The 53,160-nt window shown below is 42.0% G+C and overlaps 1 protein-coding gene across 13 annotated transcripts; it reads left to right on the forward strand.

Annotated features, from left to right (window-relative positions):
- Window positions 1-13,627: 13,627 nt before the first annotated feature.
- Msantd2 (Myb/SANT DNA binding domain containing 2) lies at window positions 13,628-49,442 on the forward strand. Of its 13 annotated transcripts, XM_057767659.1 has the most exons (6): window positions 31,937-32,069; window positions 39,198-40,935; window positions 42,751-42,834; window positions 42,907-43,006; window positions 44,208-44,268; window positions 47,960-49,442. In XM_057767659.1, the coding sequence occupies exons 4-6, from the start codon at window positions 42,931-42,933 to the stop codon at window positions 48,810-48,812; spliced, it is 990 nt and encodes a 329-aa protein (XP_057623642.1). In that variant the 5' UTR covers window positions 31,937-32,069; window positions 39,198-40,935; window positions 42,751-42,834; window positions 42,907-42,930; the 3' UTR covers window positions 48,813-49,442. The 13 variants fall into 13 exon arrangements, 10 of the variants coding, with proteins under 10 accessions (XP_057623636.1, XP_057623635.1, XP_057623637.1 ...); XR_009057007.1 differs by lacking the exons at window positions 42,907-43,006; window positions 44,208-44,268; window positions 47,960-49,442 and adding exons at window positions 13,628-14,403; window positions 16,005-16,114 and having other exon boundaries at window positions 31,752-32,069; window positions 42,751-42,861; XM_057767653.1 differs by lacking the exons at window positions 31,937-32,069; window positions 39,198-40,935 and adding an exon at window positions 13,628-14,403.
- Window positions 49,443-53,160: the final 3,718 nt, after the last annotated feature.

Below are 53,160 nucleotides of genomic sequence, written 5' to 3' on the forward strand. Positions count from 1 at the left end.
ACAATACCGTTCAGAAATATAAAAGGAAATGAACTTCCTGGAGGTGGTGGCAAGAGATTGACAGCAGGTGGTGGGATAGGTATATTTCTCCACAATGCTAAAAAGAATGTAAACTGAAAGAAAAGTTCTATAGAAAAATTTTTAACAGATATCAACATCTTCAAAAACATAAGAGCCCAATATTTTTCTAAAAATGTGTACTAGAAAGAGAAGATCACCCTGGAATGTTTAGTTACAAGTTGTCTGATCCTACATGAACAAGGCTGCATTCTATGTAATCATTGCCATATCTCATTGGAGAAGGCCAAACTATAAAGAAGTAAAGGCTGGTGGGGAGGTCAATGTGCTTATTGCCAAAGTTGATGATCCCAGTCCCATTCCTGGGACATCTGTGGACAGCTTATGAAAGTCAGCCCTCTCTGTCTACTGTACAGATCCCTGAATTTGAACACAAGTCATCAAGCTTGGTGGCAAGTGCTTTTACCCACTGAGTCATCTCTCTGGCTGCAGAACTTCTTTAAAAATAGTAGTTCTGTTGACATAGAATTAACAGACAAGGAGCTGAAGCTATTTAAAATGTGTGATTTGGCCAGGCAGTGATGGCACACACCTTTAATCCCAGGACTTGGGAGGCAGAGGCAGGTGGATCTCTATGAGTTTGAGGCCAGCCTGGTCTATAAGAACTAGTTCCAGGACAGGCTCCAAAGCTACAGAGAAACCCTGTCTTGAAAAAACAAAAACAAACAAAAAAACTGTGTAATTTGACCATTTCCACTTTTCTTTAAATTTTGTCACTGTGTATTTATATGCATGAGTACAGATGTGTTCACCCTATGTGCCTTCCCCACAAGTACAGGTGTGTTCACCCTACTGGCTTGTCTTATATGTGGGTTCTGCAGATCTGAACTCGAGTCCTTATGCTTGCTGATTGGATAGCAAACACTTTTCCCACCTAACCATCTCCCCAGCCCCCCAAAATAGTATCAATTCAACCTCAAGTCAATGGGTTCACCTTCACCCCTCTTTTTTGGTAGTACTGGGTATTGAACCTAGGGCCTTATACTTGAGAGGCAAGTATGTTATCTCTGAACTACCCATCCAACCAGAATTATGTAATTGCTAACATAGTGCATACATATGTGAAAACATGATCACAAACATCCCATCATACATATATATGTGAAAACATGGTCATTATCACCCCATCATACTTACATATATGAAAATATGATTGCAATCACTGCCTCATACATACATATGTGGAAACATGATCACAATCAGCCCATTGTACATACATATGTGGAAACAAGGTCACAATCACCCACAAAGTTGCCTTGTATCACTTTGTAATTTCTCTCACCTGATTTTGCACCCCCTTTTCACCAAAAGCCACCCATGTGTCATCATAAATTAACTTGCCTTTTCTAGAATTTCAAATGAATGAAATCATAAAGTATGTACTCTTTGGGGGAGGGAGTGAAGGAGACCACCCCCCTGCACAGTGGAGGCTCCCTTCTGGACCTCAAATTAGGCACAAACCACACTCAAACACCTGTCTTCACAGAGAGCTATTTAATTTAAGCAGGGAAGAAAAGTTAAGGTGGCTGCTTTCTGACTCAGGCAGAAAAACAGCAGCAAACGACCTTACAGGTGTAATTTTCAAGAGGAGAAGGGAAGGTCTGTGTTAGAATGGGCTAGGATGCAGTGGTATATTTTGATTGGGCATGTTAATTAGTTGAACCAAACGGGGCTTTTGACTGTGGGACTTTAATAGCTGGACCGTGGTAGTCAGCCTCAGGAGGAGGAAGTGGTCAAATAGGAAATAGACCTCAGGGGCTGGCTTTAGAAATGTAATCTAATTTTTTTTTAGCAAGGCAGAGGGAATAGGGAGAAGGGGGAATGCCCGCCAGAGCCATGCGTGTTGTGTTGGAGTTTGCCAGAGTCCCTGCAAAGAGGGTCTTTCCTTATTTATATTTGACTTTAAAATTGTATTTATTTGTTATCTACCTATCTATCTATCTATCTATCTATCTATCTATCTATCTATCTATCTATCTTTTTTTTTCTTTTTGAGACAGGATTCCTTTGTGTAGGTTGATTGTCCTGGAACTTGCTCTGTAGACCAGGCTGACCTTGAACTCACAGAGATCAGCTTGCCTTTGCCGCCAGAGTGCTGGGATTAAAGGCATGTGCCACCACATCCAATTTAAAATTTTATGATTTGACAGTTTCATACATGTAAAAATACATTCTGATCACACCTCCCTACCTTTTCGCATCTCCTGTCTCCTAACAACTTCCCTTCACCCACTACCCTGTTTTTTGGGGGTTTTTTGTTTGTTTGTTTGTTTATGTTTTTGACACTTGCTGAATTTAGCCAGGGCCACCACAAGGGCCCCATCCTGGCTCACCAATGAGTGTACCACTGAGGACAGCTACTCCACCTACATTTCAGATTTTGTGTTGTTTTTTGCTGGTTGAGGTATGGTCTTGCCAATGAACTCTGACTGGCCTAGAACTCCCTATATATACCAGTCTAGCCTCAAATTCAGAGATTCACCTGCTTCTGCCTCTAAAGTGCTAGGTTTAAGGTCATGTACCACCATGCCCAGACCTGTATTCTGGGTTTCTGAGTCTGGGTTCTGCCGTGTATGTAGCCCAGAGTTGCCTGGCTCCTTCTGTGGCCCACATTGGCCATAAAGTTGTGATTCTTCTGCCTCAGTCTCCCAGATGCTGGGCGTCAGAAGTATGTGCTCGCATGCTCATCATCTTATACTTAGAATTATTTGCAGTCAGTCGTTGTTATATGTGCCAGTATCTTTCTTTCTTTTGTCTTTTTGAGACAGGATGTCCTTGTACAGCCCAGGCTGTCCTTGAACTCCTGCTACTCCTCCTTCCGCTCCAGTGTTGGGATTATACACATGCACGCCCTGGTCACTCATTTTTTTTTTTCTATTGCTGGGTACAGTCCCTTGTATGGATCAAATGTTGTCGATGGACATTTGGGTTTTTTCAGTTTTTGATTACAAGTATTGAAAGGATCCATATCAGCACAGGACACATACTAAGACCAAGTTCTTTTTTTTTTTTTTTTTTTGGTTTTTCGAGACAGGGTTTCTCTGTGGTTTTGGAGCCTGTCCTGGAACTAGCTCTTGTAGACCAGGCTGGTCTCAAACTCACAGAGATCCGCCTGCCTCTGCCTCCCAAGTGTTGGGATTAAAGGCATGCGCCACCACCGCCTGGCTAAGACCAAGTTCTCAGCACAAAGGAGATTTATTCTCCCTAGAGGGACAAAGGGCAGGGAATAAGAGGCAAAGACAGGAAACAGAGGAAGAGGGAGAAGGGAAAAGGAAGTTAGATAAAAGGAAAGGTTATTTGCCCCCAGAGTGACAAAGGACTACCTCTGGATAGAGAGGAGACCGACATGGTTCACAGGCAAACAACAGTTTATAAAGGAAAAAGGAGAAACCCCATGTTAGGATGAGGTGTTTAATTTTAATTGGGTATGTTAATTAGGTGAGCCAAAGGGGACTTTTGATTACTGGACTTCAATACTTTGATAGTTGGACCTTGGTGGTCAGCCTCCAGAGGAGGGATTGGCCAAATAAGGGAATAGACCTTGGGGCTAGCTTCAAGAATATACTCTAACTTTTTTTTTTTTTCAAGGCAGGGGGAATCAGGGAGAAGAGCCATATTTGCCATGCTCAGGCTGGCTAGAGTCCCTTCGAGTATAACTGCAGCATATCATGTATGTCTTTAATGGACATATGTTTTCTGTTCTTTTGAGGAAATGCCTAGAAATCATATGGCTGGGGCATATGGTAGGTGTATGTTTAACTTTTTAACATTCTTACAAACTGTTTTCAAAGTAGCAAAATCATTTAATGATCTCAACAGTGTGTGAGAACTCCACACTCTTATCAGCTAGTGTGATTAGTCCTTTTAGTATTAGGTTTTCTGGCCATGCAGTGGTGGTGCACACCTTTGATCCCAGCACTCAGGAGGCAGAGACAGACAGATCTCTATTAGTTTGAGGTTAACGTTTTCTACAGAGCGAGTTCCAGGACTGGCTATACACAGGAAAACCCTGTCTCAGGAAGAAAGAAAGAAAGAAAGAGAGAGAGAGAGACAGAGACAGAGACAGAGACAGAGAGACAGACAGAGAGACAGAGAGAGAAGAAAAAGAAAAAAATTGTTTTTTCTGATGTATCTTGACAAGATCTTATCTGATTTTAATTTGCATATTCCTGGTGACCAATAACAATTACCATCATTTCATGAGCTTCTTTGACATCTGTATACCTTCTTTGGTAAAGATGTATGTTAAATAGTAAAAATGGCAATCTTACCGAAAGCAATCTACAGATTCAATGTAATGCCTATCAAAATCGCAGCAAAAATTCTTCACAGACTTCGAAAGAATGGTACTCAACTTCATATGGAAAAGCATAAAACCCAAGATAGCCAAAACAATTCTGTAAAATAAAAGAATTTCTGGAGGCATCACAATCCCTGACTTCAAAATCTACTACAGAGCTACAGTATTGAAAATAGCCTGGTATCAGCATAGAAACAGACAGGAGGACCAATGGAACCAAACTAAAGACCCGGATATAAATCAACACACCTTTGAACACCTGATTTTTGACAAAGAAGCCAAAAATATAAAATGGAAAAAAGAAAGCATATTTGACAAGTGGTGCTGGCACACCTGGATGTCAACATGTAGAAGAACGAAAATAGATCCATATCTATCACCATGCACAAAACAAAAAAGTCCAAATAGATCAAAGCCGTCAGCATGAAGCCAGCCACATTGAACTTCATAGAAGAGAAAGTGGGAAGTACATTTGAATTCATTGGCACTGGAGACCACTTCCTAAATATAACCCCAGCAGCACAGATACTGAGAGAAACAATTAATAAATGAGACCTCCTGAAACTGAAAAGCTTCTGTAAAGCAAAGGGCACGGTCAACAAGACAAAACGACAGCCTATAGAATGGGAAAAGATCTTCACCAACCCCACATCAGACAGAGGTCTGATCCCCAAAATATACAAAGAACTCAAAGAATTGGTCATCAAAAGAACAAATAGGGCCTGTAGAGATGGCTCACAGGTTAAGAGCATTGCCTGCTCTTCCAAAGGTCCTGAGTTCAATTCCCAGCGACCACATGATGACTCACAACCATCTGTAATGGGGTCTGGTGCCCTCTTCTGGCCTGCAGGCATACACACAGACAGAATATTGTATACATAATAAACAAACAAACAAACAAACAAACCAATAAACAGAACAAATAATCCAATAAAAAATGGAGTTCAGACCTAAACAAAGAACTCTCAACAGAGGAATCTAAAATGGCTGAAAGACACATAAGGAAATGTTCAACATCCTTAGTCATCAGATAACTGCAAATCAAAATAACTTTGAGATTCCATCTTATACCTGTAAGAATGGCCAAGATCAAAAACACGGATGACAACTTATGCTGGAGAGGCTGTGGGGAAAAGGGAACACTTCTGCATTGCTGGTGGGAATGTAAGCTGGTACAGCCACTTTAGATATCAGTATGACGATTTCTCAGAAAACTAGGAAACAACCTTCCTCAAGACCCAGCCATACCACTTTTGGGTATATACAACTACTGCAAAGACCTCTTCAGAGAGCAGACTACTGGACAGTGGATCAACTGCCTCATTGCACAGGGCAAGGTAGGATGGTCTTTCTACAAACCCCTAACCCACAGGATCTTCTGAAGCCTGGCAGTCCCTATGCTGTTATGGGTAAGACAGATGTTCCCCTGAAGCCCTGTTCTCAAAGACCATGGAGGACCCCGGGGTGGCTGTCTAGGAAGCCAATCAAATAATTCTCTGTCATTTTTAAGCATTAATGTCATTTTAATCATTTAATCATGGGTAAAAATTTTATCCTTCTAGCCGGGCGGTGGTGGCGCATGCCTTTAATCCCAGCACTCAGGAGGCAGAGGCAGGTGGATCTCTGTGAGTTGGAGACCAGCGTGGTCTACAATAACTAGTTCCAGGACAGGCTCCAAAGCTACAGAGAAACCCTGTCTCAAAAAATAAAACAAAACAAAATTTTATCCTTCTCAAGATCTCTGGTGACAAATACACTCACAAAACAGATTTCTTCGGAGTGTTAGGTGATGTCACAATGATGGGGAAGGAACAGGCGCTTTAAAGGGGCACTTATGTAAAAACATGAGAGCTCAAGATGTGAGGCTCTAAGCCTGCTTCCGGGGATACACAGTGTTTTAACGTGTACAAATGCACGTTATTGGACTTCTCTCTCATTATGCTGCTGTTCATCGTCTTAATATCAATCAATAAAGTTCTAATAAGCTATTAATCCAGCTTTGACAGAGTGCTAACCACCATACTATACCACTATCATCATAGCCACAAGCTCAAGATTTTTTTTTTATTTTTATTGAGCTCTACATTTTTCTCTGTTCCCCTCCCTGCCACTTCCCTCCCCTTCAACCCTCTCCCAAGGTCCCCATGTTCCCAATTTACTCAGGAGATCTTGTCTTTTTCTTTTTTCTAAAATTTATTTCATTAAGTATACAGTGGTCTGCCTGCATATGTCCCTGCAGGCCAGAAGAGGACACCATATCTCATTACAGATGGTTGTGAGCCACCATGTGGTTGCTGGGAATTGAACTCAGGACCTTTGGAAGTGCAGCCAGTGCTCTTAACCTCTGAGCCATCTCTTCAGCCCCCATCTTGTCTTTTTCTACTTCCCATGTAGATTAGATTTATGTATGTCTCTCTTAGGGTCCTCATTATTGGCTAGATTGTCTGAGATTGTGATTTGGGGCTGGTTTTCTTTGCTTATGTTTAAAAAACACTTATGAGTGAGTCCATATGATATTTGTCTTTCTGGTTCTGATTTACCTTACTAAATATGATGTTTTCTAGCTCCGTCCATTGTTTATAAGGTGGATTACGTTGACAGATTTTTGTGTGATAAACCATCCCTGCATCTTTGGGATGAAGCTGACCTGATCATGGCGGATGATAGATCTTGGATTTTATTTGCCAGTATTTTATTTAGTATTTTTACATCAATGTTTATAAATGAGATTGGTCTGTATTCTCTTTCTTAGTAAGGTTTTTCTGTAGTTTGGCTATCAGGGTAATTGTAGCCTCATAAAAAAAGTTTGGCAATGTTCCTTCTGTTTCTATTGTGTGGAATAATTTGCAGAGTATTGGTATTAGTTCTTCTTTGAAAGTCTTGTAGAATTCTGAGCTGAAACCATATGGTCCTGGGCTGTTTTTGGTTGGGAGACTTTTGATGACTGTTTCTATTTCTTCAGCAGTTGTCAATCTGTTTAATTTGCTTATCTGGTCTTGATTTAATTTTGGTAAGTGATATTTATCCAGAAAGTTGTCCATTTCCTTTAAGTTTTCCAATTTTGTGGAATACAGGTTTTCAAAATATGACCTGATGATTCTCTGTCTTTCCTCCATGTCTGTAGTTATGTACCCCTTTTCATTCCTGATTTTGTTAATTTGGATATTTTCTTGCTGCCTTTTGGTTAGTTTGGATAAAGGTCTGTCTATTTTGTTGATTTTCTTGAAGAACTAGCTCTTTGTCTCATTGATTCTTTGTATTGTTTTCTTTGTTTCTATTTTGTTGATTTCAGCTCTCAATTTGATTATTTCTTGCCTTCTAGTTCTCTTAGGTGAGCTTGCTTCTTTTTGTTCTAAAGTTTTCAAATGTTCTGTTAATTCACTAGTGTAGGATTTTCCCAGCTTCTTTATGTAGACATTTAGTGCTATGAATTTTATTATGTCCCATAAATTTGGGTATGTTGTGTGGTCATTTTCATTGAATTTTAGGAAGTCTTTAATTCTCCCTTTATTTCTTCCTTGACACATTGATTCATGTGAGCATTGTTTGATTTCCACGTGTTTGTGGGTTTTCTGGAAGTCATATTGCTGTTGACTTCTAGTTTTAAACCATGGTGATCTGATAAGATACATTGGGTTATTCCAATTTTTTTTTGTATTTGTTGAGGTTTGTTTTGTTACTGAGTATATGGTCAATTTTTGAGAAGGTTCCATGAGGTGCCGAGAAGAAGGTATATTCTTTTCTGTTTGGATGGAACATTCTATAGATGTCTGTTAAGTCATTTGAGTCATAACATCTGTTCATTTCCTTATTTCTCTGTTCATTTTTTGTCTGACTGACTGGACCAGTGGTGAGAGGGGAGTGTTGAAGTCTCCCACTATTATTCTATGGGGTTTAATGTATGAATTAAGCTTTAGATGTGTTTCTTTTACATATGAGGGTGCCCTTGTATTAGGGGCATAGATGTTCAGTATTGAGATTTCCTCTTTATGGATTTTTCCTGTGACTAATATGAAATGACCTTCTTTGTCTCTTTTGATTGATTTTAGTTTGAAGTCTATTTTGTTAGGTATTAGGATAGCTACACCAGCTTGTTTCTTAGGTCCATTTGATTGGAATATTTTATCCCAACCCTTTACTCTGAGACTATGTCTTTCTTTGAGGTTGAGATGTGTTTCTTGTATGCAGAAGGATGGATTCTGTTTTCTTATCCAATATGTTAGCCTGTGACTTTTAATAGGTGAGTTGAGGCCATTTATATTAAGGGATATTAATGACCAGTGATTGCTATCTCCTGTTAATTTAGTTTTCTTTGTTGGTGGGGTTAATTTGTGTGTTTTCCCCTTCTTTGGGGTTTGCTGCTGAGACCATCAATTGTCTGTGATTTTGTTGATGTAGTAATTTAAAAATTACTTATTGTATATGAGTATGTGTATATATGTGCACCCAGCAGCCTGTTTAGCAGTTTCTAGCACAATGAGAGCTGCCCATCAGAGAGGAAGCTTCTGGCTCAGTTCTTGATTTCTCCTAATTGTTTCTTGATTTCTCTAGTTGTCCTCAGCAGTAAGGTCTCGCCATCTAGTTCTGGTGGGCAACCAGCAGCAGTGGCAATAGTCTGAATTATTTTGGAGGCCTCTGGGACTTCCTGCCCGACAACGCATAGGGAGGTAGACCAACCTTAGCCCTGAGATTTCACTTAATAACCTCATGGCTTTTGGGAGGGGCTTTGTCAACCCAGGTAGGTCTCAAACACGCTGCATAACTAAAGCTGACCTTGAACTGAGCTCCTGAGCCTCTGCCTTCATCTCCTACACGCTGGGCTTACAGGCATTTTCTATCACATCTCAATGTACACTACCACATTGTCTATGAGAGACCTGAGTGTCCTGTGGAGGTCCTAGAACAGTGGTTCTCAACCTCCCTGTGCTGTGACCTTTTAGTACAGTTCCTCATGTTGTGGTGACCCATAATCATAAAATTATGTTGTTGCTACTTCATCACTGTAAGTGTGCTACTGTTACAAACTGTAATGTAAATATCCGATATGCAGGATATCTGATATGTGACCCCTGTAGGGGTCTTGACCTGCACTGAGAACTACTGTCTTAGAACCAATGCCCCAGGATATTCAGGGGTGATTGTTATGGGAAGAGCCCTGCTATATGATTGGGTATTGGATGAAAGACTTCTCTCCAACTGCTTCAGGAAAGTCTTTGTTATTTATTTTACATTTTTATTTACTTTTGTGCTCATGTGTGAACATGCCAGTGTCATGGTGTGCATGCAGATGTCAGATGACAACCCGAGGGAGCTGATTATCTCCTTTATCTGTGGGTCTGGGTGGTCAGACTCAGGTGGTCTGACCAGGTAGCAAGTGCCTTTACCTGCTGAACTATTTCACCAGCCTGAGGATATCCAAGAAAAGGATGAAGAGATCAGGCAATAGTTAAGAGCATTTGCTGCTCTTGCAGAGGACTTGGGATCAGTTGCCAATATCCACATGGCAGCTTACAAACTCTATAATTCCAGTTTCAGGGGTTCAATGTCTTCTTCTGGTTGATTTGGGCACCAGACACATGCAAACATGCAAGCCCTCACACATATACATAAAATCAAAGCAAATTAATATTCAAAAGCCAGGAAAACACTTGACATACAATTGAGGAAGTGATTGAAAGAATAAAGGGATGGTAGGCAGGTAGCATATATTGCTCCATAATCCTTCCCATTTCATATACAAGTAGATGTTTATCTACTTACAACTATCATTTGGACTCAGTTTTGCTTTTAGGATGTTCTTGCACATTTTAATCTTGATATAGCTTTTTTTTATTATGTATACCTGAAGGTATGGAAAGGAAGCAGAATAATACAGAAATAATAATTAGTAATTGCGGTTTGTGGGAGGTGAGTCCCCTCAATCAGCGTTATCTAGGAAAGTTTTCTGAGTGAGTCAGAGTTGATATGAGAATCATCCATAATCTGGCAATAGAAGAAAGGAGAATTGTTGGTGGATTTACATTAAGAGATAATAGAGAAATAAAACAGGAATTTAAAAACTCTTTGGAATCTCTCATTTGTATAGAATGACTCTCCCTTTCATGTATGCTAAATACTTTATATTAAAAAAAACTGGACCAGCTGGGCAAAAGTGGTGCACACCTCTAATCCCAGCACTCAGGGAGGCAGAGACAGGCAAACTCTGTGAGTTGGAGACCAGCCTGGTTTACAGAGTGAGTTCCAGGACAGTCAGAGACACACAGAGAAACCCTGTCTTGAAAAACCAAACCAAACCAAATAAGAAACAAAACTGGGCTTAGTAGGGTGGTGGTGGCACATACCTTTAATCTTAGCACTTGGGAGGCAGAAGCAGGTGGATCTATATAAGTTGGAGGCCAGCCTGGTCTATAGAGTGAGTTCTAGGACAGCCAAGGTTACACAGAGGAAATCTTATCTCAAAAAACCAAAGAGAAAAAAAGAAAAACAAAAAACAAAAAACAAAAAACTGGGTTCTCATATAATGTTTATTGTAAACTGTCCATTCTCCTAGGATTCTTCCTATATTAAACCATTTAGTTCTTTCAATAATGCTGTGAGATTAGTCTCATTTCTTAGATGAAGAACTTGTTGCAGGTCATAGAAGTGGGATTTGAAGTCAGGTATCTAGACTTTAGGATCAATAGACTTATCTAAGATGACTGAGTCTTGATTTTAGATAAAAGGGAACCACTAATTCTCTAGAGGTAGAGCTAGGAAGACAGAGATTCAAGGTCATCCTTGCCTATAGTAGAACTTGTCCAAATAAATTTTGTAACTTCCTTAGGCTTCCTTATTCTGCAAACTTAACAAACTATGGTGGCAGTATTTGTGTCTGTGTGTATTTGAGATAAGGTCTTGTTAAGTAGATTTGACCTGGAACAGGCTGGCCTTGAACTCAGAGAACTCCATCTGCCTCTGGAATGCTGAGGTTAAAGTTGGCTATGGTGGCATTTTACTATGATAGATAAAGGCAGTAATCTCTATTTATTACCTATTGCATAATCTTTTGACTTTCTAACAACCATAGCCATTCTGTAACTGTGGCTGATCTCAGCATTTTCTTTTCCTTTCAAAAACCTAACATAACTTTGTTAGTTAAAAACACATCACACATGCACAAACAAAAGTAAATAAACACACTATATGGTTTATTCATAATATTATTTGTCAGCTGCTTCAGTTACAAGTCTGTGTAGTCGGAGACTGCTCGCTTGTTTCCCAACTGCCCAGACCCGAATAATCACACAGAAACTATATTAATTACAACACTACTTGACCTATTAGCTCAGGCTTCTTCTTAACTGACTCTTACATCTTAAATTAACTCATTTTTATTAATCTGTGCAGTGGCATGAGGCTATGACTTACTGATAAGTATCTGGCATCTGTCTCCTTCAGTAGCTACATGGTGTCTCTCTGACTCTGCCTATTCTCTTCTCCTCCTCCTCCTCCTCCTCCTCCTCCTCCTCCTCTTCTTCTTCTTCTTTCTCTCTCTCTCTCTTTCTCTCTCCCTCCCTCTCTCCCTCCCTCCCTCCCTCCCTCCCTCCCAGCCTGGCTTTACTTTGCCAAATAAAGTTGGTCATTGGTCCAAACAGCTTTATTCATCAACCAATAAAAGCAACACATATACAGAAGGACATCCCACATCATCTCTGCTTTAAAACAAAACAAAACCTGGAGATTAATTTTTTTTTTTTTTTAAATCTTGCATGGGGGCTGGAGAAGGCTCAGTTGTTACTCTGACAGGAGACTCAGACCCTGCATGATAGCACGCACAGTCATGTACCTCCAGTTCCAGAGGATCTGATGTCTTTCTCTGCCCTCACCAGCACCAGGCCCCACAGGAAAACATACACATAACACAAAAACACATTTAAAATGAAGTTTAATTTGTGTGTGTGTGTGCGTGAATGTGTGGGAACATGTGTGGCATGTCACATGTGTGAAGGTCACAGAACAACAAATGGGAGTTGGTTATCTCTTTCCACCAGGTAGGTCCCCAGCAGCAAACACCTCACCTTGCTGAGCCATCTCTCCAGTCACTACAGAGGTTTTACAGTTAAGATCCAAGAAAAACATTAGTTTAGATAAACAAAAGCTGAGATTTCCAGTTTTAAGTAATATGGAAATTGGCCACTCCGGAGGAAACTGAGTTCGAGGCCAGCCTGGTCTACAGAGCAAGATCCAAGAAAGCCAGGGCTACACAGAGAAACTCTGTGTCGAAACATAAAACAAAACCCCCCAAAATATACAAAACAAACAAACAAAAGTAGCTATGTGCTACTTCAGTGTTCTAGACTTTACAAAAAATATTCAGGCATGAGCAATGCATGCTAACATATCACCAGGTCAGAATAGCTGTCATAACTGGTACTGCTATTCATTTCCTTGTACTTGACCGTATGAAAAACAGGGAGATTTGTACGACTTCCAAAAAACTGAGGATTGAGATACTGGAGTAGCTATTCTGCTGGCTCTAGAGTTCTTTCATATATATATATATATATATATATATATATATGAAAGAGAGAGAGAGAGAGAGAGAGAGAGAGAGAGCGCACAGTCATGTACCTCCAGTTCCAGAGGATCTGATGTCTTTCTCTGCCCTCACCAGCACCAGGCCTCACAGGCAAACATATACATAACACAAAAACACATTTAAAATGAAGTTTAATTTGATATATATATATATGTGTGTGTGTGTGTGTGTGTATACATATATTACAAGAAGAAGAAAGCTATCTAGTGACTCTGTCACTGGCTACACATACTCAGAGTAACACGAAAACAGGCTAGGCACTAGGCGTGGAATAGAGGGCTTGTGGGTGTGGCTCAGTGGAAGGGTGTTTGCCCAGAGGATCACATGAGTGTAATCAGTTACTATAGCGGATGAGTTTCTCGAAAAGCTAAAGCGTACACACTCTAGCACATATCTGCTCCTAAAAGCTTCGTCCAGAACTGTTACCCACAGCCTTCGCGCCTTGCCTTCCCCAACAGACACTCTGTAGGGTTCCCTACTCTCCACCCTGGACATCAGTCTCTGTACCTAAAGGCGGGCTTAGAGGGAGGACAGGCATAGGGGAGGAGACAGGAAAATAGAAATAGCCAATTCGTCCTGAACTCGAGCCCCTCGCGGGCCTCACCCTTGTGGGGGCTGAGATTGGAGAGGAAGTGGGGAGGCTCCAATCAGTCCTCACTCCGGCGCCCTCATGCCCCCACCCTTCTCTGCTCGGGGCTCCGGCGCGCCCGGTCCTCGCCCGTCGCCTCCAGAGGGTAGCGGCCGGCGACAGCGCGCTCACGGGGTAAAGCGGAGATCTGCGGGCCACTCGAGCCCCCCAGACACGTCCTCCGTGCCCTCAGCGGGCAGAGAGCCGCCCAGCCCCGAGCCAGGCCCCAGGGCAACCCCGGAGACCAAGGTGGCCGGATGCGCGGGCGCGTCACTTCCGGGCGGTGCAGCGGCGGCGGCTTGGAAGATGGCTGCGCCCTGTGGCTCGGAGCTGCCCGCCAACTCGCCGCTAAAAATTCCGAAGATGGAGGTGCTCTCCCCGGCTTCTCCTGGCGACCTGAGCGACGGGAACCCATCACTGTCCGACCCTTCCACGCCGCGGGGAGCCTCCCCTCTCGGGCCGGGCAGCGCGGCGGGCTCGGGGACCGCGGCGTCCGGGGGTCTCGGGCTGGGGGGCCGCAGCGCTGCCTCGTCTTCGGTTTCCTTCTCTCCCGGCGGCGGAGGCGGCGGTGGTGGCGGGGCTGCGGCGGCCGCTGCCGCCGCCTGCCGGGGCATGTCGTGGACGCCGGCAGAGACTAACGCGCTCATCGCTGTGTGGGGCAACGAGCGGCTGGTGGAGGCGCGGTACCAGCAGCTGGAGGGAGCCGGCACGGTATTCGGCAGCAAGGCCCCCGGGCCGGCCATGTACGAGCGCGTGTCCCGGGCCCTGGCCGAGCTGGGCTACGACCGGACCCCGTCCCAGTGCCGGGAGCGCATCAAGGTAACCGGCCGCCCTGCCCGGGGCAGCGAACCAGAGGCAGAGAAAGCGGGGAAGCGGGCCTGGGGGCGGGGGCCGGGCCTAGCACGGGGCTCCCCTCCCGGGCCCCGGGTGCCAGTTGCGTCTCCCCCGCCTCTTTCTTCTCTCGCTGGGAAGGGGCGCTTCTTTCCAGATGGCCGCCAGCCCGTAGGTTTCCTGAGTTTGAAGTTGGGCGTGTCTGCCGCCGCCCCTCTTTCTTGCCAATTGAGGATGTTCCTGCGCTCTGAAGTTGCTAGTTTCTTATTGTGCGCGGGGCCGCACTGTCGCCGGTGCTGTTGCCCTTACTGCTTTGTTCCCAGGTAGAGGGGCTCTCAGGCTGAAGCTTTCCAGTTGGGATGGGATTGAGGAAGGGGCAGCAGGGGCCTGAATGAGCGCCCAGTATAATATTTTTTTAGTAAGTGATGGAGTTTTAAGAAAGAGCCTTAGGACGGCTGCCCTTTTGTGTCAGTCGCATTGCTTGTCACTTGAGGTGATAAGGACTAGCAAGGTTTGAGATGCGTTTGGAGAGTTGGAAAGGCTTAATGGAAAGCAGGTCGTGTATTGTTATCGCGGAGGTAGAGGACACCTTGAATGTTAGCCTGGCTGAGGATTGCATTGGAATTTGGATTGGCGATCTCTTCAAAGTTAGTGTGGTTTGAGAGGATCCTACTTCTGAGGAAGCCCTTTCTTGACACCCAGTTTTTACTGCTTTTGTTAAGGCGCCGGATGCTGACAAGTAAAACAGTGTGCATCTGGCTGTCCTTGTGCATCTGCATGTTTAAATGCGGAGACTTAATGTGGGCTACATTTTACCATCAGCCCACGTAGCGCTTTTTCTCATGATTTGTCTAGGCGTTCTTGTCTGTCTTTGCAAACAAGGAGTTGTGGTTTAGTTATGCTCTTTCCCTCGTTCTAGAGTCTGCTAAAAGTTTCTCCCAGGTTTCTTTGAAAAGATTAGCAGTACTTAGTTATAGTATTCATTTCTGATAATGCAGGCACATTTTCTGGGGCATGAAAAACCGCCATGAAGAGTCATAACTGATAATCACATTAGCAAACAGCCACAGAACTCAGTAAGAACGGCTCTGAGTAAGGGTAGTCACAATGAGTGGGGACATTGTGCAGAGTTCATGAAGTCTTGACTCCTGTGGTGTTCACTTCAAGACCTTGTTACTTAGAAAACTTGCTCTAGAATCAGCTGTTTCATTATTACCAGCCCTTCAAGGAACTTGGCACTCACTGGAAAGTTAATTTAGATTATTTGGTGGTGTAATTTGAGGATTCTTATTGAACGCTGTTGTTAAACAAGAATGTAATTGAAATAATGTGTAATAGTGAAAAGCTACTGTTCTTCGGATTTCATTCACGGCTTTCTATTTAGGGTCATTCTTGTTAAGTTTGGGGCAGATTCTTTGCACTGCTGAGGATAGAATCTGTCCACAAACTTTTCTGGAGTTCAGAGAGTGTCTTGGGCATTTGTAAACTATGCCTGTTTTCTTGATTTTTATTCATAGGACTTTCAAAGTGTACTATCAAAACCTTGCTGAATATAAATCTCTCCATAAAATTGTTTCTCAAACAACCAGGGAATATCTAGTTGGAATGCTTCATTGTCCAGTTATGAGAAGGCACTCTAAAGCAAAGGAGATTGAGCCTCTGAAGAATTTAGAGGATCAGTTTACCTGTTTTCAGACAGGTAAGACCAAGTTGACCTCAAACTTTTAGTGTTTTGAGATTCTGAGTGGTTCTCTGACACACTGCAGCAATTAACAGACAAGACGGGCTGATGAATGTTTTGTTTTGTAAAGTGCTTTACTCTGAATGATTTGGATCAAGCAGTTCAGACTCTCTTGTTAAGGAATCTGTTTCCTGGCAGAATAAAGATTAAGGACAAGTTCTGGTCTACTTTGTCCTTCGGTACACCATCATACAGAAGGCACTGAATACTTCATTCACCAAATGAAGTTTAGAAAGAATTTTGGAAGGTTTTCTTGTTTTGTTTTTTGTTGCTGTGATAAAACACTGTCAAAACCAATGTGGGGAGGAAAGGGTTTTTTATTTGGCTTACAGGTTACAGTCCATTATTTAGGGAAGCAAGGTATCTTGGTTAACTTTTTTTTTAATTGCTCTGAAGAGACACCATGATCAGAGCAATGTATTGAAGGCAACAGCTTTAGAGGGTAAAGTTTAGGTGGGAAGCATGGCAGCAGGCGTGGTGCTGGAACAGTAGTGAAGAAACTCACCTCTGATCTTCAAGCAGGAGGTAGAGAGAAAGAAACTGGGCCTGGTTACGCTTTTGAAACTTAAAGCCCACCCCCAGTGATACACCTTAATTCTTCCCAAAACAGTTCCACCAACCAGGGACCAAACATATAAATATATGAGCCTGTGAGGTCATTTTCATTCAAACAAGCACACCAGGACAGAAGTTCAAGGAAGGAATCTGTAGGCAGGAACTGAGGAACTGCTTACTGGATTGCTTCCACTTGGTTTGCTCAGCTAGGCTTTTTTAATAGCGCAGGCACACTTTCCCAGGGATGGTACCTCCTCCTACATCAATTAGCAATTAAATGCTTTACAGATGTGGCTACAACTAGTCTGATGGAGGCATTTCTTCAGCTGAGGTTCCTTCTTCTCAGGTATGTTTAGGTTTGTGTCAAGTTGATAAAAGCTGTGACTGAATTATAAAAGTTTATAGTGGTGTTATTGAATTTAAAAATAAAGACTTTGGAACCAAATTAAAAAAATATATCGTATTAAACCCAGGCTTCGAAGGGCTGAGGCATTTACAGCTGTGTGGTGGAGTGCTTGCTTATTTTCTACAAGGCCTTGGAGTCAATCCCCAGCACTGTGGACAAATACAAAAACAAAACTGTTAATAATTCCCAAGCTTTGTTTCTTTAGAAAATTGTGTAAATGTGATCTTAAGCATAGAAGCAAATGTAGTCGCTGAAACCATACAATTATGAGACAGCTGTCCAGAGAATGGAGATTATACTTAGGAAAAATACAACCTTAAGTTCTTAGAGTCTTTGACTTAAAAATAAACTTTTGGTTTCATTTTTTAGAAATACCATCTTAGAACAAGTAATTCAGAAGCCTCTTGTGACTGTTTATTGATGAGAAATGCAAAAAGAAATGCGGGGGCTGGAGATAGACTCGGCTTAAGAGTGCTTGCAGCACGGGAGTTTGTTCCTCGATACTCATGACCACTTGTAGCTCCACCTCCAGGGGGTTGAATGCCCTCTTCTGGCCTTTGTGGGCAACTGCACATACATGGAATGCTGGTGTACATTATGCACATAAATAAATCTGAAAAAAACCAAAAGAAATCCAATTAGTAATACCATTGTTTTTAGCTGTAGAAAATAAATGAAGAGAACCAGAAAGTGTTTTTTGTTTGTTTATTTGGTTTTGGGGGATGGGGTTGAGACAGGGTTTCTCTGTGTAGCCCTGACTGTCCTGGAACTTGCTCTATAGATTAGGCTAACTTTGAAGTCAGAGATCCACTTGCCTCTGCCTTCAGAGTGCTGGGATTAAAGGCAAGCACCACCACCACCCAACTATTTATTTTATCTTCTAGACCAGGCTGGCCTCGAATATTTATTTTATCTTAAGTGAGTGTTTTGTCTGCATATGCGTGTGTACACCACCACATGTGTGTGTGTCTGGTGCCTGCAGAGTTAGATTGAGGGCATTGGATACCTGGAACTAGAGTTATGGTTGATGGTGAACTACCAAGTGGGTGGGTGCTGGGAACCGAACACTCATTCTCAGCAAGAGCAAGTGCACATTATCACTGAGCCATTTCTTCAGCCCCAAACCAGGGAGTTCTTGTATAGAGTAATGTAGCTTTTTTAAATGTAAGCTCAGGGCTAGAGTGTTAGAGCTTGTGCTTCATTTGTGGAATTGCCCTGGGTTCCATTCTCAACATTGCAGATTAAGCAAAACTCCTTAACAGGATGTAGACAATACTGTAGTTACTGCCCAATCTGTTGCGCCCGTGCAGTATTCTCAATAAACTATTCTTAGGAAAACAAGTCAACAAAAGCCTTAACAGACTTGCAGGGAGAAAGAATATCATGTGAGTCATTTATATTTCTTTTGTAATATATTTGGAATTCCTCTAAGTTTTCTGTTATGTAAAGTTAGAAAAGGGGGCGGAAGAGATGTCTCGGGTCGAGAAGAGTACTGCTCTTCTTGCACAGTGTCTGTTTGGTTCTCAGCACCCACGTGCAGGCTCACAAACATCTCACTCCAGGGGCACTAGCCACACAGTGATGCACAGACATACATGCAGACAAAATACCCATATGTTACCTGGGGGTGGGCTGTTTAGAGATAGATATCAGTAGAATTCTTCCTTTTTCTTTTTTTTTTCTTTTTTCTTTTTTTTTTTTTTTTGAGACAGGGATTTATGTAGCCAAGGCTGGCTTTGAACTTGATATGTAGATGAGGCTGGTTTTGAACTTCTGATCCTTTTGTTTCTACCTTGTGAGTGTTGGGATTATAGGGCTATCCCACTATGCCCATCTCTAGTAAATTCTTCTTGATTTTGAATAATAATCAAATTTTCATTTAGATAATTTCTCTCTCTCTCTCTCTCTCTCTCTCTCTCTCTCTCTCTCTCTCTTTCTCTCTTCTGTTTTTCTAGAAAGGGTCTCACTGTGTAGCCCTGGCTGTCCTGAAACTCACTCTGTAGAACAGGGTGGCCTCAAACTCACCGAGATCCGCCTGCCTCTGCCTCCCAGAGTGCTGGGATTAAAGGCGTGTGTCACCACTGCCCCGCCCCATTTAGATATTTGTTTGTAACATGGAGTACCTTCCTCATAAGAAGTCTGGGAAAGCTGACTCCTCCTCTCCTAGCCCAACTGCTTTCTTTAAGTATATTAGTTCTCTAGAGTATGTTTGTTAGTTATACGATGAAAGTGTTAAGATTATAAATATTAATAACTTTTGGATTTTGTTACTGAAATTAAACTTTTTAACATTGTTCAAGTGACTATATTTCTAAGCCTACAATATTTTAATTGAAAGTCAAATATAAACATTGTTTAGAGTTGTAGAGTTTTATTTGACGTCTGCCATGATGTTAGTATTTGTTCTGGTTTCTTTTTCTTTTTTTGGATAAAATAGGCATGTTTGAAACTGCTTTGCTACACAGATTGTTTACTCTGAAATTTTCTTGCATTTTTGTTTGCCAGAAGAAAATGTGTTTGCTAACAGTTCCAGCCCAGTTTTGGAGTCAGATAAACAAATATAGAGGGCTGTTTTTTTTATTTTTCTTTTGGTGTTGTTTTGTTTAATTGCATGGTTTTTCTTTTTCTGTAAACTTTTTCTTTGTATGTTCACTCACCAAATGGACCTTGAGTGTTTGTTATGCGTGGGACTGTCTGCTAGTTGTTAGAGTACAAAAAGAACTGCTAAATACGGTTTCTGGATTGTCTGCTTGTAGTTAGAACACAAAACGCTGCTAAAGATAGTTTCTGTAATCTAAGTGCTTTTACTCCAGCTGAAGCTTGTGTACACACACCGAAGAGCTGAGAAGATGAAATACAAATGATGCTGTGCAGAGCAGTACTTGATTAAGTGGCAGAGGACTGAAGCAAGTTGTAAGTGTGGTGACTTCAGAAGGGAAGCCATCTTCCTCATGCATCCTCAGTAGTTGAAAGATCTGTCTTGACTTAGAATTCATGAAAGCATTCACTTCTGAGCCAGATGCTACATTCACACTCCAGTCAGTTAATCTGATGCACTGCAAACCTCGTTCTCAAGTCCCATATTTTTGGATGTTCACCAAAAGTTTGCCACTTGAGAGTTGGCTTTATGTCTCTGAACAGTTGTGTATGTCTAGCTTAACGTGCAGTTGAAAGGCAAGGTGACTGACCTAACAAACTTGCCTTTGCTCTGTTTGTTTCATGCTGGTTAACCTTCAGAGTAGTCTTCTGTCTAGCAACATAACAATTTTTGGGGGACACTCTTAGATTTGTACATTGAAATAAATTTTGTAATTTAGTGCCCAAATCACAATACAGTGTATTTGGACTTTTATTTTAGCATATGCCTTCTCTTTGTGAGAACCAATAGAGCTGAGATAACTTGGAGCCAAAAGATGCCGCTCCTCTTGTACAGCATCTTTGTTTTTCGAGACAGGGTTTTTATGTATAGCTTTGGAGCCTGTCCTGGAACTCACTCTGTACACCAGACTGACCTTGAATTGACAGAGATCCACCCGCCTCTGCCTCCCGAGTTCTGAGACTAAAGACCTGCGCCGCCACCACTGCCACCGCTTCGCAAGCATTTAATGGACTAGCCATTCCTGAGGACTTTATTTTTGGCAAGTCTTTTCCTTCTCTTTGTATGGAAAGATCTCTAAGAAATGTTGTAAAGCACTTAAATGGATCCAGTTAGATCTATCTCTTATTATTGGTTATATATACTGTTGTCCCCATCTTACAGTCACTTGAAAGTTTACTTGTTTGGGGCTGGAAGTATGACTCGGTGGTAGAACATTTATTTGCCAGCATTGTAAGGCCTTGGGTTCTATCCAAAGCACTGTATGAAATAGTAACAACCTCCAAAATCTGTTTTCTTTGAGCGGAGTATGGTGGCTTCTGCCTATAATCCCAATACGAGGGCGGTTGAGTAGAAGGTTAAAGTCACCCTGATATATAGAGAGGTCAAGGTCTTTCTGGGCTAAGTTATCAAAGCCCTGTCTATCTCATGAATCTTACACTAGGGCTTCCAGCTTTAAAGAGATATGACAAGCTCCTGCTAGAACTGTGAGTGAGCGGGGTTCTCTCAGTTACATCCTAGAATTTTTTTTTAAAGCTTTTATCTAATGAAGAGTAAAGTGTGAGTCTGGGTCTGGGTCTGGGTCTGGTGACTTATATTTGCAATTCCAGTGCTCAGGAGGTAGAGAAAGGAGGATTACAAATTCAAGGCTGGCATGAACTACATTCAAAGTGCCAAGCTAATCTGGAATACACAGAGAGACCCTGTACTAGTTACTTTTTTCCATTGCTGTCACAAAATATCTGACAAAAGCAGCTTGTAGAAGGAAGGGTTTATTTTGGTTCACAGTTGAGATATAGTCCATTATTGTAGAGAAGTTGTAGCAGCAGGAATTTAAGGCAGCTGTGAATGTATTGTGTTCACAGTAAGGAGGCAGAGAGATGAATGCTGCTGTCTAGCTGTTTTTTATTCAGCCTGAGACCCCATCACAGGGCATGATGCCACCAGCATTCAGTTAGTTTCCTTCCTCAGACCTTTCTGGAAACACCTTCATAGATATATCCACAGCTGTGTTTCTGTAAGTGAGTCCAAATTCAGTCTTTTCCATCATAAAAAAACAAACAAGAAAAGTAAAAGGGAAACATTTAAAAAGATAGATAAATATAGATGTAACTGGGTATATAGCTGTGGTAGAAACACTTGCCCTAGCATGGATAAGCCTTGCTTGGGTTCCTTCCCCAGGACAGCAAAGGGGGCATGGTGGAGCAGTAGAGTCCCAGCACTTGGGGGAGTGGAGACAGGAAGACAGGACTTTAAGGTCATTCGATATGACTCTATGACTATGGCTATATAGAGAGGCTCATCTTGGTTTCATGAGATCCTGTCTGAAAACCCAGAAAGGAAAAATATGAAACAAGCCATGTAGTATAAACGATGTCGTCCAATAAACTTTTCTGTGATGATGGGAATGTTTGTGTCTGTTAGTTCTGCTTGATTGTTATCAGTTACATGTGACTACTGGCCCTTTGGAATGTGACTAGGGTGCCCAAGTAACTGGATTTTAAATTATATTTAGTTTCAATTAAGTTACTTAACCACCACTGCCCAAGCTCTCAAGCACTCTTTAAAAGGTTCCCTTGGCCACATACTCAGACCTGTAGGGGAAGGTCAGAATTCCTTTTACCTGTGATGCCATTCTGTTTCTCTGTAGGAAGAGCCTTGTAATGGTGCAGTGTTGGAGGTGGAGATTTTAGTTGAAGAACTACAGCATTACCCTAGTTGACTAGGACAGGTATTAAGTTCTTGGTTCTCTAGCACATGAAGTTCAGGGGGACTTTGTATGGTAATAGAAAGACTTTACACCTGCATTACCTGTTACAGCAGACATTTAACGTGGGTGTTGTTGAATAACTGAAATATTACCAGAGTGGCTACAGATGAGTTTTGAATTTAATTTCATTTAAATGTGAATAACCACATATAGTGCTGTTATATTGGCCAGGGCAACTTTGGAATTATAGTGTGCAAGTTTTTCTGCTTTGTAGTCCCCAAAGACTTGAAGTTCATGTACCGTCTAAAACATTTTTGGGCAGATAGTAAAATTTAAATCAGGGACTGGAGAAATGGCTCAGCAATTAGGAACATTTGTTACTATTACAAAGGATCTTGGTTTAGTTTCCAGCAACCACATAGTGACTCACTCGTAGCTCCAATTCCAGGGGATCTGTTACCCTCCTGACCTCCATGGGCACCGGGTAAGAATGTGGTATGCATACATACATGTGGGTAGCAATTACACACATAAACTAGATAAAATAAATCTAAAAAAACATTTTAAAATTTTATAGGAAATTACTGATACTTAAAATGCTTAATCTGGTTTGATAAGACAGAGATGCTGTAGAATTTATGAATAATGTGCTTTGAAGCTGAAGAATCTTTGTAATCTTGTTGGTGTTAGCAGATTTATGGAGTAGGAAATATTCTAGTTTACATTTGAAAGAGGCAGTGTCTTAAACCCATTGTTTTTTGTTTTTGTTTTTTGTTTTTTGTTTTTGTCATTTTAAATTCAGAAGCCAAACTTTATTCCTAAAAATAAACAGTGGGTTTGTACTAATCTTCAAGTTTTTTAGGTCCCTAAAAAACAGAGGAAAGCCTTGGGTAGCTTTTGAATATCTTTCTTGCCTAATAACAAAGGGACTCAGTCCTTGAGATCCGGTGTTTCTTTAAGTAGTAAGGTCTGAAATAAAGACCTTAACTTTTCATTATGTACAATAAGTGTTTGAGAAGTACAGTGGTTCCTTTACCTTAAAAGAGTTACACACTGAAAAACTAGTTACTGGCTAGTGACATTTGTGTGCGGAGTTGGCATTGATATGAAGCTCATATGGACACTACGGTTGTGATGCTTCAAGAGCACATGGCATCTAGGCTCTCGGGCTTCGCCTGAAGGTGCAGTGCTGCTAAGTTGGGCAGAGCTGGTAGAGGAGTGGCTGTGTGGTGTTCAGGAGCAACGTAACCTGGAGCCTTCTAAGTAGTGAAATTGGTCCAATTTTGTTTTGTTTTTTTAAGATAGGGTTTCTCTGTAGTCTTGGCTGTTTTGGAACTTGATTTATAAACCAGGCTGGCCTCAAACTCAGAGATGCATCTCCCTCTGCCTCCTAATTACTGGAATTAAAGGCATGTGCCTCCCCCCCCCCCGGCTCTGTTGGAAAATTCTTAAGGATTATTTATTTATTTATTAAAAAATATTTATTTATTATGTATACAATACTCTGTGTATATTCCTGCAGGCCAGACCCCATTACAGATGGTTGTGAGCCACCATGTGGTTGCTGGGAATTGAACTCAGGACCTTTGGAATAGTAGGCAGTGCTCTTAACCACTGAGCCATCTCTCCAGCCCTTAAGGATTATTTAAAAAGCAGTACCTTTTAATTAAAGAACAATTAATTAAAGGACAATGCCGTGTAGTACACGGCCTGTGGTGAAGGTGTGATTTAGGATCTGTGAATGATTGCTTCATAGTGTCATTAAGAACCACCTGAAAGAGTAAACTGGTAATTTCAGAGTGGCATGTGAGCAAATGCACCAATTCTAGGTAGTTTTTTGATGATTAGAACATTTTTTTGTAGTATTGAACTATAGTTGTGTAAATATCTATAATTGCATTCCTTAAAATTGATTTTAAGAAAAGCCAGAGTTGTACATCTTTGTTTGACTACAACCCACAAGAAGAATATATTTTACTCGGGGACTAGTACTCACATTAATATAATGTGTACATATAATAGAATAAGGTTCACAAAATATTAGTAATGATGACGATGATAGCTTATAGTGCTGCAATAAATGTATCATGTACCACAGTTGTTTTAAGTGCTTTACAACCATTAACTTGCTGACAGCATGAGCACTTTATTCCAGTAGGTCCTGTCCTACTTGAACATAGGCAGACTAGCTTCAGAGTCCTCTTTAGTAACTATAGATACGGAAACACCTAACAGGCACCTGCCCCTGCTATGCCCCTTTGTTGACCCCTGGCACTACATTGTTTTTCATTCTCTCCAGTCTTTCCAAGTGATGCTTCCCCTGGTAACCCTACCTGAGGGGCTGCTCATCCATCCTATCCGTAGCACAGTGTAGTGGTCTCCAAACATTTGCTCCTAATACTGGCATGAGAAAAATGAGAGGAAGATATTGGTAGCTCAGAGTCACATTGTCCCCACATGATTTAAACTCTGGAGACAGCAGAATAGAAGAGCTAGAGAGAGGGGAAAGGGGAGACAGCTTAGATTTCATCAAAGGGATTCACAGAGCCCCTTTCTTCATGTTCCCTACCCCAAGCTTTACATTTGGGAGAGAAGCCTGCCTGACTTCCTGTCTATGGGAATGCTTCTCATTAACCAGCATGTTACATTAGCGATTCTGTGGGTGTGGTTCTTTGCTCTCTTGCGCATTGGTAGAACAGTGATCAGTGTCAGCCTTTGCCTTGAAGACTCTGCAGCAGTAGGGACCTATTCGCAGGGTCATGGAGTAGCCCAGAGATATTTGAGGCCCCCTCGATAATGTTTGCTCTAAGGTGACACTGTAGGGACCAGGACACCTCTTGTTACTCTGTGTCCATAGGCTCAGCCTACCCCTTCTCCCCAGACTGACTTTCTTCATATGTCCTTTGCTTACATCCATCCTTTTGACTTACGTCAGCCCCTGTTCAACCATCTTACTAGCTACCCTCTTGCAGCACCAGGATCCACCTCCCCGCCCCTCATCTATTTCTTGTTTTGTCTCTCAGGCAGGGAGGCAAGATTTTGCTTTGTAGCTCAGACTGGCCTAGAACTCACTGTGTAACTCAGTTTGTTATTGAACTCATGACCTTCCTGCCTCAGCTTCCTATAATGCACCAGTGACATCGTACTAGGACGGTTGTTCCCAATGTGCATTGTCTCTTTAGCATTTATGTGGGCTGTTGTCACAAAGCCCAAAATTGACTTCCCAAGCCATCCCACAGTTTGATACAAGAGGACTGTGCTGAGCTATAATCAGCACATGTCACCCTGAGCTTTGTGACATGAGACCCTGCCTCAACACCTCCCTAGCCCCCACTTCCCTAAAAAGACCTGGAAGATACAGAGATGAGACCAACATTTTTCATCCTGCTCTTTTTAAAAATTTTATTACATTTGCTTAGTGTGTATGTGCTCTTGGGTGTTCACGTGCTGTGACACATCTTTTGGGAGTCGTTTCTCTCCTTATACCAATGTGGATCCCAGAGATTGAACTCGGGTCACTCAGGCTTGGTGGCAAGCACCTTTACACCATGAGCCATTTGTCAGTCTTGTGCTCTTGCTAAAATTTATTGTTTTATATTTAAATTCGGCATATATGTCTGTGCATCACATATATGCCTGGTGCTTACAGAGGCCAGATGAAAATGTGTTTCAGGGATCAAACTTTTACCTGCTTACTGATCCATTGCTTGCCCACACTGCTTTTCTAGAGTTGTTATAACATGACACGAAGGCCCAGATTCTCCAGTGGAATGCTTGGTTGAATGAAGGAAGGGTCAAGGGAAGCAGTAGTAAAAAGAAAGGAGACTGGAGGTCAGCTGATGTCCCAGGAAAATGGGGTTTTCTTCATCTAACAAAGCCTTTTAATCCACCTGCTGATTTTATAGCAGTCACCGGCAGTGATGTGGACAGAGAGGGTCAGAGTGGAGGCGTGGAGTCCCTTCTGAAGTCACCCTTGCAGTGAGTTAGGCAGACGGTGAGAGCAGTGGCAGTGAGGCTTGGAAGAAGAGAGCGCATTCGTTCCTGGCACAGCTGCCGAGGGATTGTTGGATCTTAACTTGTCCTGGAACTGCCTGTCTACTTCTGCAGCTCTTTGCTGTGGTCGCAGATGACCTTCATGAAGCTTTATGGCTAAGTTTTAGGCTTCATTACTCACAGCCCAGTGAGACAGAAATAGAATACCATGTTAGGGCAGCCCTGTCCTGTGCCTGGAAGATACATTCTTTTAGCCTCCAGTCTGTCTGGTTTGGACAGATGTGGACAGAAGGTAGATTGTCCCACCCTTTTTTATTTTTTAAAATATTGCCAGAGATTAAGATTTCAGTTTAAAAAATTTAAATTATTAGCTCGCGCCCACCTTTAATCCCAGCACTTGGGAGGCAGAGGCAGGCAGATCTCTGAGTTTGAGGCCAGCCTGGTCTACAAGAGCTAGTTCCAGGACTGGCCCCAAAGCTACAGAGAAACCCTGTCACGAATATTTTGAGACAAGATAGACCCGGCAGGCCTAGTACTCACTAGGTGAACTAGGTTAGTCTCCAAGTTGCAACAGTCTTCCTGTCACCTTCTCTGGACTGCTCATAAGAGTATGCCGCCAGATTGGGCCAGCTTTCAGAAGTTGATTGTCATACAGTATTGTTTTATTACTAGGCTAAGATACATTAGCACAGCAATCCTCAGCCTGTGGGTCTCGATCCCCTTGGGTCAAATGACCCTTTTACAGAAGTCTCATATCAGATATCCTGCATATCAGGATATTTACATTATGACTCATAACACTAGCAAAATTATAATTATGAAGTAACAATGAAAATAATGTTATGGTTGGGATCACTACAACATGATAAACTGTATGTATTAAAGGATCACAGCATTAGGAAGGTTGAGAATTACTGCATTAGCTGTATTTTACCATTGTGGGAAAAGCATACACCCCTTACCCCATCCCCGCTGCTATGAAAAGTCATGTTTAGAAAGTGAAATAAAATGGGAAAGAGCTAAGTTTCAAAAACAACTAACAAGTACTATTTAGTGCTTTGGATATTTATTTATTTGTGATTTTTGAGGCAGGATTTCCCTATGTAGCTCTGGCTGTCTTTGAACTCACTTCATAGACCAGGCTGGCCTCAAACTCAGAGATTCACCTGGTTCTGCCTCCTGAGTGCTGGGATTAAAGACATGCACCACCAAGCCTGGCAGTGCCTTATATTTTAAACAATTTTTAGGGTTACAGGAATAAGGACATACTCCTTAGTTTTGTCACTGTGGGGAGGGGACTTATGCATCATACTGTATTCTGAGTACTTTTGCCTTTGCAAAAATATTCCGTATGTATTTAAAATGGATGTTTAATGAACCAGTGCCTCTTATGCATATGCCACAATTATCTGGAGTTTGTAATCTGTATTGGGCCTTTGCACTGTTCTGAATACTAGGTGAAAGATGTCTGCACTTGGAAAAAGACATGTGTTTAAATCTTTGTAATTATCACCTATTTGTAGTTTAGCATCCTTGAGAACCTGTGGAAATACTGTGTTTTTCTTGGCACTAACCAAGTGTTACCTTTTTACTTCAGCTGTGCTATTTAAGTCTTAGTGAAATAATAAATCTGTATCTTTTCTCAGGTATTCTAGGAATAACAGTCATCATTTCAGTTTTCTGTGTGTGTTCTCAGCTCTGTTAGTGAATAACATTTTGAGCTATCTAATATTGATTCAGTATAATTGATAGAGTAGACAGGAAGTTGTTTACTTCTGTGTTTTCTAGTTGCAATTCTTTACTCTGTGAGACTCTTATTGTAATAGTTCAAACTTCTAAAATTTACAGTAAAGTACTTTTTATCTTAGATTACTTCATTTATTCAAATAAGCCAATTTTGTTTGTAAGTGATGTTAATAAAACCAAAATAAAAGTTCATATCAACCAAAAACTGCTTTTTATTATTTATTTAATTTATAAGTATTTTTCTCTCCATGGAAAGATTGGGTTGTAATTATAAAGACTAGGAAAGCAGCAGGTCAACCTTGTATGTGGTATCTGAACTGCATCACACACAATCTTAAAGAATTTGTATGTATTTTCCATCAAAGATTTATGGAGCCATTTTTATATGCCATGTATTGAACACACCACAAGTATATCAATGAAAAGAATCACCTTTTTTTTTTTTTTTTTTTTTTTTTTTTTTTTAAATAAAGACAGTAGCTTTAGCTCTGGCTGTCTTCACTGTGTAACTGATGGCTTTGAACTTCTGGTTGCCTCACCTTTGTCTCTCAAATTCTGGGATTACAGGTCTGTTACCACACCTGGTTACAAAGCTGATTTTAAAAAACCACAGATCCTATATTCTAATAGAAAATGATGGCATTTATGTTCTTGCTGTGATGGGAATTGAGCCTAAAGCCTTGCATATGCTAGGTAGGCACTCTTTCATGATCCCACATACTCCAGTCTTAAAAAATAGGCATATTTGAAATAGTTAATTCAAACCAAGTGGTTTACTCCTGTGATTCTAGCACCTGGCAGTAGGAGGCAGAAGATTTTGAGGCCAGCTTGGTTTGGTTACATATTGGAATCTTGTTTCAAAAATAAAAAAATAAATAAATAAGAACAATTAGCACAGGACAGAAGAACCCCAGACATATTTCTGTTAGTGTGTTATTGGCTTGGCCTCAGTATGAACACCATACTTTGCGCTTTTGCATAAGGAATGGGTCGCTTTTGTTTTGTTGAGAGGGCTTTCATGCTATTTGATTTTTTTTATTATTATTATTATTATTTTTTGTTTTTTGGTTTTTCGAGATAGGGTTTCTCTATGTATCAGCCCTGGCTGTCCTGGAACAAGTTCTGTAGACCAGGCTGGCCTCAAACTCACAGAGATCCGCCCTACCTCTGCCTCCCAAGTGTTGGGTGGGATTAAAGGCCTGCACTGCCTCTGCCACCACCACCACTGACTTGTTATTTAATTTTTTTGCATTGTATCCATCCAGGTGATGCTGAGATTTGCATCACCGAGCAGCAGAGTGCTGTGTTACTGTTCTGTCAGTGTCTAGCTAGCTCAGAGCTCCTATTGCCTCTTGATGCAGGTGCTGTGTAGTGTCCAGTCTTGAGCCAAACCAGGTAATTTCCTTCTCTTCTTCAAACTAGGAAACAGTAGTTGGCATTGAGAGGTCAAGGCTGCGCCATTTTAAAATGAAGTAAAACATTGTTTTCCCTTTATGTAAGCAGTGTATCCATACTACTAAACTAAGAAAACGTGGAAGAAGTTGTAATTTCTTGACTATAGCATAGCCACACATTTTTCAACAAAATTGGGAAACCTACTTTTAATTTTAGTATATTTTCATGTGTCTAAAACAAGAATTCCGGGTTGGAGAGATGGCTCAGTGGTTAAGAGCACCTGGGGGGGGGGGGTTCTTCCAGAGGTCCAGGGTTCAATTCCCAGTGCCCACCCACATGACAGTTCACAGCTGTCTTCCAGTTACAGGGGATTAGACACCATCACACAGACATACATGAGAGGCAAAACACCAGTGCACACAAAATGAAAATAAATCATTAAAAATTAAAAAAAAAAATAAAAAACTGCCGGGTGGTGGTGGCACACACCTTTAGTCCCAGCACTCAGAAGGCAGAAGCAGGTGGTTCTCTGTGAGTTCGAGGCCAGCTTGGTCTACAAGAGTTAGTTCCAGGATAGGCTCCAAAGCTACAGAGAAACCTTTTCAAGACAAGGTTTTTCTGTGTAGCTTTGGCTGTCCTGAAACTTACTCTGTAATCCCTCCTGAGTGCTGCACCTCCACCTCCTGGCTCATCCATGTCTCTCCTTTCACTATTTGTGGTGGGTTTTCCTTTGTGCTTGCTTCTTGTGGCTTCATTCACTGGATAGGGAGTTATTAGAGTTCTTTTCCCTTTTTGGTCATATGTGAGTGTGTTAATTATGTTTTAGTTATAGTCATGCTTAGCCTAAAAGTTGTTGAAATTGATTAGCTAACAAAGGTAAATGTTTCTAAATGATTCTATGTATTTACATAGCGGTGCCACAAACCCTCACTTAGTATGAAGTCCTTTTGTGTGTTGAACTTAAGTTAGCAAATGAAAAATGATCTTAAAAAGGTCTTATCAATTCTAAAGTGGGAGAAAATCAAATTAGCATTCCTGTAACATGTTGGTGTGGCTTGGTTGAAGCTCCTGATTTGTCCCCCTGCCCTGTCCCTCCTGCATGACTCTGGTTTTGCTTTTGGTTTTTCAACACAGTGTTTCTCTGTGTAGCTCTGGCTGTCCTGGAACTCGCCCTGTAGTCCATACTGGCCTCAGACCCACATAGATCGAGCCACTTCTGCCTCTCCAGCACTGGGATTAAAGGCCTCCACTGCCTGGCAGTAGTAAGATTCTTTTTGTGGAGATGAAGGGGTGTTGAAATAGTCTTTTTATGTAGTCCCGGTTGGCCTTGAACTTGGGATCATTCTCCAGATACTTGGATCACTCCTGGCTTGTGGTTCATTTGAAGTGTCATTCACACTTTATTGATTGATTGATTGATTGATTTAGGTTCTTCCAGACAGGGTTTCTCTGTGTAATCCTGGCTGTCCTGGAACTCGCTCTGTAGACCAGGCTGGCCTCGAACTGGCTGAGATCTGCCTGTCTCTGCCTCCCGAGTGCTGGAATTAAAGGTGTGTGCCACCATCGCTTGGCCACACTTTATTCTTTCTGTGTGCCTTTGCTATACCACTTTAATTTCCTGCTTTGCTTTACTTGAGTTTACCTTTGTTCACAAGATCCTCTGCATACACACATTGCGGCTGTATCATTTTGTAACAGTTATAGAAGCTAACATTTGTTAAATGAAAGCAATTAACTACATTGCTTTAAATGCTCTACTTCTCATTTAATGCTCACAACAACCTATGATGAAGTTCTGTCTTCAACTCCGCTTTACAGATGGAGAAATTAAGGCACAGAGATTAATCGGCTGATGTCACAAAGCTAGCAGGCGGCTACAATAGAACACTCATTCTCACTCCAGACCCTGTGTTTATAACAACTTGGTTTATTTCCTCCTACAAATCATCAGCCCACTTTCTTTAAATTTTGACAACTGCAATAATGTTTTTGGAGCATAAAGCATAAATGTAATACCCAAACCATATAGTAACATTCAGAAGGACACACTACTATGCTTACATATTTTTTTCTTTTCTCATTTGTTGTCCACTCCCCCTACCCCGACAAAGGGAGGGTCTCATTATCCCAGGCTGGCCTCACACTCAGAACGTGGCTGAGAATGACCTTGAACTGCTGATTTTCCTGTCTCTAGTCCTAGGATCATAGGCATTTGCCCACCATGCCTCATTTGGAGAGATGGCTCGGCGGTTAAGAGCACTACCTGCTCTTTCAAAGGTCCTGAGTTCAATTCCCAGCAACCACATGGTGGCTCACAACATCTGTAATGAAATCTGGTGCCCTCTTGAGGAAGAGACCTGGTCAGTCGTCCTCATCAACTTAAATCATGAAACCCACTATGGACAAGTTCAACAGAACCACCATATACGGGCTGCCCATGCGTGCTTCAGCATTGCCAGGGCATACATTTCATTTCATTCAGGGATCAAACCCAGGACTACATGCATGCTAGGTAAGCATTCTACTAACTGAGCTACAACTTCAGCCTTCTTAGTATTATTATTTTTTTAATTTATTTTTATTTTATGTTCATTGGTGTTTTTTTTTGTTTTTTGTTTTTTGTGTGTGTGTGTCATGGGCATCGGGTCCTCTGAACTGGAGTTACAGACAGTTGTGAGCTGCCATGTGGGTGCTGAGAATTGAACTCTGATCATCTGAAAGAGCAGTCAGTATTCTTAACCACCGAGCCATTTCTCCGGACCTATTTTGTGTGAGTGTGTGTATGTGTGTTTTTCTGAGATTAAACCCAGGTCCTTTTATATACTGGGCAAGTACCTATATTTCTCATTGAATTAATTTTCATCATTCAGATTTATGGAATCTTGCAGCCTCTGCTATATTAAATTATGATGCTCAATCTTCTATCTCACTTAAAATTAGGGATGGATTTCAAATAACTTGTGTACTTGAGCAGGGAAATACAGTTATAATTATTCTCTACAGTCATTTGGATTTGAGCCCCTCAAAAATTCTTGTAAAATGAGAACTGGCACCACATCACTAGGGAATGTTTGAATCGAAGACTGCTTTTTGGAAATCTGTGTCATGGTTGGACATTAAAGCCATTAACTCTTAAAGTGAAATCTATGAAGATTTAATGTGATAATATACTGCTTGCTATATTGAGTATCTATCTACAGTGAAACGTGTCAACTATAGATATGTCCAAGACAGAATCCTTAATTCTTTTTTTTTTTGCTGTTCTTTTTTTTTTATTATTTTTATTTTTTATTCTTTTTTAATTAAAATTTCCACCTGCTCCCCGTTTCCCATTTCCCTCCCCTCCTCCCAAATATTGCCCCCTCCCCCCACTTCCCTCCCCCTATCCCCACTCCTCTTCTCCTCCCCCCACTCCATTCCCCCTCCCTCTCGATACTGAAGAGCAGTCCAAATTCCCTGCCCTGCGGGAAGACCAAGGTCCTTCTATCTACGTCCAGAAAGGTGAGCGTCCAAACAGGCTAAGCTCCCACAAAGCCAGTTCATGTATTAGGATCGAAACCTAGTGCCATTGTCCTTGGCTTCTCATCAGTCTTCATTGACCGCCATGCTCAGAGAGTCCGGAATCAACCCATGCTTATTCAGTCCCAGACCAGCTGGCCTTGGTGGGCTCCCAATAAATCAGTTCCACTGTCACAGTGGGTGGGTGCATCCCTCGTGGTCCTGATTTTTTGCTCATGTTCTCCCTCCTTCTGCTCCTCATTTGGACCTTAAGAGCTCAGACCGTTGCTCCAAATTGAGACTCTGTCTCTACCTCGATCCATCGCCAGATGAAGGTTCTAAGGTGATATGCAAGATATTCATCAGTATAGGATAGGGTCATTTCAGGTTCCCTCTCCTTAGTTGCCCAAGGTACCAGCTGGGGACATATTCCTGGACACCTGCGAACCCCTCAAGAGTCAAGTCTCTTGCCAACCCTAAGATGGCTCCCTTAGATAGGATATATACTTCGCTGCTCCCGTATCCATCCTTCCTATATCCCAACCATCCCAATCCCCCGAGCTCCTCCCATCCTCCCCTTCTCATATTTCTCATCCCATTTCCCCTTTGCCCCATGCCACCTCACCCGCAAGTTCCCAGTTTTGCCCTGCAATCTTGTCTACTTCCCCCTCTCCATGCGGATGACTATATGATTTTCTTTGGGTTTACTTTCTTATTTAACTTCTATAGGATCACACATTATATGCTTAATGTCTTTTATTTATGGCTAGAAACCGATTATGAGTGAGTACATCCCATGTTCCTCTTTTTGGGTCTGGGATACCTCACTCAGGATAGTGTTTTCTATTTCCATCCATTTGCACGCAAAATTCGAGAAGTCATTGTTTTTTACTGCTGAGTAGTACTCTAATATGTATATATTCCACACTTTCTTCATCCATTCCTCCATTGAAGGGCATCTAGGTTGTTTCCAGGTTTTGGCTATTACAAACAATGCTGCTATGAATATAGTTGAACAGATACTTTTGTCATTTGATGTGGCATCTCTTGGGTATATTCCCAATAGTGGTATTACTGGATCTTGGGGTAGGTTGATCCCAAATTTCCTGAGAAATCGCCACACTGATTTCCAAAGTGGTTGCACAAGTTTGCATTAGGACATGTTTCATCCATTCTATGAGAAGTGGAAGGTCGAATGAACCATTACACCTGAGTTTTCTCATTACCTATGCTTTTAAATTATCAACATAAAAATAGATTTTATTATATAAATATTTTGTCTGCACATAAATTTAAGTCCATCATATATATGTATGCAGTGCTAGAGGAGACCAGAAGAGGGCATTCAGATCCCCTGAACTGGAGTTACAGACAGTTGTGAGCTGCTGAACCTGGATCCTCTGGAAGAGCAGACAGTGCTCTTAGCTGCTGAGCTGTCTTCCCAGTCTCCATAAACTTTTATTACTAGATCCATCCTTATTATCAGTGTCATTATAACTTTGAACTGTATAATACTCCTTACATGTGTCAAAACTCATGGTGAACAGTGAGTTGTTCAACTCACTGCTACAAAAGAAACTTACTCAACAACAAATACAAATTCTGCTTTGGAAGTTCTAAGGAAGAGTGCAGCACGGGCTCTAATTGGTCTTAGTAATAAAACCAGAGTCAGATGTTAAGGGGTGAAAGCTGAAAGATCAGAGGAGCAGAGCAGTCAGCCACTAGAGCTCTTACCAAAAGAGGCCAAGCTCCTGTCGCCTTCCACTTTATATTCCTCTCTCTACCCAGGCATATCACTTCCTGTCTGTCTGTACAGACCTCCAGACCTTTACGGGTTAACTAGTGACTAGCTCTGCCCTCTAGCTTCAGGCAAGCTTTATTTGTTAGAGCACAAACAAAATATCACCACAGAAGAGTTTAAAACATGAAAATAAAACTAAAGTCTTTATTGTAGAAGATTGTTACTCATTCACACCTTCAAGTCGATGGTGGTTCTTAAACTGTCAACTCCTCTTAAAGGAGGTGCACTTGATGGGGCTGGAGAGATGGCTCAGAGGTTAAGAGCATTGCCTGCTCTTCCAAAGGTCCGGAGTTCAATTCCCAGTGACCACATGGTGGCTCACAACCATCTGTAATGGGGTCTGGTGCCCTCTTCTGGCCTGCAGTCATACTCACAGACAGAATATTGTATACATAATAAATAAATATTTTTTTACAAAAAGGGAGGTGCGCTTGAACTATAGCAGAAGAAATATCTACAAGGTACAATTTTTTTGACTATAAACACAGATAAGTGTGATACTTACTTGCCAGAAAGTTATAGATTATGACCATTTCCTCATGTTTTCTATTATTTGCTACATGAGTAAATTTATATGAGTAAGTGGTTGGAGATAAGAATGGAGATGAGATGAACTGTAATGAATACAAGTTGTGTTCCACACAATGGCATTTTAAAATCAACAATGGAAATGTACAGGAAGACAGTTCCATAAGTCCCATTATAATGGAGCAAAAAATTTGTTGACATTTAGTCAAGAGATTGTAACTATCCTTATGTTCTATGACAAAACATTGCTCAGCGTATTGTGATTCTGGTAGAACAAACCTACTCTGTTGCTAAGCAACAGTATAGGGCAACTGAGCATGGTGGCTCACTTCTGTAATCTGAGCACTTGCAAGGCTCTCCTAGTTTGCTTTCTCTGTTGCTTTGATAAAATGGCCAAAAGCAATTTGAGAAGGAAAGGGTTTACTTCAATTTTACAGCTTACAATCTATCATAAAGAGAAGTCAGGGCCTGGACTCATTTAGGAACCTGAAGACAAGACCTGAAGCAGAGACCGTGGAGGAGTACCGCTTACTGACTTGCTCCTCTGGCTTGGGCAGCTTGCTTAATTTTATCACCCAGGACCACCTGCCCAGGTGTTAGTTACACTGACCATAGTGGTCAAGAAAATACCCCGTAGACATGCCCATGATAACTGATAGATTTTTTTCAATTTAGGTTCCTCTTGCCAGATGATAGTTACTTGTGTCAGGTTGACAAAGTAATAAGTAGGGGAGGCTGATGCAGAAGGATTTCGATGAGTGCCAGGATAGCCCGAGTTACAGGGTGAGACTAACAGGTACCTCCTGTTAGTAAATTCGTGACAGTTTTAATGTTTTAGCTGAATACCACTTGGAGTCAGAGCCCCAAAGTGAAGGATGTATTGAGGAAACAGAAGCCTGGAAAAACATTTTGCCGTAGCAACTTTAGAGGAATGCTTTTCCTGGAGTCCAGTCTGTGTGGATTTTTTACGTTTAACGTTAACATCCCTGTTTAGTGGTCTAAGGGCTTCCCTAGCATGCCCGAGGGCCCGTTCCCAGTCTCGCCTGCCTACCGGTCGCCAGCCTTTTCCACAGTACCCACCAGTTTTGTTGCAGTTCTTTAGTGTTTGGAAATGAGGTCTTCGGTGGCCTAGACCCTCATTGTATTTCCAGGATGAATTTTAAAATATTACTTATTGCCACTTCAGAAAAGGAATTGTTGCTTATCACAGAAAAAAGTGCCTTGAAAAAAACGAAACAAAACAAAAACGCAACAGACTGGCTTGGTGGCACACACCTTTAGTCCCAGCACTTGGGAAGCAGAGGCACACAGATCTCTGTGATTTTGAGGCCAGCCTGTTCTACAGAGTTAGTTCCAGGACAGGCTCCAAAGCTACACAGAGAAATCCTGTTTTGAAAAACAAAAACAAAACAAACAAAAGAAAGTAAAATGAGAACTTTATTCATTCTTTTTGATTATTGTGATAGGGTCTGGCTGTATAGCCCAGAATAGGCCAGACTTTTCTATCCTCCTGCCTGTCTCTTTTTTAAAATTATTTTTATTTCATGTGTACTTGTATTTTGCCTGCATGTATGACTGTGAAGGTGTCAGTTCCCCTGAAACTGGATTCAGACAGTTATGAGCTGCCATGTGGGTGCTGGTTATTGAACCTGGGTCCTCTGGAAGAGCAGCCAGCGCTCTTAACCACTGAGCCATCTCCCCATCCCCATGCCTCTACTTCTCTTGTGCCAGGATAACAAGTGCGCACCACCACATCTAGGAAACTTTTTTTTTTTTGCTTAAATAAGTCATTAAAATGAATTGAGAAACCAAGTAATGTGTGATTTTTTTTTTCTGAATCAGAAACTGTTCTCTTTTGTTTTTACTTACTTGCTTGTTTGTGAGTTTTACTGAAATTTTCTTTAGGAAAAAAAAATCAGAAAATGTGGGTGCTGTGTAATATGCCTTTGGCTCCAGGTTTGGCGTTGGCAGCACTCAGGTTCATGTATGGTAGTGCTATCACCTGCTAAGCACTCTTGCTGGCCCTGGTCGTGCCAGTCTTTAGACTCCTCTGAAACCTGACTTCCTGAATGTACTATGTTCTTTTATGGAAGAAAAGCCTGTGAGCTGTAGCGCAAACTTAAAGCAGAGTATGTGACCTCCTCGCAGTTCGTGAGAAGTTGTGATGTGTGCATTTTCCTCAGGAGGGGATCCATGGCTCCGTTAGGCTAAGGATCTCTCCTGGATAGGAAAAGGGAAAGCCAAAGGTTTAGAATTAGAAGGTTTTTACTTTTTTTACTTGCCAAAATTTGTTCTAACAATAGAACAGGGGTGGAGTGGGGTGGAGGGGAGGATGGTAACACAAATTACCTATATTTTTTCTTAGTTCTTGTGGAAAGTCAGTTTGCCAGATACTAATGCAAAAAATCAGGTATGATAAATACTAAGATTTTTGCCCAAATGGTTTTGTTTTATTTTTTTCTGCCCAAAATTTGCAATTGTATGTCAAAATATATAATTACAAATTTATGCTTTTGGTTTGTTTGTTTCTTATTTTAAGTCAGATCTCTCTGTTTAGCTCTGGCTGTCTTGGAACTCTGTGTAGATCAGGCTGGCCTGGAACTCACAGATTCTTCTCCCACCCAGTGTTGGGATTGCAGGCATGCGCCACCTACTGTTAGCATGTTAGTCAAGCACTCTACCTACTCAGTTACATCCCCAGCCCCCATATGTTAGTGTGTGCCTGTGTGTGTGTGTGTGTGTGCCTGTGTGTGTGTGTGTTGCTTAAGATTGAACCCAGGGCCTTATACGTGCTGGGCAAGTACTCCACTGAGCTGTGTCCTTAGACCTTTTGGGTTTTTATTAAACTTGGTGTTTTGTTGCCTTAGTTAAGAGCCTCTGGTTGTAACTGTAAATAGGAGTTCAAAGGAAAGAGATCTATTTTACAGAGACTGCTCATTTCTCTTAGAGGTATTTGTTTGGGGTTGTTTCCCAGAGACAAGGACTCACTGTATACCAGGCTGGCCTTGAACTTGTAGCAGTCTTTCTGCCTTGCATGCTAGTATTATAGATTATAGATGTGAACTGCCATGCCCAGTTCGAAGTGTTATTTTGACACTTTTATAAGAAAAAGCTCCAGTTTTTGGAGATTCCCTTCCTGTGTAATTCCCCTTCTCTTGTGGGGTATATGACTTTTGAAGACTTGTTTTAATCCTTTGAGTGAGAGGAATTTTGGTTTTGTCATGTCTGGTTGGCCACTGAGTATGTTTAGTATGGCCAGTTTGATGACTACATATGAAAAGCGGTGTACTGTTTGTTTCTCTTATAACATTGTTTCCTGCTAATACAACTAAGCTATCCTCCCTGCAGGTCCACTTTATTCTTTATCTGACAGTGTAGACCAGTGAAGCCAGTGTTTTCTAAAAGCATGGTTATACAGCTATTGTGACTGATTTCTGCTCCTCCTCACTGTATGCTCTGACCAGTTGCTCTCAGCTCTTTTAGATCAGTGGTTTTTGTCGTGGTGACTATTTTGTTAATATGAAGTGGGTTAAGTACAGAGCCAGTAGCAGAACCCTTGGCCTGTGCCTGTATGAGCTATTTAGTTTCCTCCTGTATTCCCAAACCAGGGAGGAGCTAGCTCTTCCCACTTTCTGAATACAAGAGCAGGGATTCGCGGACACTGAAGTGAAAACACCTCAGTCTCATCCTTAGTGAGTTAGTAATGTCAGGAAGGGCTTTGAAGCCACTGGCCCTGCTTGTAGATCTTATTTTCCAAGCCTTTCATTATTTTATTTGCCCTTTTCTGAACTCTACAATTTCCCTCTCTTGTAGCTGGTTCGATGCCCAGAACTGAATGCTGTGCTCCAGCTGTGGCCTCACCGGTGCTGACTAGAGAGGAAGAGCCACCTTCATAGCTTACATGTGATTCCTCTGCCTATACAACCCAATACTGGATTTGCTTACTTTGGCAAGATAGCTGCATTGTGCACTGTATTTAATGTTACGTGTACTGTAACCCTGGGTCTTTCTCTGCATTGCTGCCGTCAAACCCTCAGTCCTGCCATTCTAAAAGTCCTGCCTTTGTGTACCCGCCCTCTTCCCCATAGACCCCCCCCACATTCATTCACAATGGATGTCATCTTTTTATTCTCTAATTCCCTTTTACTTTAATCTTAAACTCTGGCAAGACTTTCACTCTGTCCTATAAATTGTCAGCTGTCAGCCCCCTCCCTCCCCGCTTTGGTAATGGAGCACCCCACAAGCCTTTTCACTGGTTCTTTTCCATTTGTAGTCCTGTAACCTAAGCATTTGGAATGGTGGATTCATAAGCTTTCACATGGCATTTGTGAATCAGGTGCTGGGAATAACTCTGGATGGCCCCTGAAGTTCTTGCCTTGCTTAGTCTAGTTTTCTCAACTCCTCGGGGCCTCTGTCTGGGTGGATAGTATAGTTTTACAGCCCCTCCTCCAGGGAGGAGATGCAAATAGACTGTCAACTTAATAGAGAGATTCCTAATAGACAGTAAGAAGTTAACTGTTGTCTTTTAATAGAATAGCCTTTAGTAGTTTTTAAGTTTTTCCAGTTAGACATCAAATTGTTATACATTTCTGAGGTGAGTGAGGTAAATGAAGGAAGTGAAACAAGATTTTTTTAATGTTAAGTAGACTGTGCTTCACCGGGAAAGCCAAATGGTGTGTCTTGTTGGATTTGGTAGTTTACTCAAGTGGGAGCTGCAGCCTCATTTTCCTGGACTCTGGAGCATCCTGATGCCTGATTTAGATAAGGGTTTTAGTTGGTTTATTTAGGATTGTTGATACAGCCGCCCAGTCTTTTAATTATATGCTTTGATTAAGCATTTAGAGGATAATGTATTCTATAATCTTTTCTGTGGGTGGTAAGAATTGGAAGGTCTCCAAATGTCCTTTTTATCTGTGTCTGAGCTCTCAAAGTGAATCCCAGTGGGTCTTAGGGTAGCAGTTAAGACACCCCAACCCCTCCCCACACAGTCTTAGTGGATGTTCCCTGTTTAAACTGACTGTCCTTGAGTTTTGGGCATTATCAGACCTACAAGGTACTGCTTACATGTATTTGTATCTTGAAGGAGAGAAAGTTGATTTGAAAATTTTAATTTTAATGCCATTTCAGTACATCAGATTATTATCATGGTTTTAGACATTACAAAACATCTGGTAGATGTCAGCACATTGTAAGCATGTGTTGCAGGTGTATATTACAACTAAGACGTGTGTGTAGCTGCCAGAGACTGCTGATTTTAGTATCACAACTACATAACCAAAGGAAAGTATAAGCTCAGTTTGGTGGCTTTGAAGAATGTCCTTTCTCTGGTTCCTCCCCATGCATATTATCAAAATTTGGTGAACTTATTTTTGATCAAGAGAATGAATGTTTGCAGATGTAGGAAGAAATTCATAGATGTGCTTGTGCCTCTGTCACTCCCTCATGAGTACGGTGCCTTTCTAAAAGGAAACATTAGTTTTGTTCCTTAGCTTCTGGAGTAGCCCTCGCTGACAGACCAGTCAACTGGACTTCGGTGTTCTGTAAGCAGCCAGTAAGTAGTGAGACCTTCTCCATTTATGGTCTCAGAAGAGGGAGAGAGACAGGATTGGAACTCTTTATTTACAGTCCTTAGGAATCAAGAGTGGTTGGGGTGTTCTTGGAGGCAGAAACTAGGCATTGTAAGATAAAAATAAATTGTCAGGGGCTGTTTGCAATTCAAATTCCTATCTCTGAGGAGGGCAGAGGGTGCTGGGAAAGGGGGGTGTGTGCAAAGTCAAGTGAGATTTGCAGCGCTTGTCTCTTTCCTTTGGGAGATTTGACCATGACACACATTTTCCTAGTTTATGTTTCTGGATTATTCTAGAAAGTTTTGTTATGGGGTCATGATTCTCTGTTGCAAAAAGAAAGCTGAGATGACTTGTAAAGAGTTTGTGGGAAGCCTTATGCTCTGTATCGTACCATTTGAGGCTGTGGGAGAGGGGCTATGAAAGGGGGTGCAGTTTGGGGGATGCCCATGTCTCATGCTTTTCTTATTTATTATTCTTTTGGCTTGTGTGGATTTCTGGTGTCAAGGGACAGATTTAAAGTGTCTTTGAGGGAGTGTGGTAGACTGTCAGCTGTCATTTAAAGGCACTGCACTCTTCATGGAGATGCCCTCATGACCCAGACTTGGTTTCATTTGGTGAGAATAGGTCAAGTATTGGCTTATGGAAGACAATCTGTCCTTTAAGAGAATCAGATATTCCTCATAATGCTTATACATTAACTTAGAGATAAACTAGTTTTAACAGTTAAGTTAGAAAAGTTAGATTTTTATCTCTCAAGAAAATTCTGAGTGAAACTCTATAAAGTAGAAAAGGGATTGGAAGGAAGAATGGGAGGTGGAGACAAGGAGAGCCTGAGTGAGACCAGAGGGTCAAGCTGAGACAAGGCCCTTGATTCATCTTTTGATAGATATATCGAGAAAGATAGCATGAGGTGTGCGCCCTTCACTTTGGGACACTGGGCTAGTCTGAAATATGTACTAGAAAGAGAGGCCGTAAGAACTGAGAGCTGACCCAGGCAGCGTTACCCAGGTTCTGTCTTTGAGCTTGCACAATGGTATTTGCTGTGTGTCAGGTGACAGAGAAAGAGCAAGCTGACTGTCTCCCTCCTAGAAAGACTGTTGGCCTCGCTTGTTGGTTTGTTTAGTTGACAATTTCAGTTGGTAGACTAGTAAAATGTAGGTATTAATGTAATACTTCTTGGTCATTGTGTCTGAGATTGGAGACTTAGAACATTTTTGATTTGATTTCTGTTTAAATTGTGGAAGTTTTTACCATGACAGAGTGAGTTAGTGAGGAACACGGACTCTGTAAGGGATCTGTCTTGTTAGCTACTTGTCTAGGCAACTGTTTTCCCCGTACTCCTTAACCAAGGGTAAGGAAGATGTTCTTCACTTGGGGAAATTCTTTTTTCTGTCCTTCCCTCACGTTTTCCAAATTCTGGGCACCATAGCAGCTCTCTCTTGTGGCAGGTGTGCATCCTATTGGCTGGCTGGTATTTCTTTTTTTTTCCTCCCCCTTATCCTTTTTAAATGGGGGGAGGGGGCATATAATATGTGTATGTGGGAAAATGCGATAATGTTGTAATGTTTCTTGTTGTTTTAATTGATAATTGCAAAATAATTGTTTGAATTATAACATGTTTGAGTAAATGCTAAATTAGTATTTTTCTAATATAATAATGAATTTGAAATCTAGCATTCCTGTAACAATGTGTCTGTGTTTGTCTGTCTGTGTCTGTCTGATAGTAATTAATATCTGTGGTCCGTATCTGGAGGAGGAAGTACAGCTTTAAAGGAATAACAAAAGACTTTGTGTCTTAGACCCTTCGCAGGTGTTACAGTCGGGTGAAAGAACATGGTGTTGGGAAAAGAAAGAGCAGTTACACATTTGAACAGTTGGAACAGGTGTTTGGTCAGGGAGGATGGGATGCTCAGCCCTGCCAGCCTGTACTTATTAACAGTAGTGGCTTGTACCAGGAGCTGGAGTCAGATGGCAGCACTATGGAGGACTATTCACAGGAGGACTGGGGAAACCACAGTCAGGATCTCCATGGCTATCCAACAGATCAGGAATTGGGTAAGAAAACCAATGCATGTGTGTTGTGTGTGTATGCATGCCTGGTATGTGCACTGGTATTTATCATCTGTGATAGCTTCTAGTGCTGTCAGCACAAGGCATATTGCTAAACTATTTGAGCCAACATGGGCATATTTGGTTTGGGTGATTTGGGTACCGCTAAGCTCCCTACAGATAGAAGAATTCCTAATCTGATTCATACAAGGAGCTTCACTGACAATCTTCTGCAACTCAAAATACCCTGCTCTTTGTAGCACTACGGTTCCTGCCAAGAGCATTGACTTTTGGTCCAGCTACTTTAAATCTACATTTGATGGTCCTAATTAAGAGGATACATGTAGTCCTTTTTGCTTACATCTCTGTATGTCAAGTACACCAGTTTTGACTTTCTTACATGAGAAATACAGGTCAGGTTTTAGATGTAGCCTATGTACATCACCAGCAAGTTGTGTAATGAGTATGTTAGGAATAAATGCCCTTCCGCCTCATGAGGTGCTCAGGCTCAGGTGACTCCTGAGAAAGTGCATGCAGGATTGACTCTATACATTTGTTTCCCTTCCTTAAGATTACAGAAATCTTGCCCGGTGACAGAGAAATAAAGAAAAAGGGTCGATTGTTATCATAGTTTCTATTAGTACTTTAGAACTTCTTCCAAATATTGGAATGGGAAAAGAAAGAGGCTCTCAAATTGGTAGGATTTTCAGCCATATGTAAGAAAATAAAGACTGGAAGAATAAGAATAGATGCTGAATGATCTGGCCTTTCAATCTCACAAGAACAGTAAGGCCTAGACTACAGTGTCTCACAACCCTGTTTGCTGTAAAGAGTTAAATCACCCAGACCTCAAACAAATAACACACAGAATATGCTGATCCTCGTATTTGGGGGAATAATTACTTACACTGTAAAACCTACGTAGAAAACCTAAATAGAGCAGAATCATTTTCGTTCTTGTTCTTTCAAAATCATGTTTGCAGTGAAATTAAGCTTTAAGCTCCTTGCTTGAAATCCACTGGTGACCTTGAAGAATTTTATACTTGGGAAGCCTGGTTTCTGATCTTGCATATAAATGTTCGCATCTCATTATATAAAGTTATATTTTTAAGTCTGGTACAGGGCAGTAAATAGAATTACTTATCCACATAAATGTGTGCCACCATTTATAAAAATATAACTTCTTTCAAAATTCTTTGTTTTTCAGATGAAATGCCAGTTTCAAAGAGAACATTAAAAATAAAACAAGAGTCTCCTGAAGAAGCACAGTAAGTACATGCTTCATTTTTTCACCAATATGTCTAAATTTAGTGACCTGGGAGGATCATGGGTACCAAGGCATGGTGTAGAAACTCCAGCCTTACCACCGTGGAAGCGTGTCTGCTCTTTCTTCTCTCTGCCACTAGGGACCTGAGATGCCGCATTTTACATACAGAAAGAAGAAAAGTGTTACATGAAATCATGCGTTTCCTGTGTGGACGTGCTTACTAAGAGACAAGATGAGCCACAAAGACTTGAGCTTAATGGGGCTGGGTGAAATGGTAGAGGCCCAAAGGGACATAAATTCTTTATAATACTGCAGTTTGAGAACAGAAAGGAAGCTCTTAGCTGACCTACTTACCATGTAGAAATCAGCTCCTGGAGGAAAGACTGAGAAGATCCAGCATAGAGCCTCTCACTGGCCCAACTGCTGTTCTTTCCCCGAAGAGTTTGTACTTACTGTTCTTTTTAATGGCTTTAAGTGAGTTATCAAAGCCATTTAAAAATATTAGTTTGGGGCTAATTGAAGAGCACTACTCACTTGTCTTCCTGGTAACCTTGAATTCATAGCACCCATGTCTTGTGTGTTGCATTCCACATCTGTGATCTTGACATTGAGACAGGAAGACACAAGCTGCCACTTGTCACTAGCTTTAAACGCTGGAACTTTATTGGTATTGGATCTTCAGAAGCCAGGAAGTAGGTAGGTCTCAGGAACTATTCAAATAACTATGGTGCCACATTGCTGCACACTTCTGGAGTACCCTCGTGCTGGGGCCGGGAGGGCGTTTAGTATGCTCTGTCCTCTGCTGCTTTCTCTCCTAAGGAGCGAGGGCTTCTGAAAGAGCTTCTGGTAGGCCGTTTACTGCTTGGTTAGCACTTCTGCAGTTCCTCGCATTGTCTGCCTAGTGCTCATCATGGGACGTGTTGAATAAAATAAAAATAGCTTGGCTTGGGCAGTGGGTTGAGTTTTGTTCTCTCTCTCTCTCTCTCTCTCTCTCTCTCTCTCTCTCTCTCTCTCTCTCTCTCTCTCTGCATCTGTGGGGTTAGTTAACAAACTGATCCATGCATCACAAAGAATATTCACTAAATCATTTTGTTAACTTTTGTTTTCTAAGTGTCTGTTGTATGCAAAACACTAAGATATTTCAGTGAACAAAATGAACAAGTCTCTGCCCTCTCCTCCGTCTCCTAAGTGTAGTCCTCCCTGAGATCAGTAAAACACGCTGAGGGCTGGAGAGATGGCTCAGTGTTTAAGAGCACTGACTGTAGAAGCATTGGAGTGGGAGTTCAGATCCCAGCACTATGTAAGAAAGTTGGACATGGTCCTGTTATCACGCATAAAGCTTGCACTGAAGGAAATGGAGCCAGGACGAGCTCTGGGGTGGGCAGCTGCCTCTCGACTCAAAAAACGAAAGCTCCCACTTCAGTGAGAGAGGTGTCTGAAAGGAACACAGCTGAGAATGGTCGAGGAGGACACTTATGCCCTCTTCTGGCTTCTGTACCACACGCAAGTGTGCATACAGCAAACACATTTAATTCCTTTAAAAGAAGGAAATATACAAATGATTCGATGACTATGAAAGGTAGTTATCTTTTGACGGATTGCCCCACGCAGAAAGCATCCCAGTCAAATAGAGTAAGCGATGGAGTGAGTACCTTCATGTTCTCTGAGGAGGGAAGTAGGTCCCCAGGGAGCCAGTGCTTTCATTAGGTGCTTGCTTGGTCTCGAGAAGATTCCAAGCCAGACTCGGGTGACGGATAAACGTAGGGTACTCTTAGGTCCCGAGAAGCAGCTGATAACACAGTGTTAGCTCTTTGTATTTTGTAAAGATAGGCCAGGGAGATACTGTTCTGTATGTCCTCCAGAATGCTCCAAAGCTCTTCTCCTAGAAGATACAAGATTTTAAAAGGAAAGGCTAAAGGACTGTGGCCTCTTTTGAAGATTCTGTTAGCAGAGAGCAGGAGAGAAAGCTCAGTGAGTGAGTGCCTCAGCTTGAGATCCCAGCATTAGTGTCCAGAGGCTCACAGCTGCCTCTAACTCCTCGGCCTCCGCCAGCACTTGCATACACTCACTTCCCCCTCCCAAATAGTAATTTTTAAAAAATGTACTCTTAGCAAATCCTTCTTTTTTGATTGCAAGTGTGGTCTAAGCACCTTTGTAGGTTAAACTTAGAATTGATTTTTAAAAATATAATAACTCGATTGCCAAGTTAATATCTAATAAGCCAATTTTACCATACCAAAGTTTGGCCATACTTAGGAAACATTTTAAAAAAATATCTTGTTTGGTTTTATGCACACATTTGCCTGATTGAGGGTATCGGATCCCCTAGAACTGGAGTTACAGACAGTTATGAGCTGTCGTGCTAGTGCTCGGAATTGAACCCAGGTCCTCTAGAAGAGCAGCCAATGCTTTTAACTGCTGAGCCATCTCTCCTGATTGCCACACCCCCCTCCCCCTTGAGACAGGGTCTTTACATAGCCTTGGTTGTTCTGGAACTCACTGTGTGACCAGGCTGTCCTTGAACTCAAAGAGATCCACCTGGCTCAGCCTCCCAAGTTCTGGGATTAAAGGCATACACCACTATTCCCAGTAAGAAACAACTTGTAATTGCGTGTATGTAAATTATGTGAAGTGTCAGTCAATACATTAGCTAATAGCCTGTTAGTTTATTAGTTCATAGCATGTTCTATCTTGATATGCTAATTACACAAGTCATAACTGAAGATTTCTGTAATTTCACCTTTAATATTCTAACTAAAATTTGGGAGTGGTAATGAGTTCATACTAATTCATTTAATTAGAAATGGCATATTGCTCATGTCCTTAGTCATAACCACGTAATTATCTCCTCCAGCACGTGTGTGAAAATTACTGGACTGTCTTAAATTCTGTTTTAGGAATTGTTATCTGGGGCAGCGCTGGTGCTTTGTTAAAGTAGCCTTTGGGTTTTGCACGTTGGCCCGGCGGCCACTATAAGGGTTATGATAACCATTTTTTAAAAATTTGTGATCCGCTGGGCAGTGATGGCACATGCTTTTAATCCCAGCACTCAGGAGGCAGAGGTGGGCCAGGTGGATCTCTGAGTTTGAGGTCTGCCTGATCTACAGAGTGAATTCCAGGCCACCCAGAGCTACACAGAGAAACCTGGTCTTGAAAAACAAAACACAAAACAAAGAAAAAAAAAATCATGCTCCTGAGAGGGATCGGTGACAGCACTAGTGATAACAGTGCTTGCTCCAGCCTGGAAGCCCACGGCCAATCCCCAGAGTGCATGGGAAAGTAGGAGAGAAGCGACTCCAAGGTTTCCTTCTGACCTCCACACTAGTGACATGCCACATACATACACACAAAAATAATTTTCTAAAAATTCATCGTTTCTGAAATCCTGGGATCTTAAGAATTTATATTTATTAAATTTGATACAGTGAGACTATGAAAAGCAGTTAGTTTTTAATTCTAGGAACTCAATGGGATATTTCTGACATTTAATGCAGTGACCTTCCAATGTGGAAGCCTTTCTGAGATGTGGGTGTTTAAATGTAACGTTTTACTCTTGTTGGCAGTGTTTTAAGATGTAGTGGTGCCCAGAGTGGGCAGTTTAGGCACTGAACATTTCCGTCATCTTAGAAAATTCTGTTAGATGTTGCTGCTCTAGACGCTTCAAGAATCTGACAGTTAATTTCTCTTTCTAGGAAACGAGACACCATGCAGAATATTGTACAGATTTTGGAGTCTGTACAGTTGAAATGGGAACTGTTTCAGAGTTGGACAGACTTTTCAAGGCTCCATCTTTCCAATAAATTGGCCATTTTTGGAATTGGATATAACACCCGCTGGAAAGAGGATATCCGCTACCATTACGCTGAGATCAGTTCCCAGGTGCCCCTTGGTAAGCGTCTTCGGGAGTACTTCAACTCTGAGAAGCCTGAGGGACGAGTAGTCATGACCCGAGTGCAGAAAATGAACTGGAAGAATGTTTACTACAAGTTCTTAGAGATCACCATTAGTGAGGCCAGGTGCCTGGAGCTGCACATGGAAATTGACTGGATACCCATTGCCCACTCCAAGCCAACCGGTGGGAATGTTGTTCAGTATTTACTGCCAGGAGGGATTCCGAAAAGTCCAGGTCTTTATGCTATTGGCTACGAAGAATGTGTAGAGAGGCCCCTCACCCCAGATGTCGAGCGCCAGACCCTGGACCCAGGAAAAGAGGGCCGGGTTGGCCTGGAAAGCCTCTCAGCACAGGCCTCGTTGCACGTGGAAATAGAACCCTCCCGGATCATCTACTGCTACCTCGGAATCGCTGAGGTCAGGACTCTTCAACAGTGCTTGTTTTTACATTTTCAAGCAAATACCAAAACCTTCAGTAAAGAATGGGTTGGTATTAATGGATTTTTGTCCCAGAACTGTATTGTGGATCCTGGAATTTCCCCCAAATCCATCTATATCAAATTTGTAGAAGTAGAGAGGGATTTTCTTTCTGCCGGCTCATTAGTTGAGTGTCTGGAAAAAGCCATCGGATATCCCTTAAAATTTAACAACTGAGTGTCATCCTTCATAAGGATTTGGGCGTGTGCATTCTTCTCCATCCTTCCTGTTCCCCAGACTACCCGCAGTCCAGATGCTGCCCTCAGCCTCTCCGTGGGAACTCTTTCCGTGGTGAGACCAATGCAACCTCGCAGGCAGCATAGCAGACACTGGGAGAAAGGCAGACCTCACCTGAAGTGCTCGTTTCGAGCAAGCAGGTCTTGCATGGTGGGTCAGTTCTTTTTTAAAAAAAGAAAACATTGATTTTAAAATGGATTTTAGAGCCCTGAAATGAACAAATGTAGGTACATTCCATATTGGACAAAACTTATACTTTGAGTTTCATATGAAATTGAAAATTGTATTTTTTTCACAATGTTTCATTTTTACACATCTCTATAAGTATTATTTACAACCTTGAATAAATAAGAAATAGATAATGACAAGTAAATCTTGAATCACAGTAAATAAGGCTGTTTTTCAATATTACCTTTAGCTACTATTGTATATAATTTAGAGTTTCATCTTTTTCACCAACCAAGTGTTTTGCTATTTCCAATCAGTGTTGCCTGCAAAGACTTTTGTTTATGTGATGTACGATTTTTATGGTTGTGTTACCATTTAAATTAAAAAAAAATATTAAAGGAATTCCTGACCTTTTGGGTTGCTAGTTGAGCTTTCTGTACCAGAGTGTGGCTGCATTGATTGTGGGGATCATGTCCAGCTTCGATGGAAGAGTGAAGAAGCCGAGGCTGGGCTCTGCCCAGTGCTAGTGCTTGTCTGGAATGCTCAGGGCCCTAGGTTCAGTCCCCAGTACTGGAAAGAAAAGAATGGCCATACCAGACAGAGCATGCTGTTTCTCTGTGTGTGAACAATGACCATAGTCCTTGTCGAGAGTTCCAGAGGGCATTCGACACCACAGTGTGTCTGTCCCTAGAAGACTGCGGGGATCTGCTTCTGACTTTGGGAGTATGCATGGGCAGGGCGCTTTGACTCCTTGCCTTTTCACTCAGTAACTGGAGTGGGTCCCCTAAGTACTGAGAGGACAGTTGTGATGCCAACTTGCTGTGTCTAAAAAAAGAAAGTAAAGAGCCAGTAGAAACCCAATACTAATGCCTTTGAAAAGCGATCCACGAGAGGAGAAACTGGAAGGTGTCGGTCCAGTAGATAAGGACTCTTGCACAGTCCTTTTCCGAGATTCCAGTGGGTCAGGCTCCACTCCACCTGGATGCTTAGCACGCTTGGCTAAGAATAGTCTCTAGTAGTCAAGGGTCACTTGGTCTTGTGACAGGAACTTGCTAGTTTGGCCTTTAACTTTAATGGTTCCTCGGCATCTCTCAGGTGTTCTGCTTTAAGAGGACAGCAAATCCAGATGAGAACTCTTAAGTCCCTGATTTTGTATACTGTTGAAAGTAAGATCACAGCTAGAAAGGAGGTGGTTAGTCCCAGCACCTGGGAGGCAGAGGCAAACAGATTTTTTTTTTTTTCTTTCGAGGCAGGGTTTCTCTGTAGCTTTGGAGCCTGTCCTGGCACTAGCTCTTGTAGACCAGGCTGGCCTCGAACTCTCAGAGATCCGCCTGCCTCTGCCTCCCGAGTGCTGGGATTAAAGGCGTGCACCATCACCGCCCGGCCACCAGATTTTTTTTTTAAAAAAATTATTTTATTGGTGTTTTAACCTGTATGTATATCTGTTTGAGGGTTCTAGATCCTAGAGTTACAGACAGTTTATGGGTGCTGGGAATTGAACCCAGGTCCTCTAGAAGAGTAGTCAGTGCTCTTAACCACTGAGCCATCTCTCCAGCCCCAGGCAGACAGATGTCTAAGTTTGAGGACAGCCCGGTCTACAGAGTGAGTTCCAGGACAGCCAGGGCTACACAGAGAAACCTTGTCTCAAAAACTAGAAGTAAAATAAAAATTGCTTATGTAAACCCACAAAATTAAGTCACATTTGGTGATTTACCCCTTCTTATTTTAATATCATTTGGCTAATTGATGCTTATATGTTTTTCTAGTGATCTAGAGCATTTTTAACCACTGGAATGGTTTATGTTATTTGAGTCTGGGCTTATGGAATTACCTTTTTTCTGATGTAAGCTGCTAAGAACAGGTGCCACTTGGAGAGTATAAATATCCCGAGATTGTCAGTGCAGCACCTGCTCGGTGTGCTGTGTGTGTGTGTGTGTGTGTGTAGGGACCTTGGGAGAGTCTAGTAAGTTTAACCTTTGGTTCGAAGGCTAAGGTGCATTGATGATCGGACAGAAGCAATCTCGTAATTAACAGTGGCAAACTGAAGGAACAAACATTACCAGGAATATTAAATGGCCCCTCCAATACAGCCACTGACCAATCGAGAACTAACATTAATACTGAATTTTTCTATCTCTATCCCCTTCCTTGGCTAGTAGTTGCTAGGTAGGGCAGAATATTTAGGAACATTTGGTGAGGACTTTACCTGCATAATGTTACTGGGAGTGTGGCATTGTTAGACTCCTGCCATCAGGATGAGGGCAAAGATGAGACCAAGCCTGGGTTTCTGTTTGGCTTGAAATGGTTTGAAGCTCAGGGAAGAGAACAAGACTGAGTGTTGGGAAATGGAGGCTTGTCAGGACCATGACTTGCTGATAGGAGTATCCTATCTGACCAGAGTAGTCTAGAAAAAAGGTACCAGACTGTCTGGTAACTGGGCATTACTAAAAACAAGCGGACTACAGTTAAGGCCGTAAGTATGCTTTTTATCTGATCTAGGAGTGATGGAGGCCCTTTATTCAAATGTTTTTCAAAGACTTTTAGAATTACTTTTTTTTAAATTTTAGCTTTCTTTACATGCATGAGTGTTTTGCTTGCATGTGTGTGTTTGTACCACATGTGTGCTTGGAGGTCAGAATAGAACATCAGATCTCCTAGTTTTGGAGTTCCGGATGGTTGTAAACCATGTGGATGCTGGGAACTGAACCCTTGTCCTCTGCCAAGTCTGTCTCTCCAAGCCCAGATTATAAATTCTTCGGAAGGTCTGAGAAGTGTGATTGAGAGAAACCTATGAAGTTGTGAACTAGGCTTGCACACATCCAGTGTTTATGTAAGCAATTCTTAGTACAGGTGTGTGTTGATAGTTTTTACACCACAGTGGAGAGCTGTCTACCCTAATAAGTAAGCCAGAACTTGTGGTGTGTCGTAGAGCTTCCCTGCTCACGTATTCCTCAGGCTCAGATGTGGTTGGAATAGGAGACAGTGAGGAAAATTCCTTTTGTTAAAAGCCTGGGAAGACTGCATCTGTGTCACATGGAGACAGTTACTCCTGTCATCCTTGTGGCCATCCTGTACCTAAGGTAAGCTTTTTGGAACTTCAGTGGGCACCTGAGTCATCAGATGCATCCGTGTCTGGGCTAGATCCAGGGCTTTGTACCTCCTTTTCCTGGGAGGAGCTATTTGGAGTGACAGTTCTGGTCCAGAAAGGAATGAGGACTTTTTACAAGAGGAGCTTAATGGGGCTGGAGAGATGGCTCCGAGGCTAAGAGCACTCCCTGCTCTTCAGAGCGCGCTGGTTTGACTCTGAACACTCAGGGCAGTTGGAAACAGACTACTACCCCAATTCCAGGGCATTCAACACCCTCTTCGGGCGTCTGCAGGCGCCGGACACGTCGCACACAGACAACACATGCAGGCAAAATGCCCATTTTTAAAAGTGCTTATAATATTCAGAAATCTAGAAAAATTTGAATTTGATAGACTAGGAAACCCAAACCCCTAGCACCACCTCTTTGACAATCCCAGTTTGAAGGTCTCTGCACTTGACTGAGCTGCCAAGAGATAGATTCCAGAGATGTCAGGAGCAGTCTAGTGTTTGCGCAGGCATTTCATAGAGCCACTGCAGGACAGGTATTTGAAGAGGAGCCAGGCTGGCCGCACTGGCGAGAAGTTGCTGGGGCTCTACAGGTGGGGAAAGTCATTACGCAATGCTGGAGCTGTTGTAATGTGTGCTGCTGAGGGGGCCCGGCTGCCTCTACTACCTGTCTGTCCCCTCCGAACAGGCTATGCCAGGCATCTCTGGTTATGCCTTCTGCTCTCCGTAACCTTTGTTCAGTGGCGAAGCTTGACCTAATAATTTGGAGCACCTTTTTACGTTCGTTGTTTCTTGGCTGTTGGGCAAAGGCAAGCACCGGTGAGTGCCCTGCTGAAGCAGCCTCGGCCAACAGAGGGCGCAGAGGTGCCTCCACCGAATGGCGTGGGAGGGGTATGGGGTTGAAATTAAATTCGCAGAGGAAAGATCTAGTCCTGGGAATTAAAGGATCAGAGCCGACCTAAGCCGTTCACTGCAAGGGATGGTCAGCAGTGAAGACACCAGTGGCTGGACAGAAGAAAAGGAAAT

This window comes from Chionomys nivalis, chromosome 4 (genome assembly GCF_950005125.1).
Source record: "Chionomys nivalis chromosome 4, mChiNiv1.1, whole genome shotgun sequence".
Classification (NCBI taxonomy): Eukaryota; Metazoa; Chordata; class Mammalia; order Rodentia; family Cricetidae; genus Chionomys; species Chionomys nivalis.

Excerpts from the sequence above, each read along its gene's own strand:
- Msantd2 (XM_057767652.1), top strand. The coding sequence starts at position 13,891 with ATGGCTGCGCCCTGTGGCTCGGAGCTGCCCGCCAACTCGCCGCTAAAA. Across the intron at positions 14,404-42,750 it reads AGTGCCGGGAGCGCATCAAG|ACCCTTCGCAGGTGTTACAG; the intron begins GTAACCGGCCGC and ends TTTGTGTCTTAG. Across the intron at positions 43,007-44,207 it reads TCCAACAGATCAGGAATTGG|ATGAAATGCCAGTTTCAAAG; the intron begins GTAAGAAAACCA and ends TTTGTTTTTCAG.